This window comes from Lithobates pipiens, unplaced genomic scaffold (assembly GCF_037356315.1).
Source record: "Lithobates pipiens isolate NorthernLeopardFrog02 unplaced genomic scaffold, aLitPip1_a1.2 Scaffold_19, whole genome shotgun sequence".
NCBI classification, from domain to species: domain Eukaryota; kingdom Metazoa; phylum Chordata; class Amphibia; order Anura; family Ranidae; genus Lithobates; species Lithobates pipiens.
The window spans coordinates 341,055,565-341,127,653 of NW_027507764.1; the positions used below are offsets into that span (position 1 = coordinate 341,055,565).

At 42.6% G+C, this 72,089-nt stretch overlaps 1 protein-coding gene across 10 annotated transcripts; it reads left to right on the forward strand.

The window, feature by feature from the left end:
* Window positions 1-407: 407 nt before the first annotated feature.
* Window positions 408-50,758, forward strand: PRP4K (pre-mRNA processing factor kinase PRP4K). Of its 10 annotated transcripts, none has more exons than XR_013277601.1 (18): window positions 408-512; window positions 9,412-10,533; window positions 19,845-20,015; window positions 24,706-24,864; window positions 29,140-29,221; window positions 29,402-29,609; window positions 32,254-32,327; window positions 32,636-32,726; window positions 34,143-34,290; window positions 34,818-34,955; window positions 35,038-35,191; window positions 37,831-37,945; window positions 38,147-38,298; window positions 39,747-39,833; window positions 41,314-42,981; window positions 43,467-43,537; window positions 44,262-44,304; window positions 50,639-50,758. XR_013277601.1 is itself a non-coding variant. In XM_077492125.1 (15 exons), the coding sequence occupies exons 1-15, from the start codon at window positions 478-480 to the stop codon at window positions 41,515-41,517; spliced, it is 2,940 nt and encodes a 979-aa protein (XP_077348251.1). In that variant the 5' UTR covers window positions 408-477; the 3' UTR covers window positions 41,518-43,370. The 10 variants fall into 10 exon arrangements, 1 of the variants encoding a protein (XP_077348251.1); XR_013277605.1 differs by having other exon boundaries at window positions 41,314-42,059; window positions 42,934-42,981; window positions 44,262-50,758; XR_013277599.1 differs by having other exon boundaries at window positions 43,467-44,304.
* Window positions 50,759-72,089: the final 21,331 nt, after the last annotated feature.

A 72,089-nucleotide genomic window follows, 5' to 3' on the forward strand; every position in this document is an offset into this window, starting at 1 on the left:
TTAAGCCATGCCCATTATCACCGCGGTAAGCTGCATTTTTTAACCTAAAAATGGATGCCCCGCCCCTAATTACCATACTGTTCTGCCTACACTGCCTTTCTACAAAAAAAAGTCCCAACATTTTTTGGGGAAATGTTGGCAACTATGCTAGTGTGAATGGGCCTTCCACCAATTCATACAATAAAAAAGGAGAAAGATAATAAATTTCAGCTACTTGCATTGCCTGTCCTGCAGGGGTGTACACACTACAAGGCTATGTACAGTGAGAAGCTATATGAGTACGGGTTAATATGTAAACCTGCGCCCAGGCTTCAAAATATTCACAAACATGTGTCATCTAAAGAACTAAATGAAAAAAGATGCCATCCAGTGCCAACCACGGGAGGAAGTTGTCTGAGGAGAGCGGAAGTGACGCGGGCCCGCCGCTTCCGGTCCCGTAACCTCGCCTCCTCCGAAGCTGGGAACTCGGAGAGGAAAATGGCCGCTGTGGATCCAGAGCTGCGCGAGCCAGAGTAAGAACCGGGGGGAGCGGGCACGGTGTGGGGCAGGCTTGTTTAGTGCGTCGTCCATATTGTGTGCGTGGCAGTATGTGTGTAGGGAGGAGGGTGCTCGGGGCGCCACAGTTCACCTTCCCGGCTCTGTTGTAGACGAGGGGGGCGCGCACACGATATAAAGGCGATCCCCTGTACATGGCCTGACCCCGGACGGCGCAGGGTGGAGCTTACAGGGAGCCCACACCTGTCACTGCTGGCCTAGGTGGTGCCGCTGTCACGTGGTCACCCAGTGTGTACTAAGGGCAGCTAATACAGGAGCTCAGTCTTCATGTGAGATCATATCATCTGTAAACAAGGCTTATAGAGATCCCACTCACATGTGTTCTATCATACCCACATGTGTGTACACATGTATTTGATAGGCCGGTGATCACCTCCAGCCAGCAGATTTCACCTTCCTGCTGTCACATCACTGTCTCCTGATTGGTTGTTGTGGATTTCTTCAGTTGAAGCATGACTATGGGAGTTATTTACAAAAAGCAAATCCACTTTGCACTGAAAGTGCACTTGGAAGTGCAGTCGTTGTAAATCGAATTGGTAGATCTGAAATGAGGGGAGCTCTGCTGATTTTATCATCCAATCATGTACAAGCTAAAATGCTGTTTTTTATTTTCCTTGCATGTCCCCCTCAGATCTACAGCGACTGCACTTCCAAGTGCACTTTCAGTGCAAAATGGATTTTCCTTTAGTAAATAACCTCCTATGTATCATTCATCTTTTATCACTACTTCTATTCTCTGCCTAGTAGTGGGGGGCGCCACATGTGATTCGGACAGGAATCGCACTGCATTCCTATTCCAATCTCATACCATTCTTGGCAGTGCAATTTGAGGCCATTAATTTGAAAGGCTCAGTTCGCACCGAATGAAAAAATTTAATTTTTTTTGCACTGGAATCGGATCGCATTGGTGTTCACACCCACGTGATCTGATTCTTGCAGTCACACTGTGTTTTGTATGGGGTGTCGTTTAGCATTGAGACTGGTGACAAAGTGTATATATGTAGTGCAATTTCAATGCGGTGCGGGAAACGCTCCTTTTTTGTTTCTAAGATGAGCCCTGGCGTGGTCACAGAGCCCGCCTGGAAGTCGGCACGGCGCTGTGCTAATCACAAGCCGTGAGATATTGTCCCAATGCGTGGCTGCAGAGATCGCAAAATGTCTCACTGGCTGTGATTAGCACAGCACTGACTTCCTGGCGGGCTCAGCACGCCGGCTGTGCGAACACGCCGGAGCTCATCCTAATTCATTTCCAGTAGCTGCTGTTCACATCTGGGCGTTTTGTCACCTGAAGCAAAATGCCTGAAAAATGCCCTAAACTCAAAAAAAAAAACAAAAAAACCCACAAGCTTCTTTGGGGCAGATTACAGGCGTTTTTTACATTGGCGACCTTTTGACCTGTACAAAACAGCAGTAAAAACTTGCGACTTTGAAACACTCAGGTGTGAATGCGGCCTTAAGGCCACATTCACACCTGTACAAAGTGTCACACTACATCTTACGGTTGTCCTATGTGCAGCAAATGCTCCAAAATAGCTCCCACACTTTTTTTGCAGTGGGCATTGTGCGTTTTTCGTTCAACTGTCAGCAGTGTATGGGGCGGCAATAAGAATTAATGGCACCACAAATGTGAAGTGCTTTTTTTCATGGACATGTGCATCCTATATCACAACACTGGTTTCTACTCGTGTTCCCAGAATGCCAAGGTGTAAACGAAGCCTAAAGCCTTGTACACACGATCCGATTGTTGGCCAACAGAGCGTCAGACTTTTTTGTCTGAAGGGCGTGTGCCAGAAACTTGTCTTGCATACTAACAGCACAAAATTGTCGGCCGACAAACGCGAACGTAGTGACTTACTACAAGGAGTTTCAGCTTTTGAGTGCTACCCTTTGGGCACCTTCTGCTAATTTTGTGTTTGAGCGTTGATTTTGAGTATGCGTGTTTGTACTTTGGACTTTTGTGAAGAAGTTGTGTACACACAATAGGAAAATCTGACAACAGACAGCTGTCCGCCAAAAATTTACTAGCCTGCTATCCAACATTTGTTGGTGGAAAGATGGACAATTGTCTGATGGAGTGTATTAACGGTTGGATTTTAGGCAGTCTGTCATCACATTCCCTGCCGAAAATCCGATCATGTGTCACAAGGCTTTAAGCCCCATACACACAATCAGATTTTCTGCAGATTTTTTTCCTTCAGATTTATCAAAACCATATAATATGAGGTCAAACCTTAGGAGCTTCAATATGTATGCAATCAGGCAGGCCCTTCTACTATATGGTTTTAGTAAATCTGAAGACAAAAATCAGCAGAAAATTTGATCGTGTGTATAGATGGGGCTTTAGAGTTTATAAAGGGTCTTGCTTGAATTCAAAGCAGAACTAAACAATTGGCTCCCATGCTGTCATAGACTCGCCTAACCTTTTCCAGGAGCCAGGTTTTCAGCCTGTTTGGCTGATGGCAATGGAGTGTCTCCCATGCATGCTCACAGGAGTCATTTGTACTGGCACTGTGTACATTCATTAGAAGAGGAACAAGTTTGTTTGCATGGTTTACGGTTTTAATTAATTTTCACGTTGAGCTGAATGACCCTAAAGGAATACAGCCCTGAATGTTAGTAACACTTTGGAGCAGCATACAGCAGCTATTTATTTCAGCCTCTTGATTTTGTCAGATGGCTGTCATCTGTGAATTCTACACATCGGAGTATGCCCAGTTTTTACACTTAATGGACAAAAGCACCCATGTGCATAAATTGTCAGGAGCTGTCATCATGTGGCAAACTGCACGCCCGTTAGAGCTGCACAATTAATCGTTAAAAAAAAATCACGATCTCGATTCAACCTCTCAGACGATCTCTATTGCAGAGTTTGCAGATTCCTTCATATAACAAGTGGAGAGACTTATCTGCTCTCTCAGCTGTCAAAAGAAAACATCGGGCAGTCTGCCAAGTTTTCAGCAATATGTAAATACAGGAAGTTTAACCACATAAAGTCTAAATCTTAAGTTAAAATACATATTTTTTGCTAGAAAATTACTTGGAACCCCCAAACATTATATATATTAGCAGAAACCCTAGGGAATAAAATGGCAATTGCTGCAATATTTTATGTCGCACTGTATTTGCCCAGCGGTCTTTCAAATGCAATTTTTTGGGGAAAAAATACACTTCAATGAATAAAAAAAAAAAGAAAACGCCACGAGAATCGTGATCTATCTTCTTAGAAAAAAAATGTGATTGTCATTTTAGCAGCTCTAATGCACGTAAAACATTTCTTCCATATTGAGAACAAAAGACATAATAGAGTGTCTAGTCCTTACAAAGTGTGTAAGGGCTGATTCACATTAGCACACATGGTAAAATGTGTAAGAGTGGTGCTCTGTGTTGTTACAACTTCAAGTAGGACTAAACCCTGTGCCATCTTAGCCCTTGTTTGATCTACAGTTACAGTGGCTCTGCACATGATCAGGCATGACACCAGCCATTTGATGGCCTGACAGTTTGGTTTACAGCTAACATAACCACACTAATAACTGTAACAGATATAAAACTTGCCTTAAAGCTGAATTCAGCAACTTTGTAAAACTAAAAAGTGCAGGCACACACTGAGTTAGGCTAGGTGCACATCTGTGCAGATGGTTCCTGCTGCAGGTCCACACCTGTTCCTGCAGCTGCAACCACCCACACAGAAAAAACATCCTGGATGCATTTGGGTGCCATTAATCCTAATAGCACACCACACTTCCAAATGTATATGCTGCTATGCCTGCGTAAAACATGTCCCGCTGAGCCGCATGTGTGAACTAGCCTTAAAGGGGTTGTAAAGGCAGTGCGCAGTGCCCCTCTGCTAGTAGTATACAGTGTATGCCTTGTTTTAAAACTCTTCTTCTAAATTCCTTATTGCTCCTCACCAATCAGCGCCCATTGCTGTTTTCCTTAAATTTATGTACTACAAAGGGAGGCGCCAAGATCTTCCTCTGGCATCTGCCGGGAGGTCACGTGACCTCCCCCTGTAGTGCATACATCAGAGGAAGACAGCGATGGGCCGCTGATTGGCAAGGAGCAGTAAGAAATTTAGAAGAAGAAGCATTTAAAAAAAAATAAACAGCATAAACTGTATAGTACATATTCTAGCAGAGGGGCTGGCAGTGATTGTGAGCAGTAATTGTTATACTGCTCAGAACGGTGCTAGAAGGGGAGGGGCGGCTCACACACAGAGCTGACAGATGGGGAGAGCCCAGAGTAGAGCTGCGAATGATGGAGGCACGTAAACCGACCACGGTGTCAAGGCTCAGCAGCCATGCTAAACTGCTGTCAGTTTACAGGGGGAGGGCAGAACCACAGGATCAGCCAGGTATTTTAGGTGATAGAAGGGGCCAAATGACACCGCACAAGTGCTGTGCAACAGGATCCCTTTGTTACCCTAAAAAACAAAACAAAAAAAAACTTTTAAGTCAATGAGATTCATGGCATCTTTTCGCTATTATTTATATCTGGCAGGCTTACGACTGCCGGAGCAGACACTGATGCTCGTGGCTGTGAGAGAGGAGAAAGACCCACAAACTAGCTATGCCCGTCCCTCCTTTCTGCTGTTCATCCATAAAAGCATTTGTCTTCTGAGCATTAGTACACATAATTCAAAGGCTTTTGTGATGGGGCAGGCATAGCACTGATTTCAATGTTAAAGATGCTGAGACCTGAAGGATCAGTGCCGGGCTCCTGGAAATGCAGCAATAGCCATCTTCTTCAAGTGCAATAAAACTGTCAGATGTAACTAAGCAATAAGCCCAAGAGATGTCGTGCACCTTCTTGGACTCAAAAGTGAAACTTCTGCTTATCTGTTTCCTCCTCCCCCAGTGCCACATTTGGCACCTTTCAGGGGGGAAACGGTTACCTTGTTTTTGACAGCTACTCTTCACCCCCCCCCCCACTTATTTAAATTTTTTCATGGGAGTGGGCTGGACCTCCTCTTTAAAGGGGTTGTAAAGGTAAACATTTTTTCACCTTAATGCATTAAGGTGAAAAAACATCTGACAGTGCCGGCCCCCCCCAGCCCCCCGTTTTACTTACCTGACCCCTTGAAAGTCCCGTGCTCACCTCCGACATCCTCTGGGCCACTCAGCCTGGCTGTTGATTGGCTAGAGTGGATGGATTGAAAGCAGCGCAGCCATTGGCTCGCACTGCTGTCAATCACATCCAATGACGCGGCGTGCCAGGGGCGGGGCCGATTGATACAGTGAACCGCTATAGCCGCCGGCTGTATCACGGGAGCGCGCCCGCAACCACTTCTCACCATGCAAGGAAGCTCACATGAATGTGAGAAGTACTTGCGGGGGGAAGCCAAGACAACCGAAGAGGGACCCCAGAAGAGCAGGTTCGGGCCACACTGCAAAACGAGCTGCACGGTGGAGGTAAGTATAACATGTTTGTTATTTAAAAAAATAAATAAAAATCTTTACAATCCCTTTAACTCATGGTGTGCCTTCACTTTTTACAAAGGAGCTGGATGGCTGGACTTCAGCTTTGTAGTTTTTTGGGGCTAAAATAATAAACATGTTATACTTACCTGCTCTGTGCAGTGGTAGAGCAGCCCCAAACCTCCTCTTCTGGGGTCTCCCGCTAGCGCTCTCGTTTTTTCTTTTATGTCTGCCCCCATGGCAAGCTGTGTACTATTGGGGCGCGTACACAGTGCAGCTCGGCCTCATCTCCTGCTCCTTCCCCACAGGATTTGATTGACAGCAGCACCAGCCAATGGCTCCCACTTCTACCTCTGTGTCCTGTGAGGAGAGGGACAGAGACCAGCACTGCAGCAGATGGGCACAACGCTAGATTGAGATGGGACTTGGTTAAGTACATTGGGGGGGGGGGGGGGGGTGATACAACTACAGTACTGGGACATTTTTTACATTAAAGTGGAGCTTTAGTCAGAAAATTAAGTCCTGCTAGATCACTTCAGGCTGGCTCCTTTTGCAGGTATAGCTATATAATACATTAAAGCGGGGTTCAACCCTAAAGTGTAACTTCCGCTGATCGGAACCCTCCCCCCTTCCGGTGTCACAATTGGCACCTTTCAGGGGGGGAAGGGGGTGCAGATACCTGTCAAAGACAGGTATTTACACCTACTTCCGGGCATAAACTCCCACGGGAGTCTATGCCTCGTCCTGTCCCTGCGCGCCGTCTGCTGGGACACACACGGGTCCCAGAGACAGCGCGGACAATTCCTATTGCGCTGCGCGACTCGCGCATGCGCAGTAGGGAACCGGGAAGTGAAGCCGCAGCGCTTCACTTCCTGATTCCCTCACCTAGAATGGTGGCAGCAGCAGCCGAGAGCCGAGGGATTGATCGGCCTCGGTTGCCGGCATCGCTGGACCCCGGGACAGGTGAGTGTCCATTTATTAAAAGTCTGCAGTATTTGTAGCTGCTGGCTTTTAATATTTTTTTTCCACAGTGCAATCCCGCTTTAAAAATAGATGCCTATACTGTTTAAAATCCAGTAATACACTGTCTCACCCTGCTCTGCACATGCTCAGTTGCTCTCCATTTTTAGGCAATGCTGAATTTGTAGAGGCCGATCTGCTGACAGCCTTGAAGCAGAATTAAAGCGTCCTATCCTTTACAGCAAAGTATGCTGCTTCTGTTTGATCTTCCACTGCCATGGTGCTGCACATGTGATCAGTTATGAGACCAGCCATTTGATGGTTTGACAGTTGTCTGAGAACACGAGCAGAAATGACAGTTCGCAATCCCGGCACTTCAGGAATGTAACTGTTTTTTAAAACACTTAAATTGATGAGTTTAGTTCTACTTTGATTTACTGCTGTTCAGGGGCTCTGAGCTTCAGCAAAATTGCAGCCTCCAAGAATAAACAGGGGCAATGCTGGAGGCAATTTACAGCACACAATAATTTTGGTAGCATAATTATTAACCACTTTAGTAACACATTTTGGTGCTAAATACCAGGGTTATGGCAGCAGCTAGATGCCATAACCCCAGTATTTTCGGGAATGCTGTGCGTTTCTCTTTAAGATAAAAGTGGTCTCCGTGGCGGATTCGCCACAAGATCACTTTTATCGGTGCTGGGAGAGGTGCCCACCCAACTCCTGCCACAATTTTTTTCAAGTTTATTTAAATTTTTTTATATTGCATGTTAGTGTACATATGAGATCTGATGTCTTTTTGACCCCAAATTTCATATTTAGGAGATCTTGTCATGCTCTTTTTTTTTTTTTTTTTTTTATTACAAGGGAATAAAAAATGTATTAATAGGAATAAAAGTGGGGAGGGGGGGTGCAGATACCTAAGACAGGTATTTGCACCCACTTCCAGGCATAGACTCCCCCGGGAGTCTATGCCTCTCTTCCTGTCCTGCCATGCTGTCTGCTGGGACACACACGGGTCCCAGAGACAGCGTGGACCATTCCTATTGAGCTGCGTGACTCGCACATGCGCAGTAGGGAACTGAAGCCGCAATGCTTCATTTCCTGATTCCCTCACCGTGAATGGCGGCGGCAGCAGCCGGGAGCCGAGCAATTGATCGGTCTCGGCTGCCGACATCGCTGGAACCCGGGACATGTGAGTGTCCATTTATTAAGTCAGCAGCTGTAGTATTTGTAGCTGCTGGCTTTTAATAATTTTTTTTCGGGGGGGGGGGACTCCCTCTTTAATGGCGACACAGACAGTAATAAAAACTTGACAGATATTGTAACACTTCCATATGCTATGAAAACTGAAAAACATTTGGCTTTATATAGACTTTACTATTGGCATAAGTATTTTAGTCTTCTGTTTCCAGGGGGGTTTGAAAGCAATCAGGTGCCTGCTTAGCCCCCGGATTGCTTCCATCTGTCAGCTGTCAGTCAGCTTTTCAGACATACACTTGTGTAAAGTCCCATGCTGTCAGGTCTGTATGATGTACGGACCTGGCAGTAAAGCGGTTAAACTAATGCCATTGGATACCCTATTTTTTATTTTAGTCCAGATACCTTTTTATGCTTTACCCAGTTCCCTTTAATTCTTGCAGATTTGTACATAGCACAGTAAAGCATTCTTTAAAAATGGAGAAGATATTCACATGTCTCATTCCATCACATATCCCAAAAAATACGATTATTTTGCATTTCAGAGCAGCGGGCAGGGCCATGCAAATCATTGCTTTGCATCGCAATAAAACCAGATGCACATTCAGAACTGCTGGGGTATAGTGCAAATATAGTCTAATATTGCACAGCCATATATATTCCAAACTGCATACAGTAGTTTGGAAAAATTAAATGTAAGTATACATTTTCTTTATGGGATATGTGATGGAATAAGAGAGTTGCTGATTTAGGGGTACTGTCAATGCCACTGTAATCTGTATAGTTGTCTTATTGGGTCCCAAACCCTGCCTTGCTTGCTCAGAAGCCATAGTTTCCATATAATGCACTTATGATGGCCAAAAAGGCTGAAACAGTTGTATGAAGTTGGAATAAATGGATTTTTAATATTGGGTTATATTTGTACTAGACACCAGCTTTTGATAAGCATCTGACGGGGTGATTTGCATGGCTGTGCTCACTGTCTTGAAAGGAAGAATAATCCTCTTATTTTTGTGTGATATAAGGGATGTGAATACCCTGTACTGATTAAAGTAAGGCCTTTTTGATTGCTTTGGGTTGAAAAACTGACTGATATGGTGGCACTCACGGGGGGGGGGGGGGGGGGGGGGGGGGGGTCACGTAAGTAGAACATGTTTGTTAAAAAATAAATTATAAGATATAAATATATTTTTTAAGAGCTGTTTTATAAGAGCAGTTTTTTTAAGCTTTTAACTTGTTTAGCAGTAATATAACTGAGATGTGTTGCTCTTGCTTACAGAATGGAAGATGGTGATATATCTGAAAGAAGCATTAATGAAAATGGTGAAGTATCAGAAGAAGATCAGCCTCAGATTATTAAGCACAATAAACACAAGAAAAAGAAACACAAGCATCGGAGCAAGCATAAAAAACACAAACACTCTCCTGAAGAGGACAAAGATAAAAAACACAAACATAAACATAAGCATAAGAAGCATAAACGGAAAAATGATGATGGCAAAGATGACATTGCATTGCTGGAGGACCTTGAAAAGCAAAGAGCTTTGATCAAAGCAGAGCTTGATAACGAGTTAATGGAAGGTAAAGTGCATTCTGGCATGGGCTTGATATTACAGGGGTACAATTCAGGGTCTGAAGAAGGAGAGATTAATGAAAAAATTCGCAATGGCAAAAGAGTCTCCACCAAGTCAAACCTAAAAGCAAAACAGGATCTTTACTCAAAAAATACTTCTAAAAAAAGGTCTAGAAGCAAGTCCAAAGAGAAGACCAAGCACAAGACAGAAAAGAAAAAACCTAAAGCTAACTCTGAAACTGTTAAAGAAAAACCACCTAGGAGTAGGTCCAAGGAAAGGCGAAAATCTAAAAGTCCATCTAAAAGGAATCGATCCCAGGAGCAGCCAAAAAAGTCACCAGCGTTGCGAAGGCAATCCCCTGAAAAAAATATTAGGTCTAAGTCCCCCCTTGAGGATAGAGTCAAAACAAGAGACAGGAAGAAATCGCCTGTAGCTACTGAAAACAGAGTAAAAGATCGTAGTAGGAAGTCTAAATCTCCTTTGCCAAGGCGAAGCAAATCCAAAGAGAGGAGATCAAAGTCTAAAGAGCACAAACCAAGAAGATCTGACTCGGAGAAGGAAAAGAAGCTCCTTCCCAAGTCACCTTCAAAAGATGCCTCTTCTGGCAAGGAAAACCGCTCACCAGTACGCCGACCAGCCCAAAATTCAAGGAGTCTAACTCCTAATCAGCGTGATTGGACTGTAGGGCTTACTAGATCCCCACTTGCTCATGATAGGAAAACGAAACCGTCTCCCCCACGAACACAGTCCTCTCCAAGGAGAGCCAAGAGCAAATCTATAGAAAGGAAAAGATGGGAACCAGAGAGAAGGCGCTTGTCTTCACCTAGGTAAACAAATTTATGCTTTGGTTACGTTTATGAAAGTGGTGAATGGCAATTTAACTTGACACTGGACACTTTTCTTTATCGCAGAGTAGTATATGATATGCTATCCCAGGATAAACCTGGAAGTCCCTGAAGAGACGCCAGTAAAGTGATGTCTCCCAACCAGCAGATGCAATTCAGTCCATACTGTATTGTACCTGTTAATTGGATATCATTGGCCCTTCAGTGGCTGTTGATCCTCCATGCAGATCCACTGAGGGAAGTGAGGATGTGGTTTTCTGATACTCCAAAGCAGCGTTTCTCAGCTCCACTCCTCAAGGCGCCCCAACAGGTCATGTTTTCAGGCTCTCCATTATTTTGCACAGGTGATTTGATCAGTTTCACTGTCTTAGTAATTACCACAGCCTTTTCATCTGAGGGAAACCCTGAAAACATCACCTGTTAAGATGCCTTAAGGACTGGAGTTGAGAAACGCTGCTCCAAAGAACACCTGACTGAAAATTTTGATTTTGGATAGAATTAAAGAACTTCACATATCTTTTTTAATTGAGAACTGGGCAACAGGATACACATCCTACATGGGAGCAGTGCAATGAGCAAATGTGACTGCTCCCATCTATATAAATTTTTCAAGCTAAGCTTAACGATTTGACATATGATGTCCTGCTCACGGGCTGTGCTGCGGAGCTATCTGTCACCCGCTGTATCCAGTGGATAACAGATTAGTGTACCAGCTCTTTGCCAATACCACATGATTGCAGTGACCAATCACAGCAGATCACATGACATTTGTACACAATGTATGGCTTCCATTCCTGCCATTCATTGTGTACTATTGTGTTGATCTCTGTGATTAGTCTCAATGATTACATGGTACAGACAGGGCCAATCACAGCCCGTCTGTACCATCTGATTAGCTGTAGCTAATCGCAATAATAAACACTGAATGAATGGATTTCATTCAGTAAAAATGGTTAACAGTGATATTCACTGTTATAAGCAATCGTAGTGTGCAAAAATAAAAAATTACTGATCAACTCCCAATAGTAGTACAGTGTTACTATGGTCACAATAAAGAAAAAAACTAATAAAAAAAAATAAACAATTCAATTTTCTATTTTTTTTTTCATACTGTTACCAGTCAGTGTTGATGACGCTGTACTGCACTGGTGACAGAATGTACAAAAACAGAAAAAAAAACGTAAAAACATTTAAAAATTTTGTTAAAATGTCATTTTTGAAAAAATTGTGGCAAAAAAAAAAATACAACTTCAAAAAACTCACCATGCCTTGGGCCATCTACTTTACAAAAAAGGGGTCATTTGGAAGGGTATATGTACTGTCTTTTCATTTTAAGGCCTAAAGAAATAAGCCTTCAGTACATCAGCATTGATCGATTCAAAGTATAACAGCGCTGAAAAGTGGCCTGGGCAGGAAGGGGGTCAAAGTGCGCAGTATTGAAGTAGTTAAACAGTGCCCACTTGTTTAGAGCTTTGCTTTCCCACACCTACCTATATTGGGAGGATGTTAATCTCTTGCCGACCAGCCGCTGTCATTATACTGTGGGAGGTCGGTACGATCCCGCGAGCCATCGTAGCTGTACGCCCGCTGCACTGCGGGGGTGTCTGCTTGTGGCCGCGAGTCACGGGCACGAGAGGCAGGACAGGGACGTGTGTGTGTGTGTGTGTGTGTACACACAAATCACTGTTCTGTGAGGAGAGGCAGATCGTGAGTTCCAACTAGCTAGGAACCACGATCAGTCATCTCCTATAGTCAGCCCCCTCCCCCAAGTTAGAACACACACTAGGGAACACGGTTAACCCCTTCCCCGCCAGTGACATACAGTAATCAGTGCATTTTCATAGCACTGATCGCTGTATAATTTTCAATCGTGTCAAAAGTGTAAAAACTGTCCGCCATAATGTCGCAGTCCCGATAAAAAAATGCAGATCGCCGCCATTACTAGTAATAAAATAAAAATGTCATAAATTTGCCAAAAACTTTTGCGCAAACCAATCAGTATACACTTATTGCAATACATTTTTTTTTTTTTTTTTTACCAAAAATATATAGAAGAATACATATCGGCCTAAACTAAGGAAAACGTTTGCTTTTTTTTTTTTTTTTTTTTTTAAATTGGAGATATTTATGGCAAAAAGTTCATTTTTTAAAAATGTATGCTTTTTTTGTTTATAGTGCAAAAAATAAAAACCGCAGAGATGATCAAATACCACCAAAAGAAATCTCTTAATGGGGGGAAAAAAGGACGTAAATTTTATTTGGGTACAGCGTTGCATGACTGCACAATAGTCAGTTAAAGCGACACGATGCTGTATTACAAAAAAGTTCCTGGTCATTGAGCACCCAAAACCTCCGGGGCTGAAGTGGGTAAAGTCCTGTGTTTGCCGCTGCATCTTCTGGAGATGAGTCTGATTTCCCAGGAGGGAGCTGCAGACTTGGTGACAACTGTAGGTGGTTACCGAATGGTTGACATAATTAACCCCATCACTGCCACACATTTACAGTTGAGCAGTGAAAGGATGAAATAAAATGAACAGATTGTCCTCTGTAGAAACAAATCTGGACAGATGCAAAGATGTTCGGTCAGTTCTGTTTACTGGGCAATCTGCAATGGTAGTGCAGTGGCCACCCTCCTGGTCCCTGGGCTCACCTAGTTACTCTTTGAGACCAGGGACCAGCATCATTAGAAGATGCAGGGGCTCTTTAGGATAAAGTGAGAATCTATAGTGTCAAGCCCATATAAATTACTGTCTTGGAGTGCCAAACCTTAATTGAAATAGTAGCAAAAGGCAAATTGTATTGGATTAGTGTGTTAAGTGGTCTCCTCCAGACAGATAACATACATATTTAATATTATATGATTTATTAAAAAAATAGAAAGACAATAGAAACATTAAGATTAAAAAATAGGGGAGAAACACATGGCCCTAAGCAGAAAACCAATGGTGTGTATCCGTCTTCACCTTGGTATGGTTCCTGTTCTGATCTCCCCCCTAATCTAGATACCCTGGACAGTTTTAAGATTTCGAGATGGCTACAAAGAAAGCAAGCCCTGAAGAAGCGGATACATATTCTGTAAAACATGTTGGATTCCTGCTATGTAATATCTGTACGAAATATGTATACACACACCATTGGTTTTTCTGTCTAGGGACGTGTGTCACTCCCCTATTTTTTAATCTTAAAGGGGTTGTAAAGTAAAAAATTTTATTTTTTTAAAATAACAAACATGTCATACTTACCTCCACTGTGCAGCTCGTTTTGCACAGAGTGGCCCCGAACCTGCTCTTCTGGGGTCCCTCGGCAGCTGTCTCTGCTTCCTCCTGCAGGTGCTTCTCACGTTAATGCGAGCTCCCTCGCATTGGTGAGAAGCACTGCGGGCGCGCTCCCGTGATACAGCCGGCGGCTATAGCCGCTCGCTGTATCACAAGGCCCCGCCCCCCGGCGCGCTGCGTCATTGGATGTGATTGACAGCAGCGCGAGCCAATGGCTGCGCTGCTTTCAATCCATCCACTCCAGCCAATCAGCGGCCAGGCTGAGCGGCGAAGAGGACGGCGGGGGCGAGCGCGGGATTTTCGAGGGGTCAGGTAAGTAAAACGGGGGGACTGGGGGCGCCGGCAGTGTGAGATGTTTTTTCACCTTAATGCATTAAGGTGAAAAAACATTTACCTTTACAACCCCTTTAATGTTTCTATTGTCTATTTTTCAATAAACAATATAATATTAACATGTTAGCTGTCTGGAGGAGACCACTAAACACATCCTAATCCAAAACAATTTCCCTTTTCCTACTGGCTCTTTAGGATAGCCGAGTGGGTGAAGGAAATCATGGAACCATGCTGAACTGAGAATTAATCTGTAAGGCCTCAGCTTTGAGCACCTTTGGGTTCAGAACTGTTAAAGTGCCCATATGTCTTGGGGTAGTGGCAGGGGAGCTTTCATTTTTTTTTTTTTTATTGCTATCACAAGGGATGAACAATATCCTTTGTGATAACTTGGGCAGTGACAGAGCCTCTTTATGCAAGGATCTGGGGTCTTTTTGACCCCTGATCCCTCCTCTGCCCTCCAAGGCAGCTGATGAAACGCCTATCGGTTTGATAAGCTACCATTCCTGGCTAGTTCTGGCCAGGTAAACAAAGAAACAAAACAGGAAGTGACAAAATCCTTGTCATTTGGCACAGAGCAGGGGGAGGAACGGATCTTACAGGCCTTCCGAGTCTTGTAAAAGCGATCGAGCGGTTGTAGAGCCACTCAGATTGCTTTTACAGTAAAGCTGATCGCTGGCTGATTATTGTACGCTGGATGGGATGTGGTTAAATAAGAACTAAATAAATAGTCATTTGCATTGCCTGTGGTATTGCCCCTATTTAAAAATAATGGGTAAGTGCACTTACAGTGCTGTGCAACAATTTTAGGTAGGTGTGAACAAATGCTGTAAATAACGATTGCTTTAAGAAATAGAAGTGTTAATAGTTTTATCAAATAACAAAATGAGAGAAAAAAAAAGTAAATGAAGAGAAATCTAAATCAATATTTGGTGTGTAACCACCCCTTTGCTTCAAAACAGCATAAATTCTTCTAGTTACACTTGCACATAGTTTTTGAAGGAACTCGGCAGGTAGGTTGTCCTAAACATCTTGGAGAACTAACCACATATCTTCTGTGGATGTAGCCTGCTTCAAATAATCCCAGACAGACTTGAGGATGAGATCAGGGCTCTGTGGGGGGCAAACCATCACTGCCAGGACTTCTTAATGAAGATAGTTCTCAATGACATTGGCTGTATGTTTGGGGCCGTTGTCCTGTTGCAGAATAAGTTTGGGGCCCAATCACACACCTCCCAGGTGGTATGACTTGATGAATTATCTGCTTGTATCTCTCAGCATTGAGGACACCATTGACCCTTAAAAAAATCTCCAACTCCATTTGCAGAAATGCAGCCCCAAACTTGCAAGGAAACCCCACCATGATTCACTGTTGTCTGCTGACACTCATTATTGTACTGCTCTCCAGCCCTTCCCAACCAAACTGCCTCCTGCTGCAGCCAAATATTTCACATTTTAAGTTATAAGTTCAGAGCACCTGCTTCCATTTTTCTGAACCCCAGTTCCTATGTGTTTGTGCATAGTTGTGTCGCTTAGCCTTGTTTCCACATCAGAGGTATGACTTTTTGGCTGCATTAATACCACTTCTGGCTAGACATCTCTGCACAGTAGATGGGTGTACCTGGGTCCCACTGGTTTCCATTAGTTTCTGCCAGTTCTGTGCTAATGACACTGCTGGCCATCTTCTCGTGTCAAAGGTCTTTCTTCTGCTGCATTAAATTTCCTTCGCCAACCACTGTGTATATGATCATCGGCGTTGTCCGATCAGTGGTAGTCTCAATGTTGAGAACTATAGGCAGTTATTGCTCCATCAGGGAGTCATGTGATTGGCCCCAAATTTATTTTTCAGCAGGACAATGACCCTCCTCATACAGTCAATCTCATTAAGAAATAAATTCAGCATAAAGAACAAGGAGTCCTGGAAGTGATGGTTTGCCCCCCTCAGAGCCCTGATCTCAACATATCAGGTCTGTCTGGGATTACATGAACAGAGAAGGATTTGAGGCAGCCTACATCGACAGCAGATCTGTGGATAGTTCTCCAAGATATTTGGAACTTCCTACCTGCTGAGTTCCTTCAAAAACTGTGTGCAAGTGTACCTATAAGAATTGATGCTGTTTTGAAGCCAAAGGGTAGTCACACCAAATAATTTATTTAGTTTTTTGTTCTGTTCACTCACTTGCCTTTAGTAAATTGATAGAAATCAACAATTTAAAATATATATTTTTTGAAAGCATTCTTACTTTACAGCATTTCTTCACACCTGCCTAAAACTTTTGCACAATACTGTATCTTGCTTGCTCCTGACCTAACTTATCCAAACCTTTTTTTTTTTCTGGTGTTTTTCCTTTCCAATATAAAGTTATATAACGTTATATATAGTTTATATAGTAAAGGAAAAAGGCCAGAAATGAAGGAAAAAAAAATACTCTTGTGCTTGTGTTAACCACTTGCCGACCGCAGCACGCCGATGTACGTCCATAATTTTTGGACGCATATCGTTGTTATGGCTTGCTGCCATAACCCCGGTATCCCAGTGTTCGGCCGGTGGTCGGCTACGAGATAAAAGTGGTCTCTGCCGCAGAATCGCAGCGAGATCACTTTTATCGGTGGCGGGAGAGGGCAACCCCCCCCCTCCTGCCGAGATGAGGTGCCCTCTGCCACTTACAGGAGCCGTTGGCAGCGGCGATGCGATCGCGTCCTCTCACTTGCTGTGCATGGAGATGAATGACGGTAAGATGGCCCCCACCCGTCTCCATAACACTGCAGTCAGTGCGGAAGCGACGTCAAAACGTCACTTCTGCCCATACGTCTTAAAGGCACATTTTTCAATGTCATTTTTTTCAAATGATAATTTTTTTTATTTATTTTTTATTGCATTTAAGTCCAAATATGAGAACTGAGGACTTTTTGACCCCATATCTCATATTTAAGAGGACCTGTCATGTTTTTTTCTATTACAAGGGATGTTTAGATTCCTTGTAATAGGAATAAAAGTGACCCAAATTTTTTTTTAAAAGTGTAAAAATAAAATCAAGTAAAATAAATAAGAACATTTTTTTTTTAAAACACCCCGTCCCAACGAGCTTGCGTGCAGAAGCAAACGCATACGAAAACAGTGATCAAACCACATGTGAGTTATCGCCGCAATTGTGAGAGCTATAATTCTAGCCCTAGACCTCCTCTGTAACTCAAAACATGCAACCTGTAGAATTTTTTTTTTAAACGTCGCCTACGGAGATTTTTGAGGGTAAAAGTTTGATGCCATTCCATGAGCGGGCACAATTTTGAAGCGTGACATGTTGGGTATCAATTTACTTTCACCATATAAAAAAAAATTGGGCTAACTTTACTGTTGGCTTATTTTTTATTTTTTTTATTCAAAAAGGTGATTTTTTTTTTTCCCCCCCCAAAAGTGCACTTGTAAGACTGCTGCGCAAATACGGTGTGAAAAAAAGTATTACAATGACCGCGATTTTATTTTCTACGGCAGGGGTATGCAATCAGCTGTTGCAGATCTACAAATCCTATGAGGCATAGCAAGATTCTAACAGCCACAAGCATGACACCCAAAGGCAGAGGCATGATGGGACTTGTAGTTTTGCAACAGCTGGAGGTCCGCTAATTGCATATCCCTGCTCTAGGGAGTTAGAAAAAAAAAAAACAGTATATAATGTTTGGGGGTTCTAAGTAATTTTTATTGCAAAAAAAAATGTTTTAAACATGTAAACCCCAAAATCTCCAAATGAGGCTGGTCCTTAAGTGGTTAAATAAACATAATGTATACAAATGCCAAGACATTTCAAAAACCCTCAAAATGAACCCTTTGAAAAGTAGGACCACCAGGGTGATCTTCACTTTTTTGCCACAATTTTTAACAGATTTAAAAATATGCTAGTATATCGGTGGACCTGGTGGTGCACTAGAAACAGTGCATCAATAAATGTACAGGTCACATTAGAGCTGGGCGATTTTCACACAAAAAAAATAAAAATCAATCTGCGAGAATTTTATTTTTGAAAAACTCGATTCACGATTCGAATCAAGTGTTTTTTTTTTTGTTTTTGTTTTTTTATTGACACCACGCCGGTCCTGAGGAGCTGCGGACAGGAGTTTTTAGGCGATGCCGCGACTTCGGCCTAGTCCGTGGCGTCGCCTAAAAACTCCTGCCCGCAGGACCAGCGCGGTGTCAGCGCCGTTCCTGGTGAAAAAAAAAAAATCGATTTGCTGAAATTTTGAATCGATTTGACCACTCAACTCGATTCAAGATTTAAATCGATTTTTTTTCCCCAGCCCTAGGTCACATACAGAAATGAAGCTTCCAAAATACCGTGTGTGTAAAATTATGTGATTTAAAAAAATAAACATTATACCTTTTAAAGAACCTGGTACAAGAAAGATGCAGTTTTGCTCATAAGTTTACACACCCTGGCAGAATTTATGATTTCTTATCCATTTTTCAGAGAATATGAATGATGACACAAAAAAAACTTTTTTCTTTCACTCATGGTTAGTGTTTGGCTGAAGGCATTTATTAATCAAGTGTGTTTACTCTTTTTAAATCATAATGGCAACAGAAGCTATCCAAATGACCCTGGTCAAAAGTTTACATACCCTAATTCTTAATACCGTATATTGCCCCTTTTAACATTAATGCACGCTTAGTCTTTTGTGGTATTTGTGGATGAGGCTCTTTATCTTCTCAGATGGTAAAGCTGCCCATTTCTTGAAACAGCCACACTACATGTTTTCAGAGAGTCCTGCATTTTACTTGAAGTTGTTTGTGGGTTTTTCTTTGCATCCCAAAAAAATTTTCTTGCAGTTGTGACTGACATTTTAGTTTGTTTTACCTGACCATGGTTTGTTTTCAACAGAACCCCTCATTTTCCACTTCTTGATTTAGAGTTTGACCACTGCTGATTGGCATTCTCAATTCCTTGCATATCTTTTTATATCCCTTTCCTGTTTTATACAGTTCAACCACCTTTTCCCGCAGGTCCTTTGACAATCCTTTTGCTTTCCCCATGACTCAGAATCCAGAAACGTCAGTGCAGCACTGGATGAAAGATGCAAGGGTCTGTCAGGAGTCCATAAACGCATTGACCTTACACACACACACACACACACACACACACACATCACAGGGGAGGATGGTTACCTTTAATAGCCAATCAAACCCCTTTGTGTCAACTTGTGTGCATGTTATCAGGCCAAAATCACCAGGGTATATCAATTTTTGATCAGGATCATTTGGGTAGTGTTCTCATTGTGATTTAAAAAATAGTAAACACAGTTGTTTGATAATTAAATTACTTCAGCCAAACAATAACCATGAGTGAAAGAAATGTTTTTGTGTTTCCATTCATAGGCTTTGAAAAACGGGCAAGAAATCATAAATTCTGCCAGGGTATGTAAACTTATGAGCAACAAATATGTATATAAGGTTTGACATTGCTACATGCTTGTTCTGTGGCAATTTACATTCTCAAGAGGACATTTACAATGACAGCTTGCATAATTTTTTCTCAAAGGGTTTCATTTTACTCTTTCCTGAATTATTTATGCACAAAGCATAAATAAGCTGTGCCTAAAAAAACGAAAAAATAACTATGTTGTCCATTTTTGCAGTTTTTTTTTGGTAACTTTTATGTATTTATTGTTCATAAAGTATTGGTTATTTTTATTTAGATCACGAGCCAGAGATGAGGGGCTTACAAGACATGATAGAGCAAAAGAAACTAGCCCTCCTCGGTGGTCTCCTAGAAGGCGTTCAAGTAGATCACCTCTAAGAAGAAGATCACGGTCACCTATTAGGCGTAGTAGATCTCCCCGTCGAAGGAGCAGATCTCTTCACAGAAGGTAAGTTAATTGTGCAATTGAAAAGGCAGAAGTTGGTTCTGATTTCAGTTAAAGTGTAAACCTGATTTATGAAATTTGAGCTGGGTACATATATCTGCAGTGCTTTCTTAACTCTCTTCAAAGCCTTAAGTCTTCTGCTCCGTTCTTCTCTTTTCATCATGATAACTTCTGACAAGTTCTCCATCAACTGTGATAAAACCAGGCAGAATTTAGTGTCAGAGAGGGTGCTTGAAATAGATTACCAGAGAGCTGGTCAATTTACAGCACATCTCTGCATTGTTTGTCCCCTTTCTGCCTACATGGAGAGGGGGTGTGTGCGCCTTTCCTCCAATCGGCTGTCTCGCAGTGTATGGCAATCCACACCCACAGATGAATCGGGAAGAGAAAGCTCTAACAGGACGTGCACTTTTTAAACCGTATATATAAAGATGAAGACCACAGATGTACATGTAAAATTTATGTAGGTAGATTTTTTTCATCTCTGTGTATCCTCTGAGGCTGTTCACTTCACTGGGTTTATGTGAGGGTATACATCCACTTTAAGGTGATACTAAACAAGAAACTCCCATGCAGCATCCCGATGTACAAGAAAGGAGAACTGCATTGTTATACTGCCAGTGTCAATAAACAAACAAGATTCCTTGTTACCATTGGAGTGATCTTTCTCAGGCTCAAGTTGATCATAAATGGATCGATTCTTGGCTGGTTCAACAGGGACTAATCTGCCATTTGTATTGATCGACTTGGGTGAAACCAAGTGGGAGCCTGCCGCTGCAGGATCAGAGTTGACTCCACTCTTCGGGGGGGGGGGGGGTTTAATACCTTTCTTGGTTTAGAAGTCATCTTCTCTTCTCCCCCCCCCCCCACACATATAACTTTTATTGAACACTCGCAAGGGGTGAGATTCCATCATTTACAACAGACCTCACTATTTTATGGACTTTTTTTCACGTCATATTTTTGTATGACAATATATGGACTTAACTGAACTTGCTAAATAACTGAATCGGAGACTGAAAAAAGTAGGCTGATTACTCTAACAGCTTCCCCCTACCTTTCCTATAGTGTGTCAACAGGCAGTGTTGGGGAAAGGTGAGCAGCAGCTTTGCTTGTATTACTGCTATGCTCAGTGCTGCCTGTGTAGGAGTTGGCCTTTAACCACTTCCAGCCCAAGGACGTCATATGAAGTCCTGGACTTTGAGTGAGGATATCTGATGCCTGCAGGCGTCATTCAGATATCATCTTTTTTGGCTGATGATTCCCTGCACCGTAAGAACAATCATAGCGGCAGTTTAACCGCTTAATTGTTCTTGCAAGCGGTGGGAGGGGGCTTCTGTCTTCCTGCACGTGTGATCGGTGAGCCGGAGAATGAATCAGTTGGAAGTTTACCATAGAGATTTCTGACCAAAGAGTCCCCAGTCATCTCTATGACCCTCGGAGGCCTGGGCGTGAAGTTATGATGTAGGAAGTAAATGCCGGGGTCGTGGCTGAAAATGCAGAGACGGTTGTTTTTTTTGTTTTTTTCTAAATCTGTCTTTCCAGCCTAGAGGAGAGATGTGGGGTCTTATAGACCCCACATCTCTCCATAAAGAGGACCTGTCACACACTATTCCTATTACAAGGGATGTTTACATTCCCTGTAATAGGAATAAAAGTGATAAAAAAATAAAAAATTAAGTGTAAAGATAAAAGTTACATTTAACATAAAAAAAAAAATAAAAAATGAAAGCCCCCGCGCACAGAAGTGAACACATGTAAACAGCGTTCAAATCACACTTGTGAGGTATCGCACGCGTGTTAGAGTGAGAGCAACAATTCTAGCCCAAGGCTTTCTCTAAACTGGTAACCTGTAAAAAAATATGTAATGTGTCGCCTATGTACCAAAGTTTGGCGCCATTCCACTAGTGTGCGCAGTTTTAAAGTGTGACATGTTGAGTATCTATTTACTCATAACATCTTTCACATAATACAAAAAAATCTGGACAATTTTACTGTTTTAATTTTTATTTATTTTTTTTTAATTCATGCAACAGTTTTTTTTTTTTCTCCCCAAAAAAACGCATTTGAAAAATTGCTGTACAAATACCGTTTGATGTAAAAAAAAAGTTTCAACGACCGTCATTTTATTCCCTAGAGTCTCTGCTAAAAAAAAAAAAATGCATAATTTTCTAGCAAAAAAAAAATTTTTACATGTAGGAGAGGAGTGCCAGAATAGGCCCGGTATGGAAGTGGTTAAGCACCCAAACAGCACGTCTAGCTCAAAGCTAGAAGTGATGTCAGAAGTGTTACAAAGGGGCAGTTTTACAACCACTACATAGCATTGATCAGTCTTATAGGGAAGAAATGGGTGCCTTCTAACTGTCAAAAATCAAACAATGCAGCTAGTTTGAAGAATATGTGGATCAGAGAAGGGAAAAAAATAGTTTTTTTGGAGGTATGTGGACATGAAAAATGTTTATAACAAATTAGTTGTGCTGGAGTCCTTTTGTCAGTAAAATGGAACTTTAACCATAACAATTTGATAAAAAATGTTCTTTAGCAAGGAACATACATTCCAAATTAATAATTATGCTACCAAAATTAGTCTGTGCTGTAAATTGCCTCCAGCATTGTCCCTGTTTCTTCTTGCTGGAGGCAGCCATTTTGCTGAAGCCCAGAGCCCCAGAACAGCAGTAAACCATAAAGCAGAACTAAACCCATTGATTTAACCATTTCAAAAAACAGTTACAGTCCTGGAATGCCGGGATTGCTAACTGTCGCATTTTCCTGTGTCCTAACCAGACTCTCAAACATCAAATGGCTGGTGTCATAACTGATTACATGTGCAGTATCATGGCAGTTGCAGATGAAACAAAAGCAGCTTCCTTGGTTGAAAGGATAGGAGGGTTATGGCTGTCAGCAGATCGGCCTCTTCCAGCTCGGCAATGCCTAAAAATGGAGATCAACTGAGCATGTGCAGAGCAGAGTGATCCAGTGTATTACTGGATTTTAAACAGTATAGACACTTATTTTATTATTTTCCATAACTTTTCCGGCAAAAGGGCCAGCCTGAAGATATCTAGCAGGACTTAACTTTAGGTAATATGTTAAAGCTAAATTACAGGTGTGTTTTTTTTTTTTTTTTCTTGCATAGTTCTATTGGGCCAGCTTGGACTAGGGATGCACTAAAATTTCGGCCGCCAAAACATATCGGCCGAAAATGCCCTTTTCGGCAATTTGCCGAAAGAGAAAAATGGCCGAAAATGGGGCATGGCCTGGGTGGGATGCGGTGCTCCGCCCCCCACCCCTGGCGCCACCCATCATGAAAATGCTATAATGCAGGAGAGCCGCCTCCATCGCCTGTTTGATCACAGCTTTCATTTCAATAGCTGTGTGTTCCCGGCCGCGCGCCATCACATACAGCCCCTCCCCCTTGTCTGGGCACTTTGATAGACAGATCACCCGCGGGATTGCATGGATGATCTGTCTATCAAAGTGCCCAGACAAGGGAGAGGGGCTGTATGTGACGACGCGTGGCCGGGAACACACAGCTATTGAAATAAAAACTGTGATGTTTCCGGCGCTGTGATCAGACAGGCGAAAGAGGCGGCTCTCCTCTCTTCCCTTCACAGGCTAGCTGCAATAAGGGGACACTGGCTGGCTGCATCTGACGGGCACTGGTGAGGCTGCATTGATCTCTTGCATCATGTGTGCAGTCTCTGACCATCTCCTGTACCGTGTCCCCAGTCTCTGACCATCTCCTGTACCGTGTCCCCAGTCTCTGACCATCTCCTGTACCGTGTCCCCAGTCTCTGACCATCTCCTGTACCGTGTCCCCAGTCTCTGACCATCTCCTGTATAATTTTTATTTTTTTAAATGTTTCGGTATGGGTTTTCGGCCTAGTGTATTTTTCATTTTCGGTATCGGTTTCGGCACCAAAAAACCCATGCGATGCACCCCTAGCTTGGATATATATTCCATACCTGGCTGACCCCTGTGGAAGCATAAAGTCACTGTCGTAGCCTCTACTACTACAGTGATCCTTTCTGTCCTCCAGGACCTGTGCCAAGTTGGTGCCTTACTTCATAGTTACCATATGAGATCGCATACTCGACACAAGCCATTCAGAGGGCGCCTTATTTATTTTATGTATTTATTACAGGTGCTTCTATAGTGCTGCCAATCTATGCAGCACTTTACATATATATTGTACATTCACACCATTCCCTGCCCACAAGGAGCTTACAATCTAAGGTCCCGAACTCTCATACATTTACATGCTAGGGCCAATTGAGACAGGAGCCAATTAACCTACTAACATGTCTTTGAAGTGTGGCAGTACCAAAAGAAAACCCATGCAGGCACTGGGAGAATATGCAAACTCCATACAGGTAGTGATTCAGACTGATGACCCTAGTGCTACTAGGCAGAAGTTCTAATCACTGTGTTGCCTTGCATTTTTCTCAGTGAATGCAAAGGATTGGACTAAACAAAGAAGCAGGGTGATTACTGTGCATTGGAGATGATGATGATTTCATACTGCTGTGTAAAAAAGTGTAAATATAAAATGACTTGTGTCCCTATTGCAATAATAATTGTTTCTTCAGTTGTTGGCTGCATTTTAGGTCCACAGCTTAAATATCGCTGTCCAAAATTGCAAATAATAAATTTGCTTCCTGTCATTGCTTCAAATTCTGGCGTGTCTTACAGAGAGAGAGGCAGAAGAAGTAGATCACGTCTCAGAAGAAGGTCGCGCTCCCGTGGTGGCCGAAATCGCAGAAGGAGAAGCAGGAGTAGAGACAAAGAAGATAAGTTTAAAGGAAGTCTTTCTGAGGGAATGAAGATAGAACAAGAGTCATCTGATGAAAAGTATGAACTGTTTTATAAATAAGCCATTTGCTACCTGAACTTAGTTTTATGTTGTTTTTCCTTAGATGAGACTTTTATGTTTGATATTCCTAGTTTAATTTTCCTGAGCTTTGTAAAAAAGTGACACTATGTCCACTTTTTAGTCGGCCATTTGTGAGCATGAAAACATACTGTTTTTTTTTGTTTTTTTCATTGCACATGATTGGGTATTCTGAGTCAACACAACTTCACCATATTTACTGAGCTAACTGAACAGTCTGCTCTTTAGTAAATCAATGAAATAACTTGCAATAAAAGGGTCTTAGTGCCTCCCCAGCACTTTGTCCAGTATGTTAGCCATGGCTGGAGGAGAAGTCATGTGAGTGCTATCATTATCCAGAAAGTAATACAGGCAGAGACACTGATTTACTAAAGGATTTGAGAATGTTCACACAATAAATTGTGTGAATATTACAGCGGACTTTCACTCATTAACCACCATTAATATCATCATATGTACTGTATACATATGGCTTTGTATTGAGGGGGGTTATACCAAGGTCATGGTTGCAGCTACAATCATGACCCTGTTATCATTCTTTTCAGCTGGCGATTGTGTTTTATGTAAAAGTGATTTATACAGGCACCCTGGCAAGCTTTTGAGGAACACCCTCCCGTGACTCTATAACCTTACACCACTCTGATCCTTAGCTTCATGCTAGTGTCTGAAGGTGATGGACCTCTTCTACTTTGTGGAAAAATCTGCTTCACTAGTTTATTATTGAATTCTTCAATCAACACCTCACTCTTCTAATGCCTACACAAGCAGTGTATTCAGATCAGTGCAACCTTGGTAAAAGGGAACTCGCTGTATTCAGTTAATAAGCTATCTAGATGACCTTCTGCTGGACTCCTCTCCTGGTCAGTTGTCAGGACAATTCAACTACGGCCTTTTAGTTGAGGGATTACCTTCTTTTCATCTGAAATACTCGCGTCTGGACACATCCCAAGTGCAAGTCTTTTTTCTGTAAAAAAAAAAAAAAAGAGAATTATTTCTCTAAGAACTCATGCTCAAGAGCAGAGATCCAACTGAGATTTTTCATGACTGTTCTAGGCCTAATGTAGTCTTCTTCGAGGCAGTGCCTTTTGCCCAATTCCATTCCTGAGCTCTCCAGCAAAATATTTTGTTGCCATTCTTCTTATTCAAGAGGCTTCTTCTATCAGGACACCTTTGCAGCACCATGTGCTTCCCTGGGACCTCAATTTGTTTCTCTTTGCCTTGCAGATACCACCCCTTGAATCAATCAGTGACATTCCCTTTGAGGCTCTTGCAGGCAAATTAGCCTTTTTGGTATCTATCACATTTGTCAGACGTGTTTCTGATATAGCTGCCCTTTCCTGTAAAGAGGCTTTCCTCATACTTCACAATGACTGTTATCTTAAGCCAAAGACATTTTTTTTCTTTCAGAGTTGCACCTCAAGTCAGATGTAGTCAGTCATTAGAGTGTACTTCAAAGCTGCTGCCTCCTCCAGACAAACGGAGTCCCTGTTTGTTCTCTCCTTGGGACCTTGCAAGGGTCACCCTGCTTCAAAATCCACTGTTGTAGGTTGGATAAGAAACTTGAATACAACAGTTTACGCATATAAGCAGAAACCTTTTGCACTGTTTTTGCCCTTTCCACCAGATTTTTGGGAGTTTTTTTGGAATTTCAGCACTAAGTCTGCAGCCCAACTGTGTAAGGCCGCCATCTGATTTCAGTTTATACTTTCTCAGTTTTATCAGGTGGATATTGCTTTTGGCTGCAAGGTTTTCACAGCAGCACTTTGAATTATGTTTTGGTCTTGTTGGCACAGTTCTGTTGGCCTAGTTGTCTACCCTTCAAACTCATTGCTTGGGGTGTCCCACTGTGTATGAATATGTTGCCTGTGTCCTGTACAATTAAGATAAAGGAAGTTTGACCTACCTGTTAATTCCATTTCTTGAAGATAGAGCTACATGATTCTGGATAAAATGAGAATCACAATTTTTTTCTTGGCATAAAGATCACTATTCTCTCACGATTCTAAAGAACTTATTTATTTTTAAGATTTACAACTCCTGGACATTAGGTTATCAAACAAGATGGCATTAAAATAAGACATAATACTTATTGCTTCAATCAAATTTAAAGAACTGTAAAGAAAAATGTGTAAAGAAAAAACAAATTACCATTGTTATATTATGGTTATTTTTTTTTTATTTATTGTTTTTTTTTTGCGCTATTTTTTGTTTACACTTTAGCTGCCAGCCTTGGTACAAAGCATTAAAAAGATATTTTACAAATGAAATAAATTTTATTATTTTTAATTTTGCTTTTTTTGTTTTTCAATGTGAAAAGTGTAAATATATATATAAAATATTAATGAACAAAGCAAACAAAAAAAGTTGCTTTAGCCACTTCCGGACCGTCGCACGCAGTTATACATCGGCTGTTTGAAGAGGGATATCTTTGTTATGGCAGCAGCTAGCTGCCATAACCCGGGTATCCTCCTCTTCAGCAGAAGATCCGGTTTCCGATAATAGTGGTTTTTGCAGTGGATTGGCTGCAAGATTACTTTTATCGGCGGTGGAAGAGGCGCCCCCCGCTCTCCGGTGACGGAGGCGATCGGATCCTCTTCAGTGTGTGGTATGGAGACGAGTGAGGGGAAGATGACCACCCACCCATCTCTATACCATTGCAGGGCGGAAGCGACGTCAAAACTTCACTTCCGCCGATAGCTCTTAAAGGGCCGTTTTTTTTTTTCATTTTTTTTTTTATTGCATTTTAGTGTAAATATGAGGACTGAGGTCTTTTTGACTCCAGATCTCATATTTAAGAGGTCCTGTCATGCTTTTTTTTTTCTATTACAAGGGATGTTTACATTCCTTGTAATAGGAATTAAAGTGACAACTTTAAAAAAAAAAACTGTGTAAAAATAAAAGGTAATTTTTTTTTTTTTTTTTTTTAAACTGTTGCTGTTATTTTTTAATTAAAAAAAGTGTATTTAAAAAAAAAAGTGCGCTTGTAAGACCCGACACGAGTTAGTTTCCACAATCCATGACTTAACTTCACAGTTCAGACAAATACGTTTTAAATTCAAACTGTAACACGTAAGTAATTATTTTTTTTTTTTATTATTAAACTTTAAAACGTAGAAAGTTGGTTTAATTATAACAATGTTAAAAACAGAGGTTATCAAATTTGCCTACACTTAGCTCACTGATCCCAGTTAACCACATCCATATTTACCATCACTGTCCAGGCATCGACTTCGCCGGACTCCTCCCCACTTCCCTTCGTTAGCAGACGGAGGCACTTGGGGAAGGGGGGAGGAGCCCGGTGAAGTCTATGTCCGTGACGTCACCGGATCTCCGACGGAATTCCCAGAAGCCGGCGGAGAGGTGAGTACCGATCAAAAAAAATTAACAGTTAATCAAGGAATTATTCTTAAATTTTTGAAGCCCTAAAAAAAATGTATGTTTGGGGATTCTACGTAATTTTCTAGCAAAAAAAAGAAACAGTTTTTAACTTGTAAACAACTAATCTCAGAAAACGGCTTTGTCCTTAAGTGGTTAAACTGACTTAATTTACAGACTGAAGTTCAACCCTTTGATCTGTAAATGAACAGAAATAAGCAATGTTTTGTTTTATCTCTTTCAGCAGCTGAGCAATGTTGTTGATAAACGTTGGGCTGTGTTTTTTTTTTTTTTTTTTTGGGACAGCTGTGAGCAGTTGAACGGCTCTGTACTTTATACATGAATGGTGGAGGGATGCTGGATTAAGATCATGGGGGGGGGGGGGGGGGTGTTTGAATCGAGATTTTGATCGTTTAACAATTAATCGTGCAGCTCTACTTTGAGTACAGGACACAGGCTACCCTCCATTTCCCTTTGTTTCCTTGATTTAATTTTGCTTGATAAATAATAAAACTGAAGATTCAAGAAATAGGGTTGGGTTATAGGGGAGACATCCTAGGGAGGTGGGAGGGCATGGATTCAAAAGCTTGCCAGTTGTCCGATCACCTGATGGTATTCACCTATAACCCATGGTGTTATAAATATGTTGCTTGTCCTGAACTGTACTCCACGATGTAGAATTTTTATAGCCAAGTCAAAATTTACAGTTATACACTCTTGCCAAGTGGGGACAAAAATTTGATTATTGAATGCATTGCCCGCACTGTTCATTCTAACATTATAGTTTTATTAAGGACACTGCTTCACTTTGGTTAGAGTACCCTTTATTCTAATATGGTACTTTTTTTTTTTTTTTTCAGTCTAGAGGATTTTGATGTTGAAGAAGAAGATGAAGAAGCCCTTATTGAACAAAGGCGACAGCAAAGGCTGGCAATTGTAGAGGTCAGTGTGAAACACCTAGGGCATGGGAAAAGCAATTTTACTAACCTAGTGCATGTGTTTGTTTTCTATTTTGCAAAAGAAAAAAAAAATAGCAAAGGTGAACTAACCGTTTAGGCACACTCTAATCTAATGCATGTCAGAGCTGTGAATTTGAGTGCCTTTTCTTTCTTTTTCTTCTAGAAATACAGATATCTAAATGAAGACAGCAATATATCCGTGAACTCTGAGCCGAGCAGTCCTCAGAGTAGTGCTAGCAGTCGCTCTGCTTCTCCTGATGACATTCTTGAGCGTGTTGCAGCTGATGTCAAAGAATATGAGAGAGAGAATGTTGACAACTTTGAAGCTTCTGTCGAGGCAAAACACAACTTAATGACAGAACAGAATAATGGTAAGAGAGAATTAGGGTTGCCACCTGTTCGGGATTCACCCGGACAGGTTGGGTTTGGAATCATGTGTCCGGGTTTCAGACTGTCTGAGACCCGGGCACATCATTCATACCGGACTAAGTCTCCCTCCTCCCCCCTTCTCTCTCCTGCCTCTAAGTTAGTACGCTAAGGTAAATCAGGGTTCTCAGAGCACTCATTACATCAGAGCTCCCCTTTACACCAGAGTCCACAGTGCTCCCCTGTACATCAGAGTCCTCTTTGTACACCAGAGCATCCCTTATGTTAGAGTCCCCAGAGTTCTCCCTTACATCAGAGTCTGCAGAGTCTCCCCTTACAGTGAAAAGGAACCCTGCGAGTTCAGATGTAAAAGGGGAGCTCTGCAGATTGAGATGAAAAAGGGGGGCTCTGCAGATTGAGATGAAAAAGGGGGGCTCTGCAGATTGAGATGAAAAAGGGGGGCTCTGCAGATTGAGATGAAAAAGGGGGGCTCTGCAGATTGAGATGAAAAAGGGGGGCTCTGCAGATTGAGGTGAAAAAGGGGGGCTCTGCAGATTGAGGTGAAAAAGGGGAGCTCTGCAGATTGAGGTGAAAAAGGGGGGCTCTGCAGATTGAGGTGAAAAAGGGGAGCTCTGCAGATTGAGGTGAAAAAGGGGAGCTCTGCAGATTGAGATGTAAAAGGGGAGCTCTGCAGATTGAGATGTAAAAGGGGAGCTCTGCAGATTGAGATGTAAAAGGGGAGCTCTGCAGATTGAGATGTAAAAGGGGAGCTCTGCAGATTGAGACGTAAAAGGGGAGCTCTGCAGATTGAGACGTAAAAGGGGAGCTCTGCAGATTGAGACGTAAAAGGGGAGCTCTGCAGATTGAGACGTAAAAGGGGAGCTCTGCAGATTGAGACGTAAAAGGGGAGCTCTGCAGATTGAGACGTAAAAGGGGAGCTCTGCAGATTGAGACGTAAAAGGGGAGCTCTGCAGATTGAGACGTAAAAGGGGAGCTCTGCAGATTGAGACGTAAAAGGGGAGCTCTGCAGATTGAGACGTAAAAGGGGAGCTCTGCAGATTGAGACGTAAAAGGGGAGCTCTGCAGATTGAGACGTAAAAGGGGAGCTCTGCAGATTGAGACGTAAAAGGGGAGCTCTGCAGATTGAGACGTAAAAGGGGAGCTCTGCAGATTGAGACGTAAAAGGGGAGCTCTGCAGATTGAGACGTAAAAGGGGAGCTCTGCAGATTGAGACGTAAAAGGGGAGCTCTGCAGATTGAGACGTAAAAGGGGAGCTCTGCAGATTGAGACGTAAAAGGGGAGCTCTGCAGATTGAGACGTAAAAGGGGAGCTCTGCAGATTGAGACGTAAAAGGGGAGCTCTGCAGATTGAGACGTAAAAGGGGAGCTCTGCAGATTGAGACGTAAAAGGGGAGCTCTGCAGATTGAGACGTAAAAGGGGAGCTCTGCAGATTGAGACGTAAAAGGGGAGCTCTGCAGATTGAGACGTAAAAGGGGAGCTCTGCAGATTGAGACGTAAAAGGGGAGCTCTGCAGATTGAGACGTAAAAGGGGAGCTCTGCAGATTGAGACGTAAAAGGGGAGCTCTGCAGATTGAGACGTAAAAGGGGAGCTCTGCAGATTGAGACGTAAAAGGGGAGCTCTGCAGATTGAGACGTAAAAGGGGAGCTCTGCAGATTGAGACGTAAAAGGGGAGCTCTGCAGATTGAGACGTAAAAGGGGAGCTCTGCAGATTGAGACGTAAAAGGGGAGCTCTGCAGATTGAGACGTAAAAGGGGAGCTCTGCAGATTGAGACGTAAAAGGGGAGCTCTGCAGATTGAGACGTAAAAGGGGAGCTCTGCAGATTGAGACGTAAAAGGGGAGCTCTGCAGATTGAGACGTAAAAGGGGAGCTCTGCAGATTGAGACGTAAAAGGGGAGCTCTGCAGATTGAGACGTAAAAGGGGAGCTCTGCAGATTGAGACGTAAAAGGGGAGCTCTGCAGATTGAGACGTAAAAGGGGAGCTCTGCAGATTGAGACGTAAAAGGGGAGCTCTGCAGATTGAGACGTAAAAGGGGAGCTCTGCAGATTGAGACGTAAAAGGGGAGCTCTGCAGATTGAGACGAAAAAGGGGAGCTCTGCAGATTGAGACGAAAAAGGGGAGCTCTGCAGATTGAGACGAAAAAGGGGAGCTCTGCAGATTGAGACGAAAAAGGGGAGCTCTGCAGATTGAGACGAAAAAGGGGAGCTCTGCAGATTGAGACGAAAAAGGGGAGCTCTGCAGATTGAGACGAAAAAGGGGAGCTCTGCAGATTCAGACGAAAAAGGGGAGCTCTGCAGATTCAGACGAAAAAGGGGAGCTCTGCAGATTCAGACGAAAAAGGGGAGCTCTGCAGATTCAGACGAAAAAGGGGAGCTCTATGGACTCTGGTGTAAAGGGGGACCCTTGTGATTAACTTCATATGATTAGAAATGTTATTTAATAGCAACATCTATGCATACTATGAAAAAAAAATTGCTGTACAACACTGAAGTGTTCAGGTTTGACTTGAAGAAAAGGTGGCAACCCTAGAGAGAATTGGTGTGACGTACATATTTCTGTCATTGGTCGCTCTTCATTTTTCAGTAATGTAAATTTTTATGTATTTTTATTTATTTTTTTCCTTTATAGGAAGCCAACAAAAGAAAATAACTGCTCCTGACATGTTTACAGAATCTGATGACATGTTTGCCGCATACTTTGATGTAAGTTTGTGTAGGAGGATACCTTTTTGTGACCTAAATAAATTGCATATGTTCGATATTACTTTAACTAAAAGGTCTACAATCAACCATCACTAATGCACGTTAAAGCCACTACATACTGTCCGTCAGATACTTTGAGTATACTGTCTTATGAGAATTTTAGTTGTCTACTCTTTTTGTGTGTTGTTACTTGTTGGGATATTACAATCATAATTTTTTTGGTCAATCACTGGCTTTGCTGGCAGAGTTGTCCTCTGTAACCTGTTCTTGCTGTCTTGACATCTTGTTTATTAATGCTTTGTTTTCAGAGTGCTCGTTTTAGAGCTGCTGGTATCGGAAAAGATTTTAAGGAAAATCCCAATTTGAGAGATAATTGGACAGATGCAGAAGGCTACTATCGTAAGTTGATTTTTAGCATTGCCTCACTATTGCTATTCACGTAAGTTGTGTTCTATGTATAGGCTAAAAATATGTTCAGTTGATCTGTTGCTTTAAAGTGTTACTAAACCCACAACAGTAAAATCAGTCTGTTTATGAGGCATAGCATGCTTGTTATACTCGCTGTGGAACAACCTCTCCAGAACGATTTAACTTGACAGATAGTAACCCACGTTTAAAACTTCAGTTTTGGCGCATTTCCATGCCATGTTTTTTATTAAGTAGCCAAAAATGTAACAACCACTGTAAACGAAACGCGAGTTACCGCATTTATCTGCGTTTAGATGCATTTCAAGTGCCAAACTCTTCTAAAACCCAGCGTCTGAACTCATTTTTTTGCTTTTCAAAAAAGGCCTCTAAACTCAACTGCCTAGAAATGACTATAAACTACCCTGTGTACATGTACTTATAAGATAACATAGAGGAGAGTACAGGAGCAGTTGAAAAAAAATGCCTAACTGCTCCTAAATGTCCGTTTAGCAGCAGCAGTGTATATGAGGCCTTAAGAGCCACATGTAAGATATGGGAGAAACGCAATCTTCACCACATGCTGTTTCCGGCAAGTGAGGAGGGAGTGGGGAGAATGAGACAGACAAGACAGATGGACAGAGACAGACAGAGAGAGAGACTAAGAGAATGGCTGAAATAGTTAATAATTTACATGTTTTCCCTGCATTGTGGACATTTGAGAGGGTCTCCTAGGGTTCTCTTTAAAAAAACCTTCTAACCTGTTAACTGTGCTGTTAAAAGGAGGGAGGTTTTTTGCTGTCATTTATCAAGGCCTAATGCCCCGTACACACGTTCCGATTATCGTAAGACAGATCGGTCACATTTTGTTGCATACAACTAAGATCGAATACAACAGTGCAAAATGTGTGTAAGATTTTTGTCGTACGATTCTGGAAAAATCTTCAGTTGTGCGTAGCTACGTATTTGATGTCAAATACATGTGACCCGTGTGTCCTGGTTTATTTTCGTGTTTCCGATCATGCGTGGTGTTTGTCGAACGACTTTTATCGGACACATACTGTACTGCCTACATGATTGTCGTACGATGGGCTGTCATCCGACCAAAGTTTTCCCGTTTGTCCCTTCGGATTTGGTTGAACGGACTGTCGTGATCGGCTGTCGAAAGCTGCGTGCTAACGATCAGATCATCGAATGATCTGTCCGAATGTGACTTTTGTGGTCCGATAATCGTAACGTGTGTACGGGGCATGAGAGTATCGTGGGAAATCTTTTACTAATCTGTGTATAAATGTTTTGGCTTATAACTGAATAAAACATTAACAAGCCAAATTTACTAACTTGACTAAAGCTTGTTTAGATTTTTCTGTCTAATATGTCTAATCATTGTTAACTATTCCCCATATCTAGGTGTAAACATAGGTGAAATATTGGAGAAGCGATATAATGTCTATGGATATACGGGTCAAGGAGTTTTCAGTAATGTTGTGCGTGCTCGAGATATGGCCAGAGCTAATCAGGAAGTCGCCGTCAAAATCATCAGAAACAATGACTTAATGTGAGTTTTCTTCATTTGGGTGGTGATAAACATTTAAACCAAATTGCTTTATTTAAAAACGAATCAAATGATTTATAGCTATGGATATGTAGTTATTACACTCCATAATTTGGCTTTTTTGGTTTTATGTTGCTTTTGCATCCTGTGCATGTTTTCATTGATGATGCAGGTTTGCATACTTAAAGAAGATTATTTATAAGAGATGCCGCCATTCACTAAAATGAGAGGAAAATCGGTTTAACCTTAAACTGCATAGAGGGTTCTTTACTGCAAGAGCGGTAAGGATGTGGAACTCTCTTCCACAAGTGATGGTTTCAGTGGGGAGCATCGATAATTTCAAAAAACTATTAGATAAGCATCTGAACGACCACAACATACAGGGATATACAATGCTGACATAAAATCACACACATAGGTTGGACTTGATGGATTTGTGTCTTTTTTTTTTTTTTCAACCTCACCTACTATGTAATTATATTACATTCTGCTTTCTTTTACTAATGTATTAATCTATTATCTATCCACAGGCAAAAAACTGGCTTGAAAGAATTGGAGTTTTTGAAGAAATTGAACGATGCAGACCCTGATGACAAGTTTCATTGTTTGCGGTTGTTCCGACACTTTTACCATAAACAGCACTTGTGTCTTGTATTTGAACCACTTAGGTAACTGTTTTACCTTCAGATTTCTGACCATATATTGTTTTATTTTTTACAATGCAAGCAACTACTTTATTTTCTTTTTCAGTATGAACCTGCGTGAAGTTTTGAAGAAATATGGTAAAGACGTTGGCCTGCACATCAAAGCAGTGAGGTCATACAGTCAGCAACTATTTTTAGCTCTAAAGCTTCTAAAAAGATGCAATATTCTGCATGCTGACATCAAACCTGATAACATTCTGGTAAGAACTTTTTACAACTTTAAATTGGGACTTTTTTTTTTGTAGTGCCAAAAGCTAGAAGAGCCAAAAAGTTTTTTTTGTGTTTTTTTTCTAGATAGAATGACAAAAGGTTAGAAACTCCCTGACTTTGCTGTCCTATGCTGGGAGTTAGGGAAAATCTCCCCAACTTGAGTAGAGCGATAACCTGTTTCCACTTTCATAGCTATATGTAACTTAAAAATGTATTGTCTGCACACAGAACACAAACCAAAGTTTCACCTTTTCTCATTGCAAACACTATGATACTCTTCAAAGTACTGAAGCAAGCTAAGCTTGAGGGCACATGTTTAAAGCAGCACTGTATGTTTTATAAATGTGCCAATGTGTTTTTTTTGCAAGAGTTTATACCTTTTGTTATAAATCGTCTGACTCAAGTTTGGATGCTTAAACACAATTTCCTTTCTCCAAGCCTCTCCTGCCCCCTGCCAGTCGAACTAGGGGCAAAACTGGTTTTAGAAAATAGACCATTGTCTGCTTAAAGATAGCCTTTAAAAGACCCTCAGCCACTGCATGATCACAAAATCTCTATTAAAGCGGGAGTCCGCCGGGAGTTCCGCCATTTTTTTTTTTTTTTTTTAAAAGCCAGCAGCTACAAATACTGCAGCTGCTGACTTTTAAAATAAGGACACTTACCCACCCAGCGCGCCCACGATGTCGGCACCCGAAGCCGATCTCTCGATCGTCTCTCGGGTGCTGCCGCCGCCATCTTGGGTATGGGAATCAGGAAGTGGAGCCTTTCGTCTTCATTTCCCGGTTCCCTACTGCGCATGCGCTAGTCGCGCTGCGCATTAAGGATGGACCTGCTGCCTCTGGGATCTGTGTTTCCCAGCAGGCAGCGGGGGACTTTCAGAAAGGGGCGTACATCTACGCTCCTTTCCGCAGAGAGCTATCCCGGAAGTGGGTGCAGATACCTGTACTTTACAGGTACCTGCACCCCCCTCCCCCTGAAAGGTGACAATTTTTTAGCGCCGGAGGGGGGGGAGGATTCCAATGAGCGGAAGGTCCACTTTAGGGTGGCCCTCCGCTTTAAATATCCAATTTCTTTCTGTTTATTTAAATCTATATTTTGTATTTTAAATCTATAAATTATATTTGGCATGCACCGATACCAGTTTTTTCAGAGCGAGTACGATTTACCAATGTATTTCCTCAAGTACTCGCCGAGTAGAGATACCTATTCATGCGGTGCGATTTGAGCCCATACAAAATGTATGGGCTCAAATGACTTTGCATGCACCGCATGTGATTTGAACAGGAATGCTGTGCGGTTCCTGTCTGAATCACATGCGGTTTTCTGTGTCTCTCCTGTGTGAATTCAGGCTTTTCATCGTGACTTAAAGGGGTTGTAAACCCTCGTGTTTTTTCACCTTAATGCATCCAATGCATTAAGGTGAAATAACACCTGGCAGTCACCGGCCCCCCTTACCTGTGCCCCTTCGTCTCTTCGGCGGGGATGCGCTGTCCCTCTCTCCACGACTCTTGATTGGATAGACTGATAGTGGCACAGCCATTGGCTCCCGCTGCAGTCAATTAAATCCAGTGACGCAAGCACTGGGGCCCGAGTCCGGCCTTCGTGTCTATGGATGCAAATGATGGACTCGGGAGCTTCTCCTAGTTATCTGATGCGGGGAGGAGCCACCGGGAGACCCCAGAAGAGGATGTTCGGGCCACTCTGTGCTAAATGAGCTGCACAGTGGAGTTAAAGGGGTTGTAAAGGTAAATATTTTTTCACCTTAATGCAATCTGACAGTGCGGACGTCACTTTCAAGATACAAAGTCCATATTGCAACTGAGCATTAGTTGCCTCCAGCTCCACGCTGCACTTCCCAGTTGACTAGGTAGTAGAGCTTTATCCATGGAGGGAGACATAGTGAATAAAGAGGCTTTGTATGTCGCCTTTGCTTTCCTATTCTGTACCATTGATTAGGACAATGGGATTGGTTATCGTCCAGGTTTCATGTCTGATAACCTGCTCAGTTTGTTGAAGTATGAACCCTGTGTAAACCCAGGCTGAAGTCACTATGACGGTCCTGGGTTCACACTGGTGCGGAACACCACTACATTCCTGTTTAAATCAAATTCCATTCTTTGCAGTGCGGTTTGACCCCAATTATTATTGCGTTATTTGCCCATACAGGGAAAAGCAACATGTTCACTTTAATTCTTGTGCCTCCAGCTACATCACCTTTTATTTTCTACTTCATCTTTGTTGAGCTGCCAGGAGCGACGAAAGAGCCCTGTGTAAGCTCCAAGTGGCTCCAGTCAGAGCTGACAGGTCTGAGGACTTTTCTTTTCCAATATGATGATGTGCTTATCGTCAAGCCTCAGAACTTTTGTATGCTTCTTCACACCCATAAGTACCTGATATTGCTTCCTGCTAAATGTAATGAAAAAGAAAGGAGTAGTATATGTTGCTAGGGAGGATGAAATTAAAGCATACCTGTTGCTTTGCCCTGCATGGGCAAAAAAACACATTTTTTTTTAAATGCAGAAATTCTTCACAGAAATTCCTTTAAAGCAGATAATAGAAATGTATTATAATATTTGAAATATAGGACATTGAACACCTTTCTGTTTTTTTTAATCTCCTTGATATTAAGGTAAATGAATCCAAAACCATCCTGAAGCTTTGTGACTTTGGATCAGCATCTCATGTGGCAGATAATGACATTACACCATATCTTGTCAGTAGATTTTACAGAGCTCCTGAAATCAGTAAGTACTGATGTTCCCTTGGTAAAACATCTCTTAAAAAGTAAATCTTTTTTGCACTATTCTGTAAATAAGGTGGGGCATATGGAATACATTTTCTGTTTTTGTAGGTCAAATTTAACAATCGCCTTGTATTTTTCAGTATACAATATATTAACTTATAGATGTAAATGCTTCTGGATAACAATTCTGCTTTTCCTGCAGTAATTGGCAAGATGTATGATTATGGAATAGACATGTGGTCAGTTGGCTGCACATTGTCTGAGCTCTACACTGGAAAAATATTATTCCCTGGAAAAACCAATAACCATATGATAAAATTAGCCATGGACCTAAAGGGAAAAATGCCAAACAAGGTATGTAATGTATTTAACTGCTACCACTTTTAAAAATCATGTAATCTTTAATATTCCTGCATAGACTGTGCTTGAAAACAGCCTTATGAAACTACAGTTTTTCATGTTTTGAAAATGTAGGTATAACTATATAGGGGTGAGTATAAAGAATAGGTTAACAAGTTGCATGTTTCGCCCTTATTTAGGCTGGAACATGTAACCTGTTCCAGCTTCTGCCTCCTCTCCTCCCCCAATCCCCCCCTTCGTGTGACAGCATGCCAGGGATCTTCTCCACACACCCGCTGTCACAATTGTAAAACAGCGTGACCATGCGGGGCTCTGCCCACATGGTTGTGTCATTCATTCACAGACTTCTGTGTACCATTGGCCTTTTATTTATGTAACAGGTGAACTTAGCCTTTTAAGTTGAAAGTGCCTCATGTGCAGTTTGCTGATCCCATTTGTTTGACTGGTAGCCACAAATTTGCTCAGTACAAATTTATTTATTAAAGCAGATGTTTCATCCTCTAGAGAGCAAATAAACTGAAAGTGGAAATTTCTAAAGATTCACTGGTGTAGCTTCTTCAAAACCAAAATTATTTCTTAAACAGCATGTTTGACTTTGAAACTTTAGGCAGTATTAAACCCAAAACTGGCTGCATGTTTTTTTTTTTTTTGGGGGGGGGGGATTTATTCCTTTATTTTTACCTGGTGATCTGGCCAGTAACACACATCCTGTCTTAGGGTAGGTAGCAGCTATATCTTTGGAGGACCAACTGAGTCACCCTTGGACAGCAGCACTGTTTGGAGAGGGGAGACATAGATGAACTAGTAGATTTAAATGGACTTTACATAAGTGAGTAACAAATGAAAGCCTTAATCCAGCTAACACTTTTTTTTTTTATATATTTGGGAGACCCTCACTTCCTGTTTTGGGTCACTGTTCGTCAGGGGCGACATAGAAATAAAAATTTTATATGAAAGCCCCACCTGCCCCCAGTACCCTCTCAGGGTCTTATATGTATTTATCCCCCAATCCAGCAAGATGCTACTGCCTAGATTATCACCTGGAGGTTTAGCACAAGTCTGCCAGGCCCACTTTGAAAAGACCTATGGACATCATTGTACAAGTTTGCCCATAGGGCTTCTATCTCTCTGTGTGTAGAGCACATGTGTAAACCTTGCCATTAAGGCTTCATAATTGGATAGGTACTCTAGATAGGTGTGTGTGTGTATCCAGAGACCATTGCGTTCTTAAGACTGGGAGGAGGGTCTGCTGGAGCAGTTGTAGTTTAAGCCATTTCTACTCTGCCCCAAAATATTGGCCCCCAACCCAGTTTTTTGAAAGAATGGGTGGTTGTTTGCAAGTGGAACAACTATATATTATTGATGTTGCTCAAATTTAAATGTTGTTCTTTACTAAGTTTTAGTACGTTTTTATCAACCTTTTTTTTATGTAACATTCACAGATGATTCGGAAAGGTTTATTTAAGGACCAGCACTTTGACGCAAATCTTAACTTCATGTATATTGAAGTTGATAAAGTTACAGAAAGAGTATGTATTAATTTTACCTTTTTCTTGTATTCTACCTGAATTCAGTTTTTTGTTAAAGAGAATTGAGACCCGTTTTGCCCAGTGTATTCCTGTTGATAAAAATGCAATTTAAGCTCCACATATGGTACTGTGGAAAAATCCATAGTAGTATGTATTTCCCCATTCTCATTAGAGATGTATCAATACATTGGCTGCTAAAGATTATGAGACAAAAATAGGGTTAGAAAAAAGGCGCTGATAATGTGCGCTGAAAATGTGATGGTAATGGCCGAAAATAAGTTCATATTAATTTAAATTTATGATATTAATTAAAAAGTTAAATCTAATACAATTATTTATAAAAAAAAAAAAAAATTTTTTTTTTTAAAAAGCTGTCCATTTCGGTTTCAGCCAAGTGTATACTGAATTTTCCATTTGGTGCACCACTAATTCTCATACTTCATAGGGGAAATCTGGGTAAAGGATATTGCACTAATGCCTGGTTCACACCTAATGTTTTTTTTTTTTTTTTTTTTTTTTATTGGCGACTTGGATGCTCTTGAATAAAAGTACTTTATTTGGGTACAGGCTACTCTGATGCATTTCGGCTAAGAAGCCTTCATCAAAAAGTAAAAAATATTGCTTTAAAAAAAAAATTGTCTGCCTTTTTATGTTTATAGCGCAAAAGCAACGCAGTGCCGTATCGCAAAAAAATGCCCTGGTCAGGAATGGGGTAAATCCTTCCAGGGTTTATTTTGTTAAAGTGACTGTAAAGGCCCCCCTTATTTAAAAAAAAAAAAAAAAAAAGCAGTCAGACTTACCTCCACTGTGCAGCTTGTTTTGCACAGAATGGCCCTGAACCTGCTCTTGTGAGGTCCCCTGGCGGCTCTCGCGGCTCCTCCCCACATCTGATAGTGATGAAAGTGCTTCCCCGAGGGGGTTACCTTGCGAGTGCACTCTCAAGTCCAGCATTTGCGTCTATATACACACAGAATGCCGGAATCGGGGCGACGCCCGCATCATTGATGAGAAATTTTGTTTGGGTACAGTGTTGCATGACCGTGCAATTGTCATTTAAAATGAGACCGCACTCGAGGCTGAAAATTTAGCCGGGGGGGGGGGGTGGTAAAAGTACCCTGTATGGAAGTTAATCTGCTAAGTATCGTGTCGGTTATCTTTATTGCATTTGCCTAAGGCATTTGCCTTTCAGTTATACCTTTAAACCCAATCTGAAGGGAAACAGTGCTGTGAATTTTTATTATATTAAAGTATACAGCATATTTAAAGCCCAAACTATCTTTGGTAGACTAGGAGTACCCTAGGGGCAAGAGCAAAAAAAAAATACTAAATAAATTATTCTAACCTTTCCTCGCTCTATCCAAAACCTAAGGAAAAAAAAAAAGTTTATTAGAAATACTTTAAGTAGCAATGCTAACTATTTCTCTGCACTAATTGTGTGTGGGTTGTTTTTGTTTTAAACAAACCTATTCCTGCTTTCCAGGAAAAAGTTACAGTCATGAGCACTATTAACCCAACAAAGGACTTGTTGGCTGATTTAATTGGATTGCAGAGACTTCCAGAAGACCAACGTAAAAAAGTGCACCAATTAAAAGACTTGTTGGATCAGATCTTAATGCTAGATCCAGCGAAACGAATAAGCATCAATCAAGCACTACAGCACCCTTTCATCCAGGAAAAGATCTAAATGTGGGAAATGATTTGACTAGATCTCACACCGGGATTGAAGACCACCTACAGCAGCCTGTTAATGTATATAAACATATAAATATTTCCCTTGCAAAGTTGAGGAAGCATGAATCGTTCAAGAGTATATTTTACTTTTTATCAATAAATTGTGATATATGTACTTTTTTCACAGTAGAAATGCTTGTAAATTGGCTGAATTGTACTAAAGAGTACAAATGCAATTTCCTTTGAACATTTTATTTGGGGAAAGAAAGTTGCAATTTAATTGTTGGATGTTAATATTTTATTTTTAGCGGTCCTGGCTCATTTTTTTTTCTTTTTTTTTTTTTTTTTGTCTTTTTTTTAAACTTTTATTTTGAGAAAACATGACGAGCATAAATGCTGTTTATATTCACGTTTTCCTAGGTTGTGTGCGCAGGCCTCAGCAGCATGCTCTTGGTCTATTCAGTGCCGAAGGGAGGCCTGTTCCTTCTAGAGCCTGCCTGCAGGGATGGTCTCCTCTTTTAAAGCAGGTTGTGTACAACTAACAGTACACTGAAGGTAAGCTAAACCCATCAACATTGTTGGTATTTTAAAATGTTGTTGTGTAAATATATTGAGACCTTGGTAACTAACTGTGGCAGCTTTCTGCCTCTGCATGTTTCACAAGTGACCTACAGTTTTGTTAGTTTGTAATGTTTTAATTTGGACAGTACTTGTGGCAGTTTTCAATCCACACTTTTTCTCCATTCCTTTCTAGTGGAATGTGCGCAATTGATGGAAAGGGGGTGCCTTCAGTGTACTGGATCATAAATATTATCTTTCTTTTTTTTTGTCTTTATTTTTAGTCCAGTAGATTCATAAAAAAAGTTCTATATAAAATGTGAAACAATCTGCAAAGGTTTATGGGTCAGTCTTTCCACAACTGATGATTTAGTTATATAATGAGACAGCGGTGGGCTAAATTACCCAAAAATTTCATAAAGCTCCCGTGGCCGTTCTTTCCAGGGCTTTTTGCCTTGTACTATTTTGCTATATTTGCTTTTAATAGAACACCTCTGGGGGAAGAGAGGCAATTGAGCAGTGCAGAGACTTCAGTTATAAATATATCAATGCTGGAGACCATCCAAAAGATATAAGGAGCTGTTGCAAGATATAATTTTTTAACATCTATAGACAGGACTAATATCAGTTATGGGCTGACTGATGGTTTAGAGCCTGGGTAACGTAATAACATCCTGTCATGTTTAAACATCTGTACAAAGAAGCATTCTTAAGGTCCTGTGTATTGAAAAATGTACTTTTTTGTAACTGAACAGTACGCAGAGGGACAGCCATTTTGTCTGGTGAAAGTGTTCCCTGCTAAATGTCTATCTGAAGTGTTTTCTTTGTTCTTTGTTTTCACTGTTTGTGATCATATTGTCTTTCAATACAGGAATAAACTCTCCACTCTTGAACAAAAATCAGCTGCTTTTTAAAAGCGGTAATTGCTTCTTTACCTTTTTTTCTCTTGTAAATAAATCTTTTTGTTAAACCTTCAAATGTTCTTTTTGCATAAACATTTGACTCACTTATTGTAAAGTGAAGGTGGTTTTGCTGCATGTACAGTGACCCATGCAGATATCTGTATGTTTTCAGTATGCATCATTAGATAATAAAGTCTTTTGTGAAAAAGGTATCTGTAGCCATTTGTAAGATGTCTATTTTGATTCATAACCGATAAAATGGGAAATGCCACTAATGATTGAAAAGTCCAGTTATTTCCGTAAGTGGAATGTTTGCTGTCTTTGGAGACATAGGTCACCCTTGAATAGTTTCCAATGATTCTCAACTTTATGATACCAAATAAATTTTTAAATCTCATACTCTCAATCTGTGTTAGTGTTTTTTTTGTTTTTTTGTTAATGCTTGTGGTATTAACTAATGTTTGTGCTGTTTTCTCACTTTCCCTCTTGATGGTGCTGAAAGGAAAATGGAAAGCAAGACAAGGCTTCCCAACGGCTGCTTTGCTGAGACACCATCTTCACCTCCCTCACAAGGTCATTCTTGACAGCATGTGTAGATAAGCATATAGAAACGTTGCAAAAACAATAGGTGTATCCAAATGAACAATTTCCTATTATTTAGAAAACAAAATCTAGAAAAGTATATAGAAACGTTGCAAAAACAAGCAATTCCAAATGAAGGAATTAATTTCTTATTTAGAGAATACAAATATCTTTAAGCTCCTGTAGCCATGCAAATAGGCATAAATGTTAACGGTTCAAGTGCTGTGTTTTTTTTTTTTTTTTTTTGGACTTGTCTTTTTGGCACTTGTCCTATGCTTTGTGCAGTTTCAGTGCCACAGCATGCCATTTTGATAACAGATGTGCCTTTAGATGATTGGACTTACTAAGTAAGCTAATGCTGTGCAAAGAGCAATGAAGTGTGCCAAGTGCAGTAAAGCATAGTAACCAATCACATTTCAATTTTCTGTAGCCTAATTAGAGAGGGATAACTTCTTTTGCCTGTTATATTTAGTACTTTCTTTGCACTTATGTAATGAGCACCTTAGGAGTAGTCAAATAAGCTTTTCTGGCCAAGTGAAAAATGTGAGCTGATGTCTTTCATGCACAAGGTATTACCTTTTACCTAAACTGTGTTAAAAAGATAGTTCTTAAATGCAGGAAGCAATCGCCCATCTAATCACATGCAGATTTATCTGCCTTTTTTGTAGTCTGTGAAAGAATAAAGTTGCTGGTTAACCTGTTTCTTTTGTTTTAGATGCTGTTTCAAAGATGAAGACGACAAGATGACTTCACCCAAGGTTTCTGATTTATGAAACAGAAATAATGCCTTTGGATTAAAATAGTCAATTCATTTTATTTTGGTTGCATGTATGATGGTAAAACAACATTCATGTGCTAAACCCAGAGCAAAGCAGATCGCTGCCAGACAATTAGATCTCTACATACCTTTCAATGGTTTCCCCGGTTATGGTATAGGTTATTTAAGTGGGTTGAAAGCCTAAACATTCCTTGCATTAAAGTGGATGTAAACCCAATTCATAAAATTTTGAGCTGGGCACATATATCTGTAGTGTTTTCTTGTCTCTCCTAAGCACTGTGTCCTGTAGCTGTCTCTTGCTCCGCAGCTCTGTTTTCAGCCTGATAACTTCTCACATGTTCTCCAAGACAGGAGGTAGAAATGTGTGTCGGGGAGGTTGCTATAAGTAGATTAGCAGTCAGCCTGCCATCTAATAGCAGAGCTGTGCACATTCCTTTCTTCCTTTGCCTATGAGGAGAGGGGGAGGTGTGCCTTTCCTCCAATCGGCTGTCTTGGCTGTATGCCAATAATCCACTCCCAGTGCTAACCAGGAAGAGAAAAACTTTAACACAAAATGCACTTTCTAAAGGATATATATATATATATATATATATATATATATATATATATATATATTATACACACACATGATGACAGCAAATATACCTATAAAACGTATATAGGGAGATTTGTTTCATCTCTGTGTATCATCTGAGGCTGTTCACTTCACTGGGTATATGTGAGGGTTTACGTTCACTTTAAAGTGGATGTAAACCTGATTCATGACATTTGAGCTGGGCACATATATCTGTAGTGTTTTGTTATCTCTCTCCAAAGCACTGTGTCCTGTAGCTGTCTCCGGCTCCATAGCTCTGTTATCAGCCTGATAACTTTGCGCGGTCTCCGAGACGGGAGGTAGAAGTGTGTCGGGGTGGTTGCGATAAATAGATTAGCAGTCGGCCTGCCATCTCAGAGCAGAGCTGTGAAAGCATTTTCATTCTTCTACCAAACATGGAGGGGGAGGTGTGTGCCTTTTCTCCAATCAGCTGCTCCCAGTGTAATCCAAGCCTTCTCTAACAGCACAGATTGAGGAAGTAAAAATTCTATACCATTGTAAGAATTCTAAACAATACAACAAGATGAAGATGGCATTTAGCGCTACAGGGTGTCTGCGATGTGCGGAATCGCTCATATAGGTAAACCCTGCAGATTACCGTTCTGTCAGTACAGAAGGCATGGAACCTGTGTTTCTGTAAATCGGAAACATCGATCCATGCCTTTCACTAGTACAAGCACCTCCCCTACTACACTGAAACATTAGCTAGGCACACAGTTACCTTTGATCGCTCCTGATGTTAACTCCCTTCCTGGCGGTGTCATTGGTACAGTGACTGAGCATATTTTTAGCACTGATCTATATTCATGTCACTGGTCCCCAAAAAAGTGTCAATTAGGTGTCCGATTTCCAATATCGCTGTCCCTCTATAAGTCGCTAATCAACGCCATTACTACTAAAAAAAATCTGTTTGGTTTGTGCAAAGGTTATAGAGTCTACAATCAATGTATGCTTATTGGTTTTTTTTTACCAAAAATATGTAGCAGATTACATGTTGGCCTAAATTGATGAAGAAATTCGATTTTTTAAATTTTTTATATTTTTTTTAATTGGATGTGTTTTATAGCAGAAAGTGAAAAAAAAATTGTGGGTCGTTCTTTGTTTATATCGCAAACAATAAACACTTAGATGATCAAATACCATCAAGAGAAAGCTTGATTTTGTGGGAAAAGAGGACATACGTTTTGTTTGGGTATAGTGTCAAGACAGGGGGGGGGGTAAACCTTCCAGAGGTAAAGTGATTTGTAAAGGTAAAAAAAAGAAAAATGCCTATACTTACCTGGACCTCCTCTTATCTGGTCCTCTGCTAGCACTCCTGGCCCCTCCTCTTTGTCCAGCACCTCTATAGCCCCCCTCTGGTCACTGCCTTTGGCAGCACTGGGAGCCAATGGTTCCCGGGGCTCAGCAAAGCCAGCAAGACCTGGAAGTAAGGGGAGAGAAGAGCTGCAGATGTGCACAGTGCTGGATTGAATAAGGGCTCAGGTAAGTAAAAGGGATGGGGGGGGGGGTCGATGCTGATGCCTAAATATTTTCTAGCTTAAGGCAAGGAATGCATTAGGGTGAAAAATGTTTAGGCTTTACAACCACTTTAAAGCAAGAGAGTACAAAGGGGATGGGAAATGGAGGAAGAAACTTCACGAAGAGGGAGAATACCGATCTTCTTTACTGTAGCTAAGGACTCTTAGACTGTGTGAGCAGGAGTGCAGGAAATAAAAAAAAAAAAAAAAAACTGTGATGTTACACTGTCAGTGCTATAAATTAGTCACTCAAAATAATCAGTCAGCAAGTGACAGCACAGGAAGCTGGAGATGACAGAAGAGAGAGGGTAGGGAATGTTGAACAGCAAGAAGTTTCTAAATCAGGGCTGTTGGCATCTTGAGTTGCCAGGCAACTGGCATCTACAGACTAGAGATGGGCAGATTGAGGGGTCGTGAGATATTTGGTTGAGTAAGGGAAAGTGTGCCTATGTTTGCAGAAAGCTATGTAGAGCGCCCTGGTAGAATCCTGAGTGAGACCCTATGATGACATCACAGGCATATTAGAATATTTTTACAAAGGAGCAAATAGAAAAGTAGGTTAGATTCAGTGTATAGGTTTGAAGAGGTAGACTTGAAAAAGCAACTGCTGTTGCCTGGAGTTAAAGGGTAAGGTCACTTTTACAGAGAAATCTGTAAGGTGAGCTTACACAGGACGCCCTCCTCACCCCCCAAATTCCTGCTGACCTGGAGCGCAAAAATCTCCTGCTATGAGCCCTCATATAGCCGCCTCACCAGTCCAGGGCTTAGAAATGAGGTACGTATAGGAGCATTGTAATTGGTTGGTGCCTTCACATCAGAACCCACGTAGCCCGTCCTGTTACTGTGGGCGAAAAGGAGAGAAAGCTGCGAGGATTTTAAATCCCGACTGGTAAAGCAGCTGTACGAGCTGTCAGAACTGGAGATAGCCACACTCCAGGTTAACAGGACCAGGTGCGATGGGGAAGGGGGTCCAGTATAAGTTCACCTTACAAATTTTCTGTAAAGGTGAACTTGCACTTTAAGCTTTAAGAAAAGTGAGCTTTCACTTCTTCATTCATAGTAGTAGTTATCTGGTTTTGCAACTTTCTGGAACTGTCTTAGAGGAACTATAGGCAAAAAAAGTCTTCATTTGTGGAAATTTCCCTTCACTCCCTGCCCTATACCCAAACAGGAAGTGAGAGGAAATCCCTGCAAATAAAGGGAATTCTTTGGGAACCCCCAGGTCACCAGAACTAGTGTCTCCATTGGGCGATTTCTCCTCTTTTCTGGGGTCAACCCAAAATTTTGAATTTACTTTCCCTTTCAATGATAATGGTAAACAGGACAAAGAGAGAAGGCAAATCGCCTTAAGGGGGCACAGGCAGCAATAAAAACGGACAGGTGTTCTAATCCCTCTGTACTCTATCCAAAACAAAAAAAAAGTTTTGCCTTTAGTTATTCTTCAGCACTGGAAAGATTTACTCCCTTAATGAACAGGCCATTTTTTGAGATGCAGCACTGCGTCGCTTTAACTGACAATTGCACGGACATGCGTCGTTGTAACCATTCAAAAATTATGTCCTTTTTTCCCCCACAAATAGAGCGTTCTTTTGGTGGTGTTTGATCACCTCTGCGGGTTTTATTTATGTTTTGCGCTATAAACAAAAAGACAATAAAAAAAAAAAATTATACACATTTTGCTATAATATCCCAAAAACAAAATTTCTTCATCAGTTTAGGCCAATATGTATTTTTCTGCATATTTTTGCTCTAAAAAAAAAATCTTAACATTTATTGGTTTGCACAAAAGTTGTAGTGCCTACAAAATAGGGGATAGATTTATGGCATTTTTAATTTTATATATATATATATATATATATAATATATTTTTTTTTACTAGTAATGGTGGTGATCAGAAATTTTTAGCAGGACTGCAACATTGTGGCGGACAGATCGGACACCTTTGTGGGACCAGTGACATTGCAGTGAAAATCGCCATTGATCACTGCATAAATGACACTGGCAAGAAACAGGTTAACACTAGAGGGCGATCAAGGGGTTAAGTGCTCCCTAGGGAGGTGCTTTCTAACTATGGGGGGAGTGGACTGGTTGGAGGTAAAGAGTGAGTTCCTAATCATAACACAACCCCTGTATTGTAATTGTGATTTTCGTATTATTAGTACGGTTTTCGTATGAAAAAAAATCGTAAGAGCAAGACTACTCATGCACATTTGAAAGAATGCATACAAAACTGTTCAACACATTTTGTATGGTGAGTGACCTCTTCGCTTTCGAGATGAGACTAGCATGCAACAAAAAACGCATGAACTGTTGTCCGAAAATCTGATCGTGTGTACGAGGCTTTAGATACAGGCACACTGTCTTCCGTGGTCATTGTAAAACCACACCCCCCACACATCCCTCCTGCCTTCCCTGGCCACTGGGGAAAGGGGGAAGTGATGTAATGCCATCTGGCATGCTTGTGTTTTGGTGCCTTGAAAGTGCGGATGCACTACAGCAATATCATTTACGGCAATGACGTACATGTAGATCTGTGAATTGCTAAGAAATAGCGATCACATAACTTGCAATTTAGCAGCCGGAAAAACTCCATTAGAGGCAGGTTTTGTACAAATTTATTCATGGATTAATGTTAAAATAGAACTAGGCAAGACATGGATGGAGTATAGTAGGGTTATAGCCCCTTTTTAATTTTTTGCCATCTGTGTTCCATTAGGGAGATTTACCCTTCACGTCCTGTCCCATAGCCAAAATGGGAAGTGAGAGGAAATTGGATTTTTCTGTTGAAAATTGTTTTATATAAAACTGATGAGGTTTAAACTATTTTAAGCCCTAATTGCCCTTTAATGTTCGTTCATGAAAAAAAAATGGACTAAGTAATTTTTCTCCTTCCCTGATCTGCGCCGACGAAGCGGCACTGATGGGCACAGATTGAAAGCACTTGGGCACTGATGATCAGTGCCCAGATAATCAGTGTAGATGTCCCCAGTGTGAATTTTCCGGTTATCCGACTCTGCTCTCCCTCATGCACTGTCATTTTGAGTAGAGGACTGCCGATAATCAGCAAATACTATTTACACTGTGATTGGACACAGCTGGTCATGTGTTAAAGATGGACACAGCGATCACAGATCTCTGCCGATGCGCGCCGCAGCTACAGGATCATGTCTCTTTGGCTATAGCATGGGTAGGAAGAGGTTGATAGTCTAAACTGGAAGTATGAAAAATGTTTGTATGTTGTGGAACTGAGATTTAAATGTTCCGTTTTTGTAGAACTGCCTAATTCTTGCTGTACCATGACATGTAGTTGTGAGGAATGTCTATATCCTTTGACTTAGTCAGAACATATTAGAAATAAGAGACTTGCTGCAAAAAAAAAAATGGTCCCCTACTGATAATTTTATCCTCTTCTGCCTATAAGTCAAGAAACTGCTACACAACCATGGAGAAAATGGCATTTTAGTGTGGCTAAAGGGAGTAATTGTGGGTTGTTTATAAGCACTTATTTCCATAGTTCAGCCTTTTTCTACTGGGGGGGTACCTTGGCAAAATGCCTAAATATTGCACCAAATTGACCAAAAATGGAGTACAAGCCAGTTGGTGGATCAAGCCTGCTTTTTTTTTGTTTGTTTGCATAAAGCCACGGTTTTTCATTATGTACCCATTATAGGCTTGGGCACTGTGTAGACCAGCTGCCAGTATCCTAACAACCACTGACATCATTGGTTGATAAGGAGGACATCAACACCTGCACAGCATCCTTGTTTGACGCCCCCCACCCCTCTCTGTCAGCACTCGGGTCATGTTGGCTGCGTGGGGAAGAGGAAATGAAGACAAAATGCTGGAATACTATTCAGTACCAGTGTACAAAATTGTTTTGAAAAAATAAATTGCCTGTAATGTTGGGTGGTGTCTTGCGTATGTGGATGTTGCTGCATTATGTAATTAGTATTAGTTTTGTTTTTTAACATTTTAGAATTGGGTGCCTCGAGATCTTTCATCATTTTAAAGGTTGAGAAACCCTGCCTTAGATTACGATGCACTAAGCACTTCGGAGACCAAATTCAATTTATAATTCAAGGATAAATAGTAAAATCACCATTGAATTATGTTGCATGTTTGTATTTTGCTCAGTACAGGTAGTTTCATTAAAAAGAAATAAAACTTATACTGCTGTTTTTTATTTATTTTTTCTCCTATAGGGTAAGTTCCAGATTAATAACCGATTGGATACTTTGGCAATTGCCGGATAATAAAAGCTTTTGAATCCTGTCCCAGAATAAAAAGTACTCTCCAATAAATATTTATAATTTTTTTGTCTACTACTTGTCCTGTTTTTAAATCAGCGGTGATACCGGTTAGTAAAATGTTCATTTAGAACACCTATACTGACATTAGAAGCAGACAATCGAATTGTATGGGTCCTGGAAAAAAAAATCTGGTGCTTAGGAAGTAATGCACAACATGGTGTATGGAGTATAGAATATTACAGCAGTGTCTAGAGTGATGTGTAGTGTATAATGGATAGAACAGAGTGGTGTAAAATTGGGTACATGCTGTATATTACAACATGGAGCTAGGTATGCAACTGTAATAAGTAGAGCAGTGTGAATTATTGAACACACGGTATGTAATGTACAGCACAGAGTACAACATGGAGTGGTGTGGACTAGGTTAAAGTGTACAGAGTGGAGTATATAACACACAGTGTAGTGACTGGATAATTGCGCAGTTTACAATATACAACAGTGTAGGATATGTAAAACACACTGCAGCGTGAGCTATACAATTAACCTTGCTTTTTTATCTAGTGTAGGATGTACAGCACAGTGTGCAGAATGGAGCTATGTGGAGTATAGTGCTTACAGCACAGTGACTACTAGAGCAGTGTGTGTAATGTACAGATTGAAGCATAAAACAAACAGCATTGTTTGGAGGTATGACCATTTTGGGTTCAAAGTGTATGATTGAAAACATAAATAAAGTATATTTGAATGGATTGTGTATGGAGAGGCATACAAGAGGTAGGAGCTAATGGTGGAAAGCGAAGAATGCATCAGTACCTCAATTTATGAGATGTAGAACAGTCAGCACTAAGGATGCGGATGGAAGTAAAGTAGGAGAGGGCAAAAGATCTTTAGCGCATAGCAAAGCAGACCAGTTACTTATGGCCAGAAGAATTGGTAAAGATCTGGACAGGAGCCAGGAGATCAGGTAAGGGGTTAAATAAGAACACCCGCAAATCAGGGGCAAGAACATAGATGGGAGAGAGGAGTCCGCAATAGCTTATCATGTACAGGATGTTGGATTATAATTTGTCAGGGGAAAATAGATTGCAGTCAGCTGTACATTCCCCTCAGTACAGGATGATGCCAGGACTGAGCTGACAGGACGACAGCAATGAAGTTTGCAAGTGAAGTCTGAATCAGGTGTTTGATGAACTGATGAGTTCAGCAGGCTGCTGCAATTCAGAGAAGCAAAGAAGTGGGTACAACAAGAGACAACAAAGCAAAAGTGGGAAGTAGACACAGGTAATCCATGAATCATGATATCAGATGGCTAAAGACGGTAGTACAAAGCAGAATGGTAAAGTTGTGCATTAAGCAAACAAGCAGAGACGGTGAGCACGTGGCAGGAGGGTTAAGGGTAGCAAATAAGAACTAGTACTTGCAAGACTACTGTATATCAGAATGCAGAACCAAAGAGAAAGTGTATTCGGAAAGCAAGAAATGTTGATAGGTAACCAGGACCCACACTGTGCAGCAAGAGAGATGTGGGTACCTAAAAACTGGAATGTTAAATGGTCTGAGAGGAAGACCAGGGGATAGTGGAGACTGGGCTGTGCATGTAGATAGCAAGGACATTGAGTAAAGAGCCATAAAGCTGATTTAAAGCAGTGAGTGAAGTAAGCTGTGAAACTGCAGTGGTGAGGGTTAAACACCTAAACTGAACATGTATACCTCCGCATAGAAGAATGGGGGTCAACTGAGTTGCAAAAAAGTGAACTGGGTCTTTCACACACAAGCATAGGGTGAGATGTTTGAGGAGCTGCACGTTAAAAACTAAGTTGTGAGAGATCTGAAGAGCTTATAAAGAAGTATGGGAGTTTGAAATAGATTTTCAGAGAGATGTCTGTAGAGCAACACAAGGGGAAGGGTTGGAGGTCTCAGGAGCTAATACAGAAGGCAGGTTAGAGTTTTAAGAAACATCACACAGAAGAGTTTTTGAGGAACCGTATACAGCAAGCCTTAAGCTACATTGGTGCCTAAATCTTTTTGCTAGTGAGAAAATGAATCACGGTTGTCACATATGCAACGTGCTAATATTAATGCAATTCCAACTAGAAAACTGAAAAAAGCAGATGATTTCCCAGGGATGAGAGCTCTAATGCTTTTCACAAAGAGTGGATGAGTAATGGGAGAAAATTAACATGGAGGGAAAGGATGTGAGGTTCTTGTAAGTGTTAATAAGCTGTACAAAGCGTGGTGAAAGATGGCAGGACTTGTACAGGAAAGGACAGCGGTCCCAGGAACTGATCACAGGAGGCTGTGAGTTATGAAATGCCTGAGCACAGAGGATTGAGGAGTTGAGGCGCTCCACCCAATAAACTATAAGAGGCTCCAGCAGCTGTACATGGAGGAATATGAAATACAGAAAGATAAGAGAGTCAAGGCCCTTCATACAAAGATAAAAATAGGAGACCAGAGGAGTTGCCCATTCTGATTGGTGAGAAGTTGTCCCAGGTACTGCTGAAAGTCCAAAAATGGAACACTTAAGGACACATTACACTATAGCAGGGATATGCAATTAGCGGACCTCCAGCTGTTGCAAAACTACAAGTCCCATCATGCCTCTGCCTCTGGGTGTCATGCTTGTGGCTGTCAGTCTTGTTATACCTCATGGGACTTGTAGTTCTACAACCGCTGGAGGTCCACTAATTGCATATCCCTGCACTATAGCATGGTAGCTATCTGAAAATATTGGTATTTCCTAACATGGATATGGCCGCATACCCTTGAGGCAATGTCTTACCCATGACTATGTTGCTATGCTTAAGCACCAAGCCGGAAATACAGTATATGTGATCTCGTTGCGAAAGTCAATGGCCGAAATATTCAACATGATGCAGGCATTCTGGAAACGTGTTATAGGCTAATTGAACACATACTGGATTACTTGGCTACAACTGTCAAACCCATGTCGGTCCATTGTGTAGAGGCAATTGCTTCAAAAAACATAGAATCTTAAGAACAAATTCTTTGAAGCAAAGACAAAACTAAGTGTCGATATATGCAACTCAATGGATAAGTCAGAAGCATTTGGGAAACATGCTGAGGTCTGAAACAAATGTTGAGTTTTGGCTACAAGTGCTGGATATGCAAGGGGAAAAACAAATGCTTGGGGGTTGATCAGTTATACTGAGGTTTTCGAGGCAGCCAGTTGCATTAGCATAAATATTATGCTGGACTATTAAACTGTTTCTTAAAGAGGAAGTAAACCCTGATGAGTTTACTTCCTCTTTCATTCCCTGCAAAGGCAAAGCATAATGGACATTATGGGCATCGCATAGTAGTCCATTATGTGTCACTTACCTGACACAGGAGCCAGCGAAGTCGCCGCTGTCCCCTGTAGTCCGGCGCATCCATGTTGTCGGTGGGGTCTCGCAGCTACGTCGCTGTCATTCGGCGAAGCCACGATGACGTCACTCCCGCGCATGCGCACGGGAGCCGACACGCGCGGCAACTCCCTTCTTGGAAATGCCGCGCTCAGTGCGCCTGCGCGCCGCTGTCTACGGTGCCTGTCTTCGGGTAAATATCTCCTAAACCGTATAGGTTTAGGAGCTATTTCTTGGACCTACAGGTAAGCCTTAATCTAGGCTTACCTATAGGTCAAAGTGTGTTGTAAGGGTTTACAACCACTTTAACCATCTTTAAAAAAATAAAAATAAACATGCCATACTTACCTGCTCTGTGCAATGCTTTTGCAAGGGACTTGTGCAGGCTCGATCCCAACTGTATCCATGGACAGACTGTGTGGCTAGGCCCCACCCCCCACTCCCTTGTCACAGAATTTCATTGATGGCAGCAGGAGCCAATGGCCCCTGCTACTGCTCCCGGGCACAGCACTGGATTGAGATTGGGCTCGGATAATGATTTGGGGGGGGGGGGGGGGGCGGCTTTGGGGAGATTCTGATTACAGAGAATGGTTAAGGTTAAAACCTTAAGGGCCGGGTCACACCACAGAAACGCTGTCTGGTTGTATTTCTGCATGTGCGTTTTTGATGCATTCAGCATTTTTCCCCTCCCCCTTTTTTTTTTTTCTTCTTAAATAGGGACGTGTTAGGGCTGGGGAAAAAAATCGATCCAAATCTTGAATCGATTTGAGAGGTCAAATCGATTCAGAATTTAAGCAAATCGATTTTTTTAGATTTTTATTTTTTTCACCACCGCGCCGGTCCTGAGGTGCTGTGGGCAGGAGTTTTTAGGCGCTGACACCGGCACGGCAAGGTATCCATAAAAAAAAAAACTATTCGAATCGAGTTTCTTTCATTTTTTTTTTTTTTTTTAGAAATTCGCCCCCAGCTCTAACATGTATTCTGGTGCGTTTTCGATGTGTATAGGTGCATTATGGCATATTTTTCTGTGTTCCAGTACAGTTCTGTGTAGAGATGCACCGATATATCGGCAGCGGAAAATAGGGTTATCTGCGTTTTGCCAATAGGAAATAAAGGTGCCAGTAATGGTCCTTGAAAAACATGTGCAATTTTGCCGCATTTGTACAGCGATTTTTGCCACAATTTCCGTAGGGCAAGTGACTGAAAAATGCAACACGAGAGCGTGTGTTATCAATGAATTTCAAAGGAGAGAGGTGTGTGTGTGTGTGTGTGTGTGTGTGTGTGTGTGTGTGTGTGTGTGTGTGTGTGTGTGTGTGTGTGTGTGTGTGTGTGTGTGTGTATATGTATGTGTGTATTTAAAAATTGCCCATTTCCGTTTTTTGGCCACATGCATTATGAGTTTACGGATTCAGCTCAGAATTTTCATTTCGGTGCACCACTAGTTCTATGCAGAAAAAATGCGGCATGTTCTACTTTTTTTTTCTGCACTGGAACTGACTGCACTGGTGTGAACTATGCAATTGGAACCCATGTAACCTACTGTCTATGCATTTTTGATGCAGAAAAAAAAAAATTTGGTGTGAACCAGCCCTTAGCCTTTAGTACCAGTTTTAGTTATGGTTCATTTGTTACATAGTGTTTTGGACATATTTTCTGTATTATGGCCATCATTGATAAATGAAAGAACAAAAAAGAAAACAAGTTAAATATTAAATAGTGTGTATTCTCAGACCCAGCACCAGCAGCAGTGGGAGCTTTAAACTGGTAGTAAACTGCACCAAAAAAATTGAGCCCCCTGGGCAGTTTGTACTAGCACAGTATGACAGACTTACCGCCTATCGGTGTCCTTTAGTGCTGAATATCCGTGAAGAAGAAAAATTATCTGTTTGCTAAATTTTATAACAGAAACTAAGAAATAAAAATATTTTATTTTTCAAAATGTGTGTTTTTGTGAAGGTGTCTCTCTCCCTTCATAGGTATTGCCCTGGGAATTCCCAGATAGTAATGTTTATAGCTTGCTCTGTATCCCGTGATGTACGATAAAGAAAATGGGACTTTTCCTACTTGCCTGTAAAATCCATTTCTTGGAGTACATCGTGGGACACAGGGTCCCTCCCCTCTTTTGGGATTTCATTGCTTTCTACAAAACTGAGGTACTCCCTGTATGGGAGGGGTTATATAGATGGGGACTTCCTGTCTTTCTGTTTGGTCAGTCAGTGTCCATTCACTTATAGGGACGAGATCAGATCTCATAATTTTTCTTATTCACCCCCCCCCCCCCCCCCCAAAATCTGTGTAGTCTTTATTAAAGAGATAATTGGCATTCCTTCAATATATGTGGTCACGTAATAGGGAAGCCAGAGCTTCTCAATGTCAGGGAGCACTTGACAATGGCTCTGAATTCCCAGAGCTGTGACTTAACTCTGACTTTCGATGCTCAATCATCTGTTTTTTCTGCCCTCTGGATGCCAGTGTGAAAGAGCTCTTTAAAAGACTCCTTACAGCAGGCATGTCTAAAGTCCAGCTCACGTTCCAGTTTCAAAAGGGCCCACTGGTAATTTGGCTATATATATCTTTTGTGGCCCCAATGAATCCCCAAGCAAAATATATATACCGTATTTATAATGTGCCTCGGAGGGCGCCGACCGAATACATACAGTGAGAATTTCCTGTTTACATGGTGGCCTCTGTAATAGGAATGGTGAACTAATGAAAAACAGCACTGGCAAATGTGAAAAAACATGCATGTGAATATAAGTGACAACTCATGCCAATAAACAATATCTGAAAATGGTTAAATATTTAAATAAGTCCAACGTGAATAAAGTGCATACAGTAAATCCCCCTTCTAAGACCGCACTCACCAGACAGGCAAACTTAAAGGCTTAAAATTAGGCCTAGAGTATTTATCAGCAGATGGTCGGGGTCATTCCGATGTGTCCTTTTAATGTGCTGGCTGCTGCATGTAAATACTCCACATTGGTAACCTCCTGCTCCCAATGATAGCCCAGCTCTATGTGGATTCTATTATCTCCTGGTTATTTCCACGAAGCCTCCTCACATAAAACAGTCCATAAGTAACATAAATGCCCACATTTACTTCTTATGGGATCTCATGACTCTTGAGAATGATTCTGTGATGAATGACTGCAGGTCTCAGTTCTGCAAACTTCTCAACAAAAAGTCCAACTGGTCCGCGGTGATGTGCTCCTTGTCCCGCTCTCTCCCCGCAGACTCTTCTTCTCTCTGGGACTACAAAAACGAAGACTAGAAACTCAAAACAGCTGCTGGCACTGCCTACTACACCTTCTCACAATGTGAAAATCTTGTATTAAAAGGCCACTGAGAAAACAGGAGATTCTCCTGTATATAATCTGGATAATCCCCCCTCAGAGGCTGCAGATGGGCAGCGATCAGGCTGCACTGATGGCACTGACCCTTATTTTGCTTCACAGTTCTAAAAATGTAAGTTTTTTTTTCCTGAAACTTCACTCTTAAAATGAAGGTGCATGTTATACACCAGTCATAGGTGGGGGCAGTGGGCACTTTTTTGTTTTTGAGTCTCTTAATTAGCAGCCTTATACTGTAAGATATACATATACAAATAGTGACACTTACCCGCCCAGCGCGCCCGCGATGTCGGCACCCGAAGCCGATCTCTCGATCGTCTCTCGGCTGCTGCCGCCGCCATCTTGGGTATGGAAATCAGGAAGTGGAGCCTTTCGGCTTCATTTCCCGGTTCCCTACTGCGCATGCGCAATAAGGATGGTCTCCGCTGTCTCTGGGATCCGTGTGTTTCCCAGCAGGCAGCGGGGGACTTTCGGAAAGGGGCGTAGATTCTGCAGAATCTACGCCGGAAGTGGGTGCAGATACCTGTACTGTACAGGTACCTGCACCCCCCCTCCCCCCTGAAAGGTGCCAATTGTGGTGCCGGAGGGGGAGAGGATTCCAATGAGCGGAAGGTCCACTTTAGGGTGGACGTCCGCTTTAAATAAAAAACAATAAATAAGGGATATAAGCTATAGAGTTGTTAGAAATATAGTAGGTTGAAGAAAGTCCTAAGTGTCTGTAGTTGGGTGATAAGTAAAAAAAGATAGCAAGTATGTAAAAGAGAAGGAGGAGGGAAAGGAAGGTGGTAGAATGGTCGAGATGGAGGGGGAGAAGAAAAGGAGGACTAGGGAAAGAGGAGAGGGGAAGGGTGATGGAGGGAGGAAGTATGCGAAGTGTGTAGGTCAGAAGGCTAAGCTTTTATTGAGGGTAGGAGCAGGGATTCATCAAAATTGGGAGGAAGATAGTGTTTGACCCATGGACTCCATAGTATCTCAAACTTGCGTTTCTTATCTAATATGATGCCTTCAATTTTAGCATGTATCATTGCTTGAATAATTTTATTTTTCTGGTACGATGTTTATATTGATGCAAAAGAAAACCAGATGTCGAATTCCCACGCAGGGAATATAAACAGGAACATAATACAGATTTTAACGCAAGAACATGAAACAATTGAGTTATAGGATTTAAACTATGACCCTCGGGCCGGGGCCAACATGAGATGCCTGAGCCTGCAGACTTGGGCTGGGGCGCACAGGGGAGCGGATCCGTCTCCAATAACAGAGTTAACAAAACCAAACTAAGCACAGGACAAAGAAATTAACAAAACTAAACACAAAAAAAAAAAAAAAACAGGAGGCGGGAGGGACAAAGCGATGGGTAAGATGCTCAGAAATAGCAGAAAGGGGTAGGAAGAGATTTGAAGAAGAGTTAGAGAAAGGCAGTTCCCCCAGGCTGGGGATGGGGTCAAAGATCATGTTAGTTTGAGAGGTCTAGGCTGGTTGGGTGTAGATTTGGAAACACATATGACCATTACGGGGCCCATACTTTGAGAAATCTGGCATGGGAATCGTGGAGGATACTGGTAATTTTTTTTGTGAGTCGCAAGGTGCTCTTCACCTCTGAAAATTATACAGCTGGCTTTTTTCAGACTCTTGCTATTGTGCGCTTAGCTGCAATAAACAGATAGGTAGCTAGTTTCTGCTGGTAAGAGAAGAGGCCCAGGATTGGACAATGGAGTAATGCAAGTTTAGGGGCCTTGTGGAAGGTATGTGGAAGAGGGTAGACAGGAAGGAGTCTGAAGACCTTTGACCAAAATCCCATGAGGCAGGGACAGGACCACCAAATGTGCATTTTATCTCTTCGCTGACCGCACCCCCGGAAGCATCTATTACTATGGGATGGGTTTGATTTGGCAATGTGGGCTGGAACCCAGTACCAGCGAAGGAGGACCTTATAGACGGCCTCCAATGTGACTGTGTCAAAGGAGCATTTCGCTACCCTGGACCCGGCTTTACTCCAGTCTGAGAGGTCAGTGTGGGACAGGTCTTGTTCCCATTTGTGCACATAGGAGAGGGAGGTAAAGGTGCTGTTGGCATGGGGTGAGGAGTAAATCACAGAAATAGTGCCTGGGGCACCTGGACAGTGCAGACAGGTACGTTCAAAGGCAGCCTTTGGGTACGGGAAGGCGTCATGACGCCGGAGGAAAGTTATCCATTGCCGCAGCTGAAGATGTGTTCCGGGGGAAATACAGCCTCGAAAGCAGTGGGGAGTGTATTGAGGTGCATATTTTGCAATCCTAGTGGGGACTAGATACCAGCGGGTCAAGACCTTGTAATTTGGCTTCCAAATGCAGCAATATTCTGGGAGGAGGATTTGGTGGCTTGCCAGATAAATGTCCAGTCAACTGGGTCTATGGTAATACCCAAGTCTCTTGCCCACTTAACGGTATATGGAAGGGGAAAGTTAGAAGAGGTGCCTAACAAGAGGGAATAGAGATCAGTCCTCTTTTATGCGGGTCGATTTTGCAGTCCCTTTCAAAGGGAGACATGGTTGTGGCGGAAGGGTCTTAAGAAATAAGTGGAGTGAAAAAATGTTTTAGTTGAAGGTAGCAGAAAAGCTCAGAAGCAGAAGTTTCATGAAATGACTGAAACGGTTTAATGCCCATGGGTGTCATAAAATGATGACCTTTGAGAAGACCAGCCGCTGACCAATTAGAAAAAAAATGGGGAAGACCATGCAGGATAAAATGTGGGATTGCGTAAAAAGGAAAGTAGAGGGTTGTGTGGATTTAAACAGGTTTTAAGACAGTCCCAAAGAGTAGGAGAGTGACGGGTCACCGGGGAAACTTAATGAACGACTGTCTGAGGAATGCACCCAAAGAAGGTTTCAAACCGAGGGGGGATCACAGTCGACTGAGATTCCATTGGCATGATATTTTCAGTGGGGAGGCTAACTGTGATACATAGTAGTATTTAGGAAAATTGGGGAGGCCTAAGCCCCCTTGTAATTTAGAGGTACATAAGGCCTGGAGCATGATGGCGAGGGCAGTGTGAGCACCAAATGTATGTCGAAACATGGCGTTGAGTTGGCAAAGGTAATAGGCTTGTTTAGATTTATGGCCTGCGTATCGGACATATGCTCCGGGATTGTTATATAGGGACAAAACCAAGGTTAGAAAATGGGAACCGAAGCCCCAACAGCATAATATAAAATGTAAGTATGGCCATGAGACTGTTTCAGATGCCTTTCTTATATTTAAAGACACAAAACAAGAAGGGTTTTTTTTTTTTTTTTTTTACGAGAACGTGCTGCGGGGGTCAAGAGAAAAAGTTTAAGCGCCCCCCCTACCCCAAAGTACCTTGTTCCCATGTTGATGGGTACAAGGACCTCTTCCCGACAACGCTTGCCCGGTGGTTGTCGGGGTCTGCAGGCAGGGGGCTTATTGGAAACTGGAAGCCCCCTTTAACAAGGGGGCCTCCAGATCCCAGCCTCCCCCCTTGTGTGAGTGAGTATGGGGTACATCGTACCCCTACCCATTCACCTGGAAAAAAAGTAGTGTAGTGTTAAAAAATAGTTTTAAAAAGTGTTAAAAAATACAGTAGTTTTTGACAAGTCTTTTATTAAAAATCTTCTTTGCTGCCCCCTTGTGATGTCACAGACCCATCATGCCCTAGGAGATAGCGTCAGGGGGCATGGCTTCTGGGGTGACGCAATCAGATTGCCACGCCCCTCGTTATTAACAGAATGCAGGACAGCGGAGGCAACAGATCAGCAGGACGCAGCATCGGAGGGGGGTCGGCAGTGGGGGCGGCGGCGGCAGAGGAAGAGTAAGAAGAACACCGGACAGAAGAGCGGAAGAAGGAGAAGACCGAAGGAGGAAGATGTGGGAGAAGATGGAGGAAGAAGCGGCAAATACGATTTTTAATAAAGGACTTCTCAAAAACTGTCTACTGTATTTTTTAACACTACACTACTTTTTTTTTTTTTCCAGGTGAATGGGTTGGGCTACGATGTACCCCATACTCATTCACACGGGGGGAGGCCGGAATCTGGGGGGCCCCCTTGTTAACGGGGGCTTCCAGATTCCGATAAGCCCCCGCTTGCAGACCCTGACAACCACCGGGCAAGGGTTGTCGAGAAGAGGCCCTTGTCCCCATCAACATGGGGACAAGGTGCTTTGGGGTGGGGGATGCGGAGCCCCTCTGCCACAAAGCATCCACCCCCCTATGCTGAGGGCATGCGGCCTGGTATAGTTCAGGAGGGGGGGTGCTCGCTCCTCCCCTCTCTTTCCTGGACCTGCCGGGCTGCATGCTTGGAAAAGGATCTGGTATGGATTTTAGGGGTACCCCCACGCCATTTAAAAAAAAAAAATTGGCGTGGGGGTCCCCTCCAAATCCATACTAGACCCAAGGGCCTGGTACGGACCTGGGGGGGTCCGTACATTCAGTGGGAAGTCAGCTGACAGCTGATGACTCATCAGTTGCTAAGGACGTGGCGGCCGGCTTCCCGGCCCTGTCATTAGCAACCAGCTAGATAAGTGTTAAAAAAAAAATCCAATCGCAGTAAAAACGCGGTACTTGCATTTTGGATGCAGGTCCATTGGATTCTATTACATGCAAAACTCTGCATTTTGCAGGGTAAAAGTCCCTGACCCTTTCCAAAAACGCAGAGGCACTAAAATGCATTGATGTGAACATAGGAACCCATGTTAAAAATTTTCCCTGCATTTCTGCAAAATGAATCAAAAAATGCATTAGTGTGAATCAAGCCTTAGGGACGCAAAAGATCGATATGCTTTCATCTGATTTTTAAGTGTTGAACCCGTGTACATTAAGGATGAGCGCGTTTGGGGGACCCATGGGGGAAAGTCGGCATGAAATAGAGAAGTATGGCCCATCTGAAGTCTCTCTCCAGCTGAAGTCCGGGTTGAAGAGGTAAGGCGGAGGGAATGGAAAAAAAAAAAGAAAGGGGATTGAAGGTGAAAAGTAAAGTACAAAACTGAGAAAAGCAGCCAACTTCGTGGCCCAAGCTATGTGTCCAGCAGACTGCAATAAAAAGCTACATCTGTAGGACAAAAAAAATCTGGGGGGGACACAGTGACTCTCACGGGGACCACACAGCCATAAAAAATGTGTCAGCCGTTAGACATAGCCAGTCAGAGCATCATCCGGTATAAGTGGGATGAAATTTAGGGGGTTCAAAGGAGCTAGGGAGATAAAGTGGGGGAAGTGGTAAGAGGGGGTAGGGGTGGGAAAAAGGACTGGAGGGATGGAGAGAGCTTGCGACGTGAGGAGAGTAAAGCACAAGGTAATGTAAAGATAAGGAACCCCTGAGGTTCAAAGTTGTGCTCGGGGAAGAGCCGATAGTAACCAGGCTACCTGCTTAGGAAGAGAAGGGCATTAGATACCGAGCAGTTCCATTAGCTGCTAATAAGTTCAAACTGCACATATGGTGGTTAGAAAAAAAAGAGGGAGGGGTCTGGTACTGTGGAACCAGTAGATATCAGGTTGCGGAGGGCAATGAACGAGCTCCTCACATAACATTGTCAACATTAAGTGAGAACAAACAAAAAATACATTATAGGTAATAATAATGCCTTATGCTGTGTAATTAAGGCGAGAGCAGAAAAGTATGCTAGAACAATAATGAAATGTATTATTAACATAGTACCATGAGCACTTAGAACAATAAGCGTAGATTGCTATACATAGACCATTACGCTGGAGAGAACCTGCCAAAATGTATAAGCGTTCCGAGGGGTTATGGTGAAAAACGTACAGTTGCAAAAAAAAAGTATGTGAACCAGGGGCGTAACTAGAAATCACAGGGCCCCATAGCAAAATGTTGTATGGGGCCCACCCCCACAAAAAATGGTGGGGCTTAAATTAAATAGTGGGCGTGGTTTAAAATGCGTGGCTCAAAGGGGGTGTGGTTCGAGTCTGAGATGAATGAGGAAGGAAGGAAGGAAGCAAAGAAAAGGGATGGAGGGACAACAGGCCCAGATCCTACACCACAATAGCAATATACGTATTCCAGAAAGTTTAGCAATCAACAGATAAAGATACTCCAAACAGCTGGTGTTAGCGCTTCAATAATCCTCACCTGTACCCAATGTGGCCTGCCTGTTCCCAATGCAGCGTGGCCTGCCCGTGCCCAATACTGCCTCACCTGTGCCCAATACTGCCTCACCTGTGCCCAATACTGCCCAATGCAGCGTGTCCAGTGCCCAATACAGCCTCACCTGTGCCCAATGCAGTGTGGCCTGTGCCCAATGCAGCATCACCTGTGCCCATTGTAACGTGACCTGTGCCCAATGCAGCCTCACCTGTGCCCAATGCAGCATGACCTGTCTGTGCCCAATGCAGAATGTCCCATGCCCAATGCAGCCTCACCTGTGCCCAATGTGATCTCACCTGTGCCCAATGCAGCATGGCCTGCCCGTGCCCAATACAGCCTCACCTGTGCCCAATGCATAGTGATCCATGCCCAATACAGCCTCACCTGTGCCCATTGCAGCCTCACCTGTGCCCAATGCAGTCTCACTTGTGCCCACCTGTGCCCAATGCAGCGTGACCGGTGCCCAATGCAGCCTCACCTGTGCAGAGGAAGAGGCGAGCCAGAGGCGGAACTACCGGGGAGGATGAGGAATGCATACTGGAGCCCTCAAATGGTTGCTGGCAAGCGTGGGACTGCCTCAGAGTGAGGGGCTCTGGCTCTACATCCAACTTCTGGCATGTCTCTTCCAGAGCTTTCCACTGTGATTTCCCTTCACCGATACCTGGCCTGGATCCCTCCTGAATGACTTTACTCAGGACGTGCTGACCAGCTGTCCTTTCTGGCTCCTGTTCCCAGACACCTCTCCATAACCGTGTAAGGAGAGGCTCCCTCCCAGCCCCAAGCACCCTGCCTGAGGTACACCCCCCCCCCCCAAGAAAGGGGGTTCCCTCAGACACAACAGTCTAACACTCCATCATCCAGTTTATCCAGCTGACAACTCCTCCCACAGCAGGTTGACCATGGGTATATGAAGGAGTCCTAGTTGGGGATTGGTCAGAGCTCCCACATGCACCTCATGGCACTCCAGCTCTCTGCCATGCCCCTTTTCCAGAACCTTCTCCCTGGAAACAGAGGAGGCACCCAAGAACTGAGGCACATATCAGTCACCTGCTGCTATACTAAACCACTCCCCTGCCCCCAGATCAAAACAAACAGACCTAGCTCACAGCATAGGCCTTCTTAAATTTACCTGCGCTGGCAGCTTACACAAAACCTACACCTAGCACGTACTTACCTAAGGTAGAGGGTGCTACACTATAATATTAATAAAGTAATTACTAAACCGTAGCCTAGCACAGGGTTTATCAACTAGGGTTTCTCCAGAGGTTGCTATGGGTTCCTTGATTAATTTCTGTCTCAGATAAGTTCCCACTGACACCATTGATCTTTTTAGCTATCTGTAAGGTGGGAATTCTTCCCAATGACCACAAGTGTAAGGACCATTCATCCCACTGACCATCATACTAGTATATCATGAGTTGTAGATATAGTCATTTTTTAGCAGGGGTTCTCTGAAACTGAAAAGTTATTTGAGGGGTTCCTTTGTGTTAAAAAGGCTGAGAAAGGCTGGCTTAGCATAACCACTTTTGAGAGTAAACATTCTCTACTCATTTAGTAAATCAGCCCCATTGTATTTGGCAGAGGTTTATACCTTTACTTGGATAGAATAAAAGTGAGAATTTTCATTATAGGGTTGAATCTACCAACTGTCCCTTTTCAACCAATCAACCCAGCGATTTTTTTTCTTTCCCTCATTTTCATTCTAAGTGAAAAATTAAAGCAGAGCTCCACCCTAAAGTGGAGCTTCCGCTCATTGGAACCCTTCCCCCCTCCGGCGCCACAATTGGCACCTTTCAGGGGGGAGGGGGGTGCAGGTACCTGTACAGTACAGGTATCTGCACCCACTTCCGGCATAGATATCTGCAGAAGCTACGCCCCTTTCCGCAGAATCTACGCCCCTTTCCGAAGGTCCCCCGCTGTCTGCTGGGAAACACACGGATCCCAGAGACAGCGGGGACCATCCTTATTGCGCAGCGCGACTCGCGCATGCGCAGTAGGGAACCGGGAAATGAAGCCGCAAGGCTCCACTTCCTGATTCCCATACCCAAGATGGCGGCGGCAGCACCCGAGAGACGATCGAGAGATCGGCTTCGGGTGCCGACATCGCGGGCGTGCTGGGCGGGTAAGTGTCATTTTAAAAGCCAGCAGCTGCAGTATTTGTAGCTGTTGGCTTTAAAAAAAAAAAACAAAAAAAAAACGGCGGACTCCCGCTTTAACCACTTCCCGACCAGCGCACGACGATGTACGTCGACAGAATGGCACGGGCAGGCATATTGGCGTACAGGTACGTCCAATATTCAATGCCGCCCTGCCATCGGGAGCGCGCCGCCGGCGGCGCGCTCCCGCGCTGGTCGGGACCCCCGTGAGTCCGGTCCCGATCGCATCCCCGCGATCGTCTCACGGAGCGGCCGCGGAGCGGCCGAATGGAGGAAATGCTGTGTAAACAACATTTCTCCATTCTGCCTAGCAACTAGTGACGCTGATCTCTGCTCCATGTGATTGGAGCAGAGATCAGTGTTCACTAAATGAAAGCCCAACCCCCCCACAGTTAGTAACACACCCCTAGGAACACTTAACCCCTACACTGCCACCCACTGGTTAACCCCTTCACTGCCAGTGTCATTTACACAGGAATCACTGCATTTATATAGCAGTGATTACTGTATAAATGACAATGGTCCCAAAAATGTGTCAAAAATGTCCGATGGGTCCCCCACAATGTCGCAGTCACAATAAAAATCGCTGATCGCCGCCATTACTAGTAAAAAAATAATAAAAAATTATTAATAAAAATGCTATAAAACTATCCCTATTTTGTAAACGCTATAACTTTTGTGCAAACCAATCAATAATCGCTTATTGCGATTTTTTTACCAAAAATATGTAGAAGAATACGTATTGGCCTAAACTGAGGGAAAAAAATGTTTTTTTTATATATTTTTGGGGGATATTTATTATAACAAAAAGTAAAAAATAATGCGTTTTTTTCAAAATTGTCGCTCTATTTTTGGTTATAGCGCAAAAAATAAAAACCGCAGGGGTGATCAAATACCACCAAAAGAAAGCTCTATTTGTGGGAAAAAAGGACGTCAATTTTGTTTGGGAGCCACGTCGCACGACCGCGCAATTGTCAGTTAAAGCGACGCAGTGCCGAATCGCAAAAAGGGTCTGGTCTTTGACCAGCAAATTGGTCCGGTCTGCAAGTGGTTAAGTTATCGTTTAAAAACGCAAACACTAATACTGCTACCTTTTATAGCTGTAAAAAAAAAAAATAATAATAAAAAAAATCAGAAATATGTAGTGAAGATATTTCCAACATTCAAAAATGCACTATACATTACATGTTCTTTAGACATAACATTTTTTTCAAACATTGGTTTCTTTGCCAATTCAAAAAATTACCATATAGCACAAATTAAAAGATCAGCATTTGTAAAGATCTAAATGATCTGGTAATTTTCCTTTATGTAACCAATGACTAATGTTAGAATTTAGCAACTAGAGAAATGCTGAATGAATGTGCAGTCACAATGCAGCCTCACCTGAGCAGAGGAAGAGGCGAGCCAATGCATACTGGAGCCCTCAAATGGCTGCTGGCAAGCATAGGGCTGCCTCAGAGTGGGGGGGGGGAGCACCGCCCGCACAGTTCCCCAGCCAGGGGAAGTGAGGAGAGGAAGAGGCAAGCTGTCTGTACGAGCAGAGAGCTGTAATAGCTTTCATTTGAATGTCCTGTGTTCCCGGGGCTCACCGTCACATAGCCCCACCTCTTGGCCCGGAGCCTTTGATGACGTCACATGTCCCGCATTGGACCAATGTTCTGTCTATCAAAGGTACCGGGCCAAGAGGTGGGGCTATGTGACGGTGAGCCCCGGGAACACAGGACATTCAAATGAAAGCTATTACAGCTCTCTGCTCGTACAGACAGCTTGCCTCTTCCTCTCCTCACTTCCGCTGTCTGGGGGACCGTGCGGGCGGTGCTCCCCCCCCCCCAGTATGCATTCCTCATCCTTCCCACGGGCCCCTCTCAGCTGCGGGCCCCATAGCGGCCGCGTGTGTCGCTATGGCGGTAGTTCCGCCACTGATGTGAACCCTTTTGGAATTATATGGATTTCTGCACAAATTGGTCATAAAATGTGATCTGATCGTCACAACAATAGACAATCACAGTCTGCCTAAACTAATAACACACAACAAATTAAATGTTCAAAGTGCAGATCACATTTTATGACCAATTTGTGCAGAAATCCATATTATTCCAAAAGGGTTCACATACATTTTTTGCAACTGTACATTAAGAAAAAAGGACCAAACAAATCATGTTGGTGTTGCAGGTTGAAAAACCTGGGAGCAAAGGCACATAGTTTACTAGGAGATAATGAATGTGCTTCCAGTCGGGTTAGGAAGTAGTAATTGGGATAGAATAAGGCAATAAGACAGGTGTGGGGTGAGGTAATAATGGCTAAAACGGTAAAGGGGACAAACTGGGTAAAAGAGAGGTGAAACCATTGTACTGGGCAATGACCAAACAAAGACCAAATAGGTGTAAGGCTGGGTTTACACCTATGCGAATTGGATGCGGATTTCTCCGCACCCAATTTACATGACAGGAGATTGTGTCCGGCTCTCTATGAAGCCGGTTCACATACAGTGGTGTGAAAAAGTGTTTGCCCCCTTCCTCATTTCCTGTTCCTTTGCATGTTTGTCACACTTAAGTGTTTCGGAACATCAAACCAATTTAAACAATAATCAAGGACAACACAAGTAAACACAAAATGCAATTTGTAAATGAAGGTGTTTATTATTAAAGGTGAAAAAAAATCCAAACCATCATGGCCCTGTGTGAAAAAGTGATTGCCCCCCTTGTTAAAACATACTATAACTGTGGTTGTCCACACCTGAGTTCAATTTCTCTAGCCACACCCAGGCCTGATTATTGCCACACCTGTTCACAATCAAGGCATCACTTAAATAGGAGCTGCTTGACACAGTAAGGTCCACCAGAAGATCCTTAAAAGCTACACATCATGCCGAGACCCAAAGAAATTCAGGGACAATTGAGAAAGAAAGTAATTGAGATCTATCAGTCTGGAAAGGGTTATAAAGCCATTTCCAAAGCTTTGGGAATCCAGCGAACCACAGTGAGAGCCATTATCCACAAATGGCGAAGACATGGAACAGTGGTGAACCTTCCCAGGAGTGGCCGGCCGCCCAAAATTACCCCAAGAGCGCAGCGACGACTCATCCAAGAGGTCACAAAAGACCCCACAACAACGTCCAAGGAACTGCAGGCCTCACTTGCCACAGTTAAGGTCAGCGTTCATGCCTCCACCATCAGGAAAAGACTGGGCAAAAATGGCCTGCATGGCAGAGTTCCAAGGAGAAAACCACTGCTGAGCAAAAAGAACATCAAAGCTCGTCTCAATTTCTCCACAACACATCTTGATGATCCCCAAGACTTTTGGGACAACATTCTGTGGACCGATGAGACAAAAGTGGAACTCTTTGGAAGGTGTGTGTCCAAGTATATCTGGCGTAGAAGGAACACTGCATTTCATAAAAAGAACATTATACCAACAGTAAAATATGGTGGTGGTAGTGTGATGGTCTGGGGCTGTTTTGCTGCTTCAGGACCTGGAAGACTTGCCGTGATAAAAGGAACTATGAATTCTGCTGTCTACCAAGAGATCCTGAAGGAGAATGTCCGACCATCTGTTCGTGTACTCAAGCTGAAACGAACTTGGGTTCTGCAGCAGGACAATGATCCTAAACACACCAGCAAGTCCACCACCGAATGGCTGAAGAAAAACAAAATATAGACTTTGGAGTGGCCTAGCCAAAGTCCTGACCTGAATCCTATTGAGATGTTGTGGTATGACCTTAAAAATGCCGTTCATGCTCGAAAACCCTCTAATGTAACTGAATTAGGACAATTCTGCAAAGATGAGTGGGCCAAAATTCCTCCAGGACGCTGTAAAAGCCTCATTGCACGTTATCGCAAACGCTTGGTTGCAGTTGTTGCTGCTAAGGGTGGCCCAACCAGTTATTAGGTTTAGGGGGCAATCACTTTTTCACACAGGGCCATGATGGTTTGGATTTTTTTTCACCTTTAATAATAAACACCTTCATTTATAAATTGTATTTTGTGTTTACTTGTGTTGTCCTTGACTATTGTTTAAATTGGTTTGATGTTCCGAAACACTTAAGTGTGACAAACATGCAAAGGAACAGGAAATGAGGAAGGGGGCAAACACTTTTTCACACCACTGTATCTCCATTGTGGCTGTGGAGCAGCTTGCACAGGAGTGCTGTGTATCTTTGGCTCCGTTTCAGGGCCGAATTCAGACAAACATCCGGCCCTGATTCGTCCCTGAAACAGAGAACAGGGAAGCACTGGACCCCTGCTGCGAGCCGCATCCATTGGAGGTGTGAACCCAGCCTAAATCCTCAACAGGACTTTAGAGGAGAGAACAAAAAGAAGGGCTTACTGAGTTCAGTCCATTGAGTCTGAATGTGGTGGTGCTGGGAGCTGAAGCGGCCCCGCTTGTGGGAGTCTGACTGATCACCGGAACCAGAAGCGGATTGAGATTTCTGTGGCGAACAAGAGGCAGATCGACAACTAGAGTTGTCCGGTGAAGAGCCGGGTGGTAGTAGTTGTGGAGACTGAAGAGTGGTTTGAAGGTCATCGTGGGACTTGCAAGAGTAGTTACAATGTAATAGGATAGGAGAAGCAGACTGAGAATGGAAAACCCCACCGATAGATCATGTCATGTTTTCTGTAGAAGGGGTTTCATGGCCAGTCTCTGATCCATTTCCAGTCGCTTGATTGGGATGGAAGGTGCGAATTCCTGAAACAGCCCTGTAACCACTGGACAGTACATTTGTGATTGTGAATTTGAACATCCAGCTCATCTGTTCTTTGTTCAAGGTCTGCTTTATGCTGTCCTAATTCCCTTATCTCATGGGACAGCCTGTCTGTGATGTGGTCAGATGTCTGCTTTAATGCTCTTGTGAGCATCTTCTCAAATTGTTTAAGGAGGTCTGGAGGTGCAGAGATCAGCCTGGAAAGCTAGGGGAGTGCTCCCAAGGTCTGTGTCTGACTCACCATCTGTGCTGGGAGCTGGTTGCCGAAGCTTTGCAGTGCATGGTGAGCCGGACTTGGACGAGGCCCATGCCAAGACATCCCCTGATAGACTTTGTTTTTGGCTTCTGCGGTGGAATTGAGGACCATCGACGGGTGTGCAGGAGCTTAACCAGAGTGTGCGGAAGTGGCAGGTATGTGGTATGGGGCCAGATTTAAGCAGCGGGGTGGCTGTGTGTTCTCCCGTGGTGCGGAGCCTCAGACTGACACGCCTGGTCCTAGATGAGGATTATTTTAACCACTTGCCGACCGCCTTCTGCAGATATACTGTGGCAAGGCAGCTTGGCTGCGCAAACCACCGTCCCCGCGGCAATTGGATTAATTTCAGAACCGATTTCAGGTCCAGGCCAATGATTTCTGACCTGGATCTGCTAATCGGTCCTAGCGAATAAAAAACGCCTCCTCTGTATTGTAAACACAGGTAGAGGAAGTGATGTCATCTCCCCTCGTGGAGCCCTTTTCAGTTCCAGCGTGCAGGGAGAAGACATCTACAGTGAGTACATCAAGCACTACACTGACACCAAGACACATAGGCACACTTTTAACCCTCTGATTGCCCCCGATCGCTCCCCCCCAGTCAACCCTTTCACTCCCTGTCCCTGTGTCACCAAGTGCAGTTTTCAGATTTTTCACTGTATTGGTTTAACTTGTGACACTAAACAGCGTTAGGGCAGTTAGTGGTAGGCCCAGGTAGGTTTAGGGTACTCTCCATATATTTCCTAATAAAGGTTTATCCCCTCGATCGCCCCCGTTAACCCTTTCACTTCCTGTCACTGTGTCATTATTATCGTGTACAGATCTCTTTTCTGATCACTGTATTAGTGTCACGGGTGACATCAGTTACATGTTAGTGTCAGCATCAATCCCAAGCAGCGTCAGATTTTAACCCTTTGATTGCCGGTAGCTCTAACACACACCATACACCTCTATTACTAGTATAGTGTTTGAACGGATCAATATCTCTGATCTGATCAGATCTATACTAGCGTCCCCAGTAGTATAGTGTTCCCAAAAATGCGGTGTTAGCAGGATCAGCCCAGACACCTGCCAGCACCTGCATATAGCTCCTCCGCCCAGCCCACCCAAAGTGCTGGATCAATAGATCACTGTCACTTTACAAAACACAGTTGGTGGCTCGTTTGGAGCAAAGCGTGCGCATTACAACCAAATACCTGATCTGGGTTGAATTCTCAAACTAGAGAAATATTCCTTAAAACCGCTAAAAAGGCTGGAGTACTTGGGTCTGATCATAGACACAGCCCAGAAAAAGGTGTTCTTACTTCAGGCAAAGATCAACTCCATAAGAGAGCTGGTGCGAATGGTCAGGCCGAAAGGCGATCCCTCCATTCGCCTATGCGTGAGGTTGTTAGGAAAGATGGTGGCTTCAGTCAAAGCGGTTCCAAATGCCCAGTTCCATTCGAGACTGTCCCAAAACAGTAAACTGTCTGCT

Bases quoted from the DNA above. Each gene is read 5' to 3' on its own strand.
- PRP4K (XM_077492125.1), top strand. From the start codon at position 478: ATGGCCGCTGTGGATCCAGAGCTGCGCGAGCCAGA. The intron at 34,956-35,037 runs GTAACTGTTTTA...TTTCTTTTTCAG, and splicing joins CTTGTATTTGAACCACTTAG to TATGAACCTGCGTGAAGTTT. The intron at 38,299-39,746 runs GTATGTAATGTA...TAACATTCACAG, and splicing joins AGGGAAAAATGCCAAACAAG to ATGATTCGGAAAGGTTTATT.